This window comes from Sesamum indicum, linkage group LG2 (genome assembly GCF_026168435.1).
Source record: "Sesamum indicum cultivar Baizhima isolate 11 linkage group LG2, ASM2616843v1, whole genome shotgun sequence".
NCBI lineage: Eukaryota > Viridiplantae > Streptophyta > Magnoliopsida > Lamiales > Pedaliaceae > Sesamum > Sesamum indicum.
In genome coordinates, this window is record NC_142658.1 from 12,288,135 (window position 1) to 12,360,223 (window position 72,089).

General features: G+C 34.0%; 4 protein-coding genes and 1 long non-coding RNA gene across 8 annotated transcripts; 3 read left to right on the forward strand and 2 right to left on the reverse strand.

The window, feature by feature from the left end:
* The first annotated feature begins 447 nt into the window (after positions 1 to 447).
* On the forward strand, positions 448 to 3,202 carry LOC105155584 ((S)-8-oxocitronellyl enol synthase). The gene is made up of 2 exons (XM_011071475.3): positions 448 to 640; positions 1,908 to 3,202. The coding sequence occupies exons 1-2, from the start codon at positions 584 to 586 to the stop codon at positions 3,027 to 3,029; spliced, it is 1,179 nt and encodes a 392-aa protein (XP_011069777.2). The 5' UTR covers positions 448 to 583; the 3' UTR covers positions 3,030 to 3,202.
* A 2,128-nt stretch (positions 3,203 to 5,330) lies between these two features.
* On the forward strand, positions 5,331 to 9,934 carry LOC148789185 (uncharacterized). The gene is made up of 3 exons (XR_016064017.1): positions 5,331 to 5,643; positions 5,769 to 5,873; positions 7,771 to 9,934. It is a non-coding gene; the product is annotated as an uncharacterized LOC148789185 (long non-coding RNA).
* Positions 9,935 to 10,466: 532 nt separating this feature from the next.
* Positions 10,467 to 18,943, reverse strand: LOC105155585 (Syntaxin/t-SNARE family protein). Its single transcript, XM_011071476.3, has 5 exons — positions 18,512 to 18,943; positions 18,219 to 18,333; positions 17,409 to 18,059; positions 17,123 to 17,303; positions 10,467 to 10,892 (listed from the first exon to the last, which is right to left on the reverse strand). The coding sequence occupies exons 1-5, from the start codon at positions 18,586 to 18,588 to the stop codon at positions 10,867 to 10,869; spliced, it is 1,050 nt and encodes a 349-aa protein (XP_011069778.1). The 5' UTR covers positions 18,589 to 18,943; the 3' UTR covers positions 10,467 to 10,866.
* A 4,886-nt stretch (positions 18,944 to 23,829) lies between these two features.
* LOC105155586 (ankyrin repeat family protein) lies at positions 23,830 to 31,512 on the forward strand. 4 transcript variants are annotated; one of them, XM_011071479.3, is made up of 4 exons: positions 23,830 to 24,188; positions 26,656 to 27,051; positions 30,410 to 30,526; positions 30,959 to 31,512. In XM_011071479.3, exons 1-4 carry the CDS (start codon positions 23,909 to 23,911, stop codon positions 30,970 to 30,972), a joined length of 807 nt encoding a protein of 268 aa, XP_011069781.2. In that variant the 5' UTR covers positions 23,830 to 23,908; the 3' UTR covers positions 30,973 to 31,512. The 4 variants fall into 4 exon arrangements, with proteins under 4 accessions (XP_011069781.2, XP_088733568.1, XP_020554190.2 ...); XM_088877442.1 differs by having other exon boundaries at positions 30,965 to 31,512; XM_020698531.2 differs by lacking the exon at positions 30,959 to 31,512 and adding an exon at positions 30,622 to 30,913.
* A 25-nt stretch (positions 31,513 to 31,537) lies between these two features.
* Positions 31,538 to 33,920, reverse strand: LOC105155587 (subtilisin-like protease SBT1.7). Its single transcript, XM_011071481.3, has one exon. The coding sequence runs from the start codon at positions 33,918 to 33,920 to the stop codon at positions 31,611 to 31,613; it is 2,310 nt and encodes a 769-aa protein (XP_011069783.1). The 3' UTR covers positions 31,538 to 31,610.
* Positions 33,921 to 72,089: the final 38,169 nt, after the last annotated feature.

Here is a 72,089-nt window from a genome sequence, read left to right on the forward strand (position 1 = left end):
GATATTGATGAATATATAATCACCGTTCCTATAAAAATATATAAAAAAGAAAAGATAAAACCTATAATGAGTGACAATTTTAGTATTGTTGGAATTGAATTTGACAATTAAGCCCCACAATTTTTTCAAAAAAAAAAAAAGAAAGAAATGGCACGTTAAGAACATAATTCTCCTAAAATTGCAATCTAACCTGAAATTGAGGCTCACGTGAGGGGCACCTGCCAAATTCTGGCATCAAATTTGTAGGCTGATTTTGTCCTTAGCATACAATTCTTTTTAAATTGTGGTGTTCAATTGCAAAATTAAATTCAAATAGGACATAATCATGGACCAAAGTTGCAATTTTCCTATATGGATAGATATGGACCCATTGCTCACTACACTTGAAATTTTTATTGACATCTTTATTTTCATTTAAGTTTTCACTATATATACCTCAGCACCAGTCTGGTAGCCCCTGAGAACGAGTTTCAGGAGCGCTGATCAGCTCTCCTCCCTCAGCTGCATCTCAAAACCTCTTCACCACTACCTTCCAATTGTTAGTACTCTTTGCTCTTTAGTTTCTTCTCAATTTGAAGGCAACATGTATCTTGATACAACGAGCTGGTGGTTCAAAAGGTCCATTGGAGAAGTTGATAAGGTATGTTTGTAGGCTTCAATATATTTTTTGTCCCGTAACTTGGTTTATTTGGTATTTATTTCCTTTAATTTTTTAGTGTAGCATTTTGGTTCTTCATCTTTTTAATTTTCACATTTTCAGTATTTTTTTTCTGTCGGAGTTCACTCTTTTTGCAGGAAAAGTAGTACACATGCATCTCATGTAACCTTTTAAAATTGGGGCTACTGTTTCTATTTAGCTCATTTTTGCCAGCATTTTTTATTTTTTGCGATTTCAACTGGAGTTCACCCTTCTGGCAGTGCAGGTGAACTCTGGCGATTATAAGACTAAAACCATGAAAATTAAAGAGATTCAGGACCAAAACATTACCCTAAAAAATTCAAAGGATGAAAATACAAAATGACCTATGTTATAAGACCACAAATGCATTTAATCCTATGTCTATTACGTATTTTTAATTAGTTAACAATATTATTTGTCAGTAATTAATCACCAATTCAAATTCAAATCCTCTCTTACAATTGTGTTTGATTTGATGGATTTGGATTTAAGGATTTCGAATCTATACCTAGTTCAATAGCTTTATAATTCTTAACTCAGTTATCTCAAAATAAATAGTTACAATGACTCAATAACGCCTAACTACAAATCCAAGATGTAATTTAAAGCTCATGGGTCAATAGCGTCTTACCTTATTCCTCTCTGATCGGAATAGGACGACACCAAATCTTCTTCTTTGTTAATTTTAGCTCTCATGGTGTTAATAATTAAACTTGATTAAAGGTGGAGTTTGAGGACAACTACCTTTAACTGCTTTGGCTTCTCTATTTTTGTAATAATAACTCCATACGTGTTTGGTTCATTTTAACTACGTACTTGGGAAGGATTTAAAGTCTTTCGATTATCATTTTGAGCAATTTTTAGTAACAATGTGAATGCTTCTAAATTCTTCCAAATTTGAATTGTTTTTCTCTAAATTTTTTCTCAAAAATCCAAAACCGGCATCACACAATTGTCTAATGTTTAATGAATTTGGAACAAAAATTTAAATACATAATAATAAATCTACTATTTTCATTTTTAGTTATTTTTAATAATATTGTGATGGATATATTTTAAATATATTTAATATAAAATCATCGAAAAAAAAATTTAAATTAATCCCTTATTCAAATTTACATTCATCAATACAAATGCAAGATTTCATATTGATGTATGGATGGTTGGGGGCAGAGAGAAGAGAAATTTCTATATTTAACTCTTTCTTTTCTCACATTTTATCCTGCAGAAAAAGGTTGAACCAAATGGTGTTGCCCCGAGTTACCAGAGCGTTGCACTCATTGTAGGCGTCACGGGCATCGCCGGCAGTGGCTTGGCCGAGACTCTGTCGTTTGCCGACACGCCCGGCGGCCCGTGGAAGGTCTATGGCGTCGCTCGCCGCCCCTGCCCCGAGTGGCTGGCCAACCTGCATGTCGAATACGTCCAATGCGACATTGCCAAAACCGAAGAAACGTATTCCAAGTTGTCTCCGCTCACTGATATCACCCACATTTTCTACGTCTCCTGGACGGGCTCCGAGGACTGTGAACTGAACACGCTCATGTTCAGGAACATCCTGGACGCCGTCATCCCGAATGCGCCGAATCTCAAACACCTCAGCCTCCAAACAGGCATCAAATACTACTGGGGAAACATGGCCGAAATGGACAGCAGCAACCAGCCACACGACTGCCCGTTCTACGAGAATATGCCCAGACTAAAACAAGAGAACTTCTACTATAACCTGGAAGACTTAGTCTACGAATCGGCCCTGAGAAAGAACAGCTTAACCTGGTCCATCCACAGGCCCGCCCTGATTTTCGGGTTCTCCCCTTGCAGCATGATGAACACTGTCAGCACACTCAGCGTCTACGCCGCAATTTGCAAGCACGAGAACAAGCCGTTGGTGTACACGGGCACTGAGGTCTCCTGGACCTGTTTGTGGGATGCCGTGGATGCCGACTTACTAGCCGAGCACTTCCTGTGGACGGCGACAGATCCTAAGGCCAAGAACCAGGCCTTCAACATTAACAACGGCGACGTTTTTAAGTGGAAGCACATGTGGGATGTGCTGGCGCAGCAGTTTGGGCTGGAGGCCGTGGGGTATGAAGGGAAGGAGCCGGTTCTGTTGGAGGATTTGATGAAGGATAAGGAGGGTGTGTGGGACGAGATTGTGAAGAAGCACGATCTGGTTCCGACGAAGCTGAGAGACATAGCGGCGTTTTGGCTGGCTGATGTTGTGTTCAGGAACAAGGAGACTCTGTGCAGCATGAACAAGAACAGGGAGTTCGGGTTCATGGGGTTCAGGGACACCACCAAGTCATTTGTTAATACTATTAACAAGATGAGAGCTTATAGGTTCATTCCTTGAGTGTGTTTAATTAATTACTACACCTATGATCGATGGTATAAGGACTGAATAAGGATGAAATTAGCAGCTGATGATGATTGTAATACTGCTCGTAATTAAGTTTTTGAATATGATCTTGTGATTGTTTGACTGGTTTTATGAAACTACTATAGCAAATGAAATGTTTGATATTATTATGGTTTTATTTGTTTAAAATCCCCCCCCCCCCCCAAAAAAAAAAAAGAATCATGTAATCAACTTATAACGATTAATGGCATATAATTTACATCGTATGTTTAAATTTCATAGGCCCCCGAATTTTGTACATTTTGTTTTTAAATTAAATATAAATTTACTTTTTTATATATCCCACCAAAAAAGTTTGTTATTTTTTGAAGCATTATACATAAATTTCCATTCTTATTATATATTGAGGCAAATTGTAATTTATCTACATGTAACATGGGAAATAGGCGAACAATCTTCTTATGAAAAAAGAATCACCAATTTACCTCCCTCAACTTCTAAAAAATGTGCAAAGCAGCCCCTTCACGCAGGCGGTGTGGATCACGCGCCTTTGGTGCGATTCTACTTCAGTTTTTGTTATAAAATGATTATTATACCCTTAATTATAAATCGTTAGATTTTGTTTTATATATATATATCAACAGTTCAGATTTTATAAATAAATCGATGGTATATTTTTTTTATTTAAATCAATTATTTATATTTGATATATAAATCAATGACTCACATCCATTTAAATCAAATCAATGATTCAAATTTATCCAAATTATAAAAATAAATTGATAAAAAATTAAAAATAGATTTATACAATAAATAATATGTAAAGTATACATATACATATATAGATATACATATATACAAACAGTATTTTAATAAATAAATAAATAAATACAGAAAAAAAAAATAGGTAGAATCATGAGGGGGTGGCGGCACAAGCGGAGGGAGAGGCAGGGGGAGGCCGAGGGAGAGATTGAGACGGTGGCAGAAGAGGGGGTGGGAGTGGCGGTTGTGGAAGGAAGATGACCAATCTTTTTCTTTTTAATTATTTGTATTTTTTTATTTTTATAAGTTTTATGCATAAATTATGAATAAATTTCAATCTCTAATTTGAAGAAACAAGACATTGATCATAGATTAAGTAACATATGATCAGCTGGTCCGTAGATGGGTAAAGATAAAGTTTAAATAATTGATTTTTATTATATAAGATCCAAGAGTTGTGAAATAAAAACAAAAAAAAAAAAGACTAAAAAATGTATAAAAATTCTTCTGTTATAAAAATAGACTAAAAATCCTATTGTGTTTCTTAAACGTAGCTCAATCGTCTCTCTTCGTAAAGTCGAACTAACGGCGTTAATTTTTTTTTTTATAAAATAATCATTATACCCTTACTTAATATGTATTGTTTCTTATTTTAATGACTATTGGATCTTATTTGATTAAATATTGATCGTTAGATCTAATCAATTAATATCAATCGTTAGATTTAAAAAAAAAAATAAAAAGTCTAGATTCAACAAATTATTTAACTTATAATATATATAAATAATTTGAAATTAAAAAATATATTATTATTATATATATTGAAAAAAACTAATTGGCCACCCCCATTCCTTACCCCGTCGACGGCGCGAATATTCAAACCATAGTATCTCCGCAAATGATTTACCAAAATAAGTGAGGTCATTATCGTCTGAATCGCCTTGAAGATACGAGTCTAATGGTGGTGGTCTACGATCGAGATTCATCCGGACGGCGACGAATCGACGCCAAAGCGGTTCGACAGTTGTGGCATGAGTCCAGTCTTTCCAATTGACGAAAACTCAAACTAAATGTATGAAAATATTCCTCTTGAAGATAAGACTCGAATGGTACCACTGGCAGTTGAAAACTCGTGGGGACGGTGCCAGAAACTTAGAGACAAGTTTTCAGCACACAAAACAAGCAAAAAAAAAATATTTTATTATTTAGACATATAAAAGGTATTTTAGTTCAAAATGACCTAAAATATTGACCAAAACGGCATAAACAGACAACCAAGCACACCACCCATGTGTTCATGCCACTTTCCATCAATTGTTAACAGAATGAGGGCTTTTTGCTGAGTTTTACAAAATAGAAACGGGTTTTTAGCTATTTCCAGAATACAAGGGTTCTTTTAGCTTTTTCAACAAAACACAGGGGGGTAATATGAATTTTAACCAAAAAAAAAAATCACACATGCATAACACTACTCACCTGAAGGGGATATTTTATACTTTTGTTAAACATTAAAAGAAGGAATAAATCGCTATTTTATTTTTCATAAGGGAACTGTTACCTACTTTTCATACCACATATAGATAGACTGCCATTTTCCCTTATATATTGGCCACCTTAATTATTTTAATTGCCCTCACTACAAATTCAATATATAAATATAATTTTCCGACTCTCTCCAACCTGTACTTTTAAATTCGTCCTATCAATCACACATCTCCTGTCTACCATCAAGCATTATCCAAGTGGTCCACCAACATTCCTCACCCACAATGGACTGTTGCCAGAGTTATCATGAACTCCCATTTCAAGTTTTGGAGAATTCAGTGATTGTCCGAGAAAGAATAGAGTAAGAACAATTTCATTTCTATTACGTTTTTCGACTTTTTTGTGGTTGTGTGTGTGTTATGTGGGCGCACGCGATCCATGTTCATTATATTATTGTGTAAATGACAAACCAAACGTACCTCTCAGCCTCAAGATTGGTCCCTCTCAATCTAGTGATGCTCAGGTTGACTGCAGTACTAGACGACAATGATATGTCTGGATTCCTGCTGTCTCTTCACATACTGTTTTAAGGTTGGATTCCTGTTGTCTCTTCACATACCGTTTAAGATAAAATTCTATTTTTAGCATCCTAGAAGAATAAGCGGTTTTCCACAGTTTGTAAAATGTTTAGATGCCCTCAACTAATTGTACATATTTAAAGAGGGTTTGGTCGAGCTTATAAGCTGTCAAATATTTTATAAGATATTTTGAAGGGTTTAAAAAATTTAAAGAAACATTTGATAATGTAATTTTTGAAGAGTTTATAAGATTTTAAAACAAAATATTTTAGATTTTATATATTCTTTATAAAAAATTAGATTCACCCAATTTTTTTAGAACATGCATCTCACACAGACTCGATAAGATTAATATTTGATAGGTTATGCCGTCTTTCCTTCAAATTTATTGTAATTGCACGTACACTCTTACGGTTTGAGAAATTATACACGGTACCTGTGACGCTTGTTTATGTCCATTAAGCATATCCATATGTTCATAAAATTTATAGAATTTATTGACATTAATATTTACCCTCGATTGACTTGCGAACTTCTTGTAGGTCAAACAATTTTTTTCTAACCAAATTACTCTTATAAGGTTGAAGATATAACGTCTCACGTGCATTAGCGTGTTGAGATGTATAAGGGTAACTCGATTAGAAAAGATTTATTTGACTTGCAGTAAGTCATTAATAAGTCAATTGTGAAAAATATTGATTTTCATTCAAATTTTTTGTTGATATCAATAAATGTCGTGAATCTTGACTAATAGATGGATCTATTTGTTGGACGAAAACAAACATCATGGCCACCAGATGTAATTTTCTAACAACAAGAAATTTAGGTATAAATACTCCAAACCTCAATAGAGTGGGAATGTAAGTATTCCTAATTTTTAAGATAAAAATATCCTCATTATTTTGTCTATATTCTATTTCCTTTTCTTTTTTAGTAAATTTATAACTATTACGATTAAACTTTTGTAGTATAGTAAATTTTAAGAGCACTTATATATTTATATGGATCTAAGTTTTGTTTTAGCCATAACACTGGATGATGATAATTCTATTCATACATAATTATAAAGAATTTTATTTTCAATTTGTTGTATCATAGAAATATCCAAGGTATCTGTTAATGCGCTAGGGAGGAACAAAGGTCTTCGAAGTAGATGTCTGATTGTACTCTAAGAAATAAAGGCCCAGAGAGAAACATGTTAGAGCCAGGCCGGATGAAATCCCGACGATGGCTCTTCTAGTACATATCCCAAATGATGTTTTTCTAGTATAAGAGAGATAGAGTGACCAAACCTGTTTCTGGAGGTGGAGAGTCATATTGATATGTGTTGGTGGATTGTACGATTTCATATACACTCTTGGATCTAATCTTGATCCACTGGGGGGTAATGGATCGTACATATCCATCCGAAAAACACAGGAAGTGATCCAGGAAACCAACAATCTACGGACTAAAAAGTGTGCGCGGCACTCGCAATACTATTCTGACATTCTGCTCCCGTGCTCAGAGGTATCTGGAGACCTTTAGGTATCCCTTATGTTCCAAGCTCTTGAAGGTCCGCTCTTGGACTGAAGGTACCTCTATAGGTTTCCGTCAATTCTAACCTTTCATAAAGTCTCTTCTCGTATTATGAAGGTCTATGGTGGGAGGTATGAAATATCAATTTATCAGAAGTGCCTCCACTTACCAAGTTTATTCTCACTAAAGTTGAGTACGTAGAGACGTTAGACCTTCAATCCCGTTATTCCAGCTTCGCTCTCTTAGGATAGATTCCTTCTTCAATGTTGGTGGCAAGTTTTCGATTTTTTCAAAATTTTTGAACATATGTCTTATCTGCCTGATATCTGTGTTTTCTACTGCACTATCATATTTCAATAGGCGTTAATGTTAATTTGTTCACTTTTTTGCAGAGACGCATCCAATGGGAGTTGTCGCGTGTTTATGGATTTTTGGGTTTTCACGCCCTTCACTCAGTTTAAATACCGAGTCTTAATTAACTAAGTAACCTTTCATCTCTCAGAATGTCAGTCGCTTGCAAGCGCCCAGTTGCTGTTATCCATCCTTGATCCTTCTAGGTCAGTTCTTTCGTCTAAATCCTTTCATTGTGTTTGGATTTTTGTTTTAGTTGTTTTGTTTTGTGTTTTGAAAATAAAGAGAGAAAAATAGAGATAAGTAAGTGTATGTTGAAAGATGATATCTTTGAATTTGTTTTTTGGGGTTATTTAAAATATTTTAAAATAAGTGGTGTAGGTATGATGTTGGGATTTGGGAGACAAAAATCATTGTTCATTTTCAAATCATATATTTTTATATATAAATATTTTATGTTTAATGTTATATTTTTGGAAGACAAAAAATACTGTTTATTGTCAAATCATGTCTGTTTTATATTATGTATATATATTATATATAGAAAGTTGAAAAATAGAGAAACACGCAAATAAAGTGTAAAAACACAAAAACAAATATTGAGTGTGTTTTATCTTGTCTCGAAAAACGCGAGAATACAAATCCAAACAAAGCCTTTGATTCTTCTGTCTCTCTCCCAGTGGCTCAGTCTGGTAGTTCTAGCAAAAGAACTCTCAGTCACGAGACTATGGAGGCAAATCCCTCATGTGAATACACATTCCCTGTTTCTCCGCATTCTACTAATCTCCCAATACTCTTAGGCCATGTTTACAATCTTAGAAAAAACTAGATAAGAGTGTTATTCCTGATTAGTAGGCATGTTTCCTTACAGAATTGTAGGCTCGTGAAAAAAAAGAAATCGAAAGCCTGGTACTTTCCCCGATTGTAGGCTGCAAAAAAAGAATGGAGATTTCATAGTCTTTAGTGCTACGGAGAGTTACATTTCTTTAAGTACCGAACTCGACCGTGACTTGCAGAGTAAATACCAAAGAAAGCTTAGGAGTAAAGAACATGGAATCATTACAAATGGGGGATGAGGGATGGGGGCTGACATGACAGTTTGTCTTATTAATAACCCAAAATGTAATTTCACATTCAAACACTGATTTTAATGAGGCCTAGTAAACTGTTTTCCTCTTATAATCCTACTGCTGCTGATCTTGATGTCCATCACAACACTAGGTTATAATCTCAGTTTACAACGGGCATAGTCTGAATTGGATGCTTTATATATTTAATGCAAAAAAGAACAAAAATTTTAATATTTTAACTCAATATATCAAATAGATGCATAAGTGGTAGATAAATAGTTGCAGAGTATGTCTGATTAGAAAAAAAAATGGGAGCTTAAGAGGAGTGGAAATAACAGATATATAAGAAATAGTTTGGTGTTTGGTTAGGGGAAAGAGATGGAAAGAAAATAGAACTCAATGAATATGAAACCCCTTGGGAATCCAATTTTGTTTTCGTCCAGGATTGGACGGAAAAATGAAAGTATAAGGCCAAAAAACAAAAAAAATATATATTTTATTTTTATTTGGTTTATTGCCTATATATATAATTTCGCTCCAATTTTTTTCTCCTTCCTGCTAATAATATTATCATCAAAGAAAAAATAAACAAATCGCTGAACAACTACCATAATCAACGATGAATCTTTTTATTGATAAAGAATACACTTGTTCTTGTTTGATAAATATTTTTATGAATAAAATTTTTTATTTACTAAAATTATATTAGTATAATATTACATTGTTTATTTTCTAACATAAAATGAAAAAAAAAATTATTCAGTAAAATTATAAAAAAGATAGTCTTTTCTTCTCAATCTGCTTTTCTCGTACCAAACAAATAGAAGTATTTGAAATTTTTTCCCCTTCTAATCATACCAAACAATTTGACAAAAAACTATTATTCTTCCCTTCTCTTTCCCCCTTTTAGTTCATTTTTCCTCTCACTTGAACCAAACAATGATATTGTAAGTTAAACAACAATAAAAATTGAGAGTTTTGAAAATAAAAGTAAAACTAAAAAAAAAGTTCAGTTAGAGTGTTAGAAAAACAACTTAATATCTATAAAAGTTGGTATGAAATTGCATATTACTTTTTACATAAACCAACTTAATTTAAATAGCTCAAATGCAGAGCCCATGAAACACACTCTTCTTAGCTTATTTTCATCAATAAGCTTATAAGCCTTAGCAAACAACCCCCCTATTAGCTCTTGTTCTCTTGTCATCACTTTCTTCTACTCATGACAAAATGTGAGCGGAGACCCACCAAAAACAAGAAGATGGATTCACCTAACAGAACCGCTTACCATCAGCTGAAGGAGAAATCAGCGATCGATCCAAAGCCATTACATGGAGGGGGCAAGATAGTTTTCCAATAGACATCGGCAGACAAGGGCATTGCACTATTGCTCAATTCATAAGAGGATATTCCTGAGATGACCGTCGAGTTGGAATTGATCCAACAGATCTTTGTACAGTCACTACATACGATAAATTACTTGTACCAAGCATGTTACCCAGTTAAAATTTGTCGAAAAGATGTACAACTTTGCAGTCAGCTGCAAATGTTTTATTCGACGTTTTGTGCATCATTTAGAAAATTAGTAGACGCCTATTCTAGTGAATCATAAATACAAGAATGAAGCTAGCAAAATGTTGCACATCAATAAGCAAGAGGCTCTGGAGTGGAAAAAGCTACCAAGATTAATGTTACAACTAACATGGTGCAACGGCAGCTGAATACAATGGGGAGAAAGGATATTTTATAGGGATGAAGTGCGGAAAATACAACAGAACATTGTGTAAGCCTTTCCCAAGTGGATACGGTAGTACAAACAAAGCTTATTGGCTACCAGAAGAACTACAAAACCTGGAAGCAAGAAAACCAGGTTGTTGGGACTGCTGATGGGTGTTAACAGAGCAGGTATGGTGCAGTCCTCAAAACCAAATTACAGTTATCCATAAAAGTCATTCTATGAAGACAACAAAGCACCTATCTAAGTCAGGTGATAAGGAACAAGATAGCAACCGTCCAATTTTAACCTTAGATGAATTGCGCAATCAGAATGAATAAACAATCTCCTTCTCAGATTGCACGCAGAGCCAATAAAACTGCAGGGAAGTACATAAGCATATCAGGAATCAAGAAACTTCACCTCATATCATTTGTATTATCATAAATACACCTACCGCAGAGCTATATAACCAAAATGAGCATTATCAAGATGTATATATATTTGGAACCTTAGCTATATAACCTGTCAAATCTCAAATGAGAAAGCAACGGAATCTTTTAATAACAGGGTTTTCACATGGGTCGTCTTTGCAACAGCATCTCTTGTGGAAAATAACAAAATTAACACTAGAATGCCTTTCTGGCCACCCCAATATCAAGCATAACTAAAATAATTGATGTGGGCAATATAGGATGAACAGCAGTAGTTTAGGACTTTTGCATACAATGGACAGTATCCCAATTACATCAGTATTCACTTCCTCAGTTCTAAAGATTAATGTAGGGGTTCTCAAATGAGCTCTAAATCTGATACTTCAAGTGTTCAATGCAGCGTTAGATAAGTGATTTTCCAAATATCCTGTGTTCCCCAGAAATTGTTCAGAGGATAACATGAAAAATAGTTGTGGATTTCATGGTTATCAATTTACTCATCCAAGCATATGGCCCAGTTTGCTAATGGATTCATGAGTTTCTTCACTTGCAACGCCCATGTGTAACTTGACAACTTATTGGAGTCTATTTTCACCCTTTTAATGCTACCAAAATTCAGTTGGAATCAAGAACGGTGTCTAGATAGGTGCAAAACATTCTTTGTATAATGTATTTACAGATACAATAATACGAACAGACTAATATGTAGATTTCCTCTCTTTTATTTTTGTAATATGCTCCCAATTTAGTTAGAATGAAGAAATGACTTCAAGAGTCTATAGGATTCTTCAGTTCGTCTCCTTTTGTCTACAGTAAATCAAGCTGGTTGTTATGCCTCTATTTCCGTATAAATGTATCAATAACAGAAATCATCCCATCAATACCAAATTGGAAACAGAAACAGAACAACCACAATGAGAAATGAGTCTGAATGCGAAGATATGTTATAAACTACAATATAATCCACTGGTTTTTCTGAAGCGAATTACTTTTGGTTGTGTTTGCTTGTGAGATTTTCCTCATCTCATCCCATATCATCTGGTAAAATCTTTGTTTACCAGATATGCAATTGCTTGTGATAGTTTTTTCAAAATTTATGTCTAACAAATTTCACTATAAAAAAGCATATATCAACTATAATCATTACATTTTGTTTATTATGTAACACCTCATACACATTACATCAAGTATCATCACTATACTTTTATCTCACATTCAATCGCATGGTAAAAGAGAATCTCATCTCAACCAAATTAAGATGTGATGAAATGCAATCACAATCACATTTTACTCCCAGGAAAGGAGAAACTGGCAGCAGAAGTTGGTTCATAAACTAATCGTCATACAAAATTTGGGGCCTATTACCACCCTCACTTACAAACCTAATGTTAGGATTTGTGCATATCTTTTTCTTATTTGGTTTGGATAGGTATCTTTGATAGTTATCTACTAGTTGTGTTATCACTCAACTCCTCCCCTATATATAGAGATGGAATAATGTCAATAATCAATAATAAACACAACGTTTTCTTCTCCCTTACTATTTTCTACACCTAATATATTGTATCATGCCAACTATCTAATACAACTCTATGCACCCTCACACTCCTCCATCCAAAGATTATCTCATTAATCTAGCTACAGCCCTAAGAAAACCCTCAAAATTCTTAAGCACTGAGGATTCATACTTACAAAACTTCAATACCAAAACATATAATATTCTAATCATATGGAAGCGTGTCAGGAAAACAAGGGTATAAATTAGCTCAGTTCAATAAGTCCATTGCCAAACATTAATCATATCAAAATTGTTCCTGCATTCTCCAAAGTGCATGTCTACCAAATTAATCAACTAATACATGACATTTGTCATGGCCAAGCACATAAAGTAAAGGATAATAGAAGAACGATAATAAGTTGAATATGCCATTCCACTGTTAGTTGGTATCAAAATGTTTAAGATATTGCCTCTCAAAGCTATATAAATCTACTAGCAAATAAATCAACCGCATAATGCAAGCAAATTGGATCAGTCCATCAGCCCAAACTAAGCCACACAGCTCTTGGCATGTTGGAAGTTCAGCTCTTGGTCTTGAAATTATTCAAATTTGCATTAGGGAATCACTTAAGTGATGCCAAGATGCAACAAAGAACCCAAAAGGTACTTAGTTTATATAACTTCAAATTGATCTAAATCAATAAACTACTTTATATAAAGCTAATGTAACCGTTAAAGTAGTGCAACGTAAAATTTCAACTATATTTTGTGTTAAAATGAGAAAAAGAAGATAATACTTTTAGTATTTCATATGGTCATTCTACAGCTTGATTTCATTTTAGGCTTGAGCACACTGTGTAATTATCTTGCAGCATGGAACCTTTTGTAACTGCTGTCTATTTGTCAGTCTAGTAGAAAGCCTAGAAAACTATGAGTTAGTGACATAAAGTCTGCATATAATGAGGATAATCTCTTTGCAACCAGTATTATAAAGCTGCTACAATAACACCTTATAGATTGTTCAATATTGTGTTAATGACAAGCTTCTACCAAGGGTAAAATGAGAACACTCATATGGTATTGCAGCTAAACAATGGAGAGATATGGTAGGAGGCATATCCCTGAGTTGGATAAGATTACGTCATTGAACAGAATGCACAAGGGCCAATCAAATGATTCAGGCATATTTGAAAATGGCTGCTATGTCTTACCAGCTAGAGAGGAAGGAAACTGATCCAATGAATGACAGGCTCAGGTATGACATTGATGAGAAACCAAATTGAAATGATAACCTACGAAGGGCTTAAATGTACTATTTACTGGTTTACTAATCCTGATGGAGTTCGTAGTTACCCATTTGGTAACCCTGGTCCCAGAATGGTTGAACATATCTATTCCTAGAAATGGAAGGTAGAGGAGGCGAAAAGCTGTAAAACCAACTCTCAATAGGTAAATAAGGGTTTCATGTCCTGAGTGGAGGGATTAATTTTCTGACTAAAAGGAAAAAGAGTATGAAGTAGGATTTCTTGTGCTGAGTTAAGGATAAAATTTTTATTATACGGAGAAAAAGTATTCCTATTACACTATCTGACTTGTTATGTTCTATAATCCCAAATCTCTCTAACTTGGCATCTGCTCAGGGAACTGTATCTCTGTGACAAATGGAAGCTGGCATGTACAAGCAAGAACATAGTTCAAGTACACTTTTCCAATTTCAGCTTTCAGCCATGGAAAACTGCAGATGATCTTTCCTCAACCATAACAAAAACCCATTATATAAGTGGCACAAGAAATCATTATATCACAATACATTAACTCTTTCCTGTTAAAAAAAGTGAAGACGCAAGGCCTCCACGATCTAATGTCTATTATACTACATATTATGTAAGAGCAACCCTTTGGTGTCTCACTTAATTTTGGTATTTCATTTATTCTTAAAATTTTAAATTAATTAATTAATTATTTCTTAACTTCTCCATTTTTACCATGGTTTTCATAACTACCTTTTGGTGGTTAGTTTCTCTCATGCAATTTTTTCAGTTTACCTACATTATTTATTATCTTTATTTGTCAATTTTTTATATAAATCAAAATATTTATATTAATTTATTATCATAATATATATTTTAGGTACTCTTTTAAACTACAAAAACTAATTATACAATTTATATAAATATGTAATTTTAATTCACTTCTAAAATTATGTACATACATAGGATGTGCCACACTAGTAGATATGTCTAAGGGAGAGCGTCCTTCTAGTGGGTTTAATTATTTTAATATTACAAAAAAAAATTAACAAAAATATAATTAAAATAAAATGTATACCAAAAATATGGTGAGTCGTGGACCTGATCTGTAACATCCACGAAATTTTTTATATATAATTCTGAGATTAATCGGTAAATATTTATCAAATTTAGTTAATTAATAAATAAATTATAGATTCAAATTTTGATTATATTAAAACTTGAATGGAGCAAATTAGAGTTTTATAAAAGATTTGGGAGCAAATTATATTAAGCAACAAAATTAGGAATGACGTAATAGATATTCTGAAAAAGATTAACAAAAAATTAAAATATAACACATGCACACACACACACAGACAACCTTCAGATGACGCAAACAGGTAAGAAAAAAATTATGTGTTAAATTAGTATTAATTTATATAATCATATTATGTAATTAGCGTTTTTACTAAATGTAGTTTATACCATTCGGTTTAATGTTTAATCGAAGTTTTATGAGTTTGAGTAATTATAAATTAGTGATTGGTAAATATCTCAATTAAATTAAGGATGCTATAATTAATCATTCAAATTACTTAATTTATTAGATTTAATCATCTATACCTTTTCATCAAAAGAGAACACCTCTTTCTTGTCTCCCTTTTTTTTTAACTGTCAATTTTACTAAAATCTAATTTATTAGTTTTTTTTATTAACTTCCCACTCTTTTAAACCCCCCACTCACTCTTCTAAAACCCCCAAGATAGAGGAAATGGCTACTGTCAGAAGGTTCTGCTGCAAGGTGAGTTACTACTATTCGAAGTATTTGCACTATTAATTAAAAAGAACTATTTGCATCGGTGTAATTTTTATTCAAGCAAAATCAGTGACTGATATTCAAAGGTTTTGCTGCAACGATCTCCTCCAATTCGCATAAGTGAATCTCAACCATCTCACTGGAATCGTTAATTCTTTCTTTATTATTTTATTTTGTTCAAATTCTTAATTTAATATTTTTTCCCCTGTCTGTTTGTTTGTCAGTTTAGTTGATGGATCATGTGCCATTCACAATTCTTGAATTGATGTTATTCTAATATTAAGTTAGCATGATGAAGCTTCATTTTTAATATTTTTAATTTTATTGGGAAATAATAATTGGTTATGATTAATTGAAAATATGGATGCTAATTTCACTTTGGAATAGTTGTTTTTGTGCCTTAGCAGCACGTATTAATATATTTTTACAAATGTCTTGCCATACAACCCTTGATTCAACTAATGACTTATTAGAAAATTAGATAAATGATGTATTAAAATCTTACTCATTAGAGCAACTGTTACGAATAATTTCTGAAAAATACTATGAAACTGTTGGTAGAGACTAGCATAGTGAAGTTTAAGCGGCTAAAAAAATACTATAAAATATCTGAATTTATTCCAACCCTGATGGTAGTAGTTCGTTTAAGCTTTAGTGATTGTTTGAATTATTATAGTTGTTTATTATTTTATTAAATTCTTTTTAGGTATACATATATATATGTACAAAATTTCTGAAAATACTAAGAGAAACTAGCATTGTGAAGTTTAAGTGGCTAAATGAATACTATGAAATATCTTAAAATGTATTTCAACCCAATTATTAGCAATATGTACTACATATTAGGGGAGACCTTTTTGGTGTCTCTCTTATTTTTAGTCTGTTTTTTATTTAATTTATTTTTGTATTCATTAATTTAACTTTTCATTCCCCCACTTCTTTTGATAGTTATTTTATTTTTATTTTTTTAATTTTTATGCATCTTTTTTGTCATTATTTTCTATAAATTCATATTAATTTATTATTCTGTATATATGTTATTACATAATAATATTTTATAAATCTTTTATATTAAATAGTATGATAGAATTTGTACATTCATAGAGTGTGCCATAAATTACTAGTGTAGAATAAATTAACACCATTTGCATGCTTCACCATTTAGATTAAGCATGCATGCAAATAACATACAAGAAATTATGTAAAACTGAGACAGTAAGAAGTCCACCATCTAATATCTAGATGAAAATAAAACCATTTGCATCACTAGCACTCTAAGCAGCTTATGTCAAATATTTTATAATTTAAATTGTGACTATGACACCAACATCAAGATAAATATTGCTACTTCAAACTTCCAGTATAGCATAAATTTTAATATACCTATGGCTATATATATACTCGAAAAGCAAAGAGGAGCAAAAACTTAGCAAGAGTTGGTCCTGAAACACATAAACATAAATCAAGGAGAATAATTGATAATCCAACTTGTGACAAGGTCTAAGAACTCTAACAAAGCATCATCACATTGCAAAATTTTATGAGTTCGAAATTTGTTGCAGGGAATCAGAAATAGAAGGTAGACAATGTCATCGTAGTAAACAAGAAACAGCTAGTTAGATGGCTCACCAAGCAAGCAAAGGAGGAGAATAATGGAGAACACAACTTGAACAGGTCGACTATATTGCACATGATATTGCGACCTCTGAAGTTGTCTCTGGATGGTACCATACCAACCATACAGTTGCTTGTCATAATCATCACAACCATCAAGACAACTCTTACTCTTTTCGTAGCATATGTTGATGCCCTTCATTGTCAAAATTTATCATAATTAGTATGATATAACTAACTCAAAATTACAAAAGAGATAGGTGTAATGCTAGGGATATAATCAATGAAATTGATTACTGACTCTAGTCAAATTCTGAGATCTGGGTAATGTACTATCAGCTTCTTCATGCCGGTCTGTGAGCTTTAATTTCTTGTAACCATTCTTTGACCACTTCAATTGAGACATGGATGATTCCATGGTATTTAAAAACCCTGAAAAACTGGGTATCTTTCGAGGTGGTGGATCAGGTCTTACACTGGATGACTCATGTGGCGAAGCATCATCAGCCACTACAATCTTCCAGGAGCCAATTTCAGCACTAGCACTAGCTGTTCTACGATGCCCTGGAAACTTCTCCTCCTTAGCCTCCACCCCATCCAACTCAACCAAATTCGATGAACTCCTCGAACACTCATTCATCATAATCCGATCAGCTTCTTGCGAGCTTTCCACTCCCTGGTTATTACCATGAACTTTTCCCAAGGTTTTATTTGTGGAATGTGATGGTTTTCCTGATAGAAACATCGCAAGCTCATTTCGTTCACCTTCATCTAATCGCACCCAAGGCAATGGTGGCTTCCCTTGTGATACTGCCGGTTCATTTAAAGTACTTTCAACTTTCATTATTTGATCCTCGATTGCAATTATGAAATCATGATGCCTATCTTTTGCATCATCACCTGAACTACTACTGGTATAACTTGATCTCACAGCACGCCCGAATTCTTCCAGCTGCATTAATCACAACCACAACAATATCATAACTTATCACACCACAACAAGAACCATAAGCACCCACCACAAAGATCAACACTTTCAACCCAATGCAACCTCTACAAGAAATGCATAAAAAAATCTATTCTTATCACATAAGCATATATAGGAAACGACCTGCCACTTGGTAGTGCCAAGGGTTGTTTGGAGATCTCTCCGGAGCTCATCCAAATTCCAAGCGCCAAGGGCATCCTTCTTTGCATGAATCCATGTTCTATAAGTCGATTCCATCCTTCACAACAAAAGAGATAAATTCCATCAATAAGTCCAAATGAATAATTATCAAACAACACAGATTGCCCACTGGGAGAAAACCAAAATTCTCAATTCCTAGGCACAGAAATGCCATTACCATTCCAAAGTCTAGATTCAAAAACCTTCAGAGAAAAAGGGAAAATGCTTTACAGTACCTGTCGGCAGATTCCTGAACTTCCTCCGCAGCAGAGAAAAACGGATCTTTTTCCCATCTATCAAAACTTGATGCCATTTCTCCCCAAACAATTACAGGCCCTCAAATTAAATACACAAATCAGAGCCAAAAATCACAATGGCGACACCAAATATGCACGATAACAACAAAAACAAAACCGTAGCTCGCTGATCAATCTATGGCCACAACAAATGGATCGAAACATTCAAAACATTGAGATAACAAATCAAAAATAAAACATTCGATCAAAAAAAAAAAGGGGGCGGTTTTCTTTTTCCGTTTTTTCTTTTTCCCTTCTGGATTAGGTCTCCTTTCAACATAACATTAAATTATGTTAGCGTGCAGCTGAGTGTGGGGAAAAAGTAGTTTAATCTGAAAGTTACGGTGTCGTTTTCGGCTGTTGTTGTTGGCTGCCTTAGATTATGGCGAGTGGTCAAAATAAGTGTGCATTTTGACCAGGAAATCATCACATTAATATAGGACAAGTTGGTTGACCTTGTTGCCTTTGCTATGTCAAGCAAGAGAAGCTTCCTTGTAATTATGTGATGAGTATTATTACACAAGTGTTTTGGCATTTTGCTTTTTGTAATTATATTATAGCTTGATGAATCAAAATGACCACCAATGGAGCCTGTAAGACAGCCCACACGAGAATAATACGTACATAAAAAATTTTGATTATAATTAACTTGGTGAGATCGTTAAAATGTTAAGCTCGTATGAATAGTTAGGTATCAAAAGTTGTAGCTAAAGTATGAACAATGTGTATTTAATTATAGATATGGTCGAATTGTACGTATTTCAATTATGGGGTCATGATGAGTTTGTACATACTCAAATTCAATCGAAATTGGAGGGGGGGTTGGTCCATCTAAATGCCTAAGACACGAATCTACGAGCTACACGGTTCAGTTGAATTTCCCATGTAAGGTGGTCCTTAAGAAGAAAAAAATATGTTAGGCTAGTAGGAACGGTACCCGACAAAAATCTTGCTTAAGTCAGCTCAAGTTCGAGATAGTATATAGTGATTTGGAGCCATAAATGAGATAAAAAATAGTAAAATGCGTCTTACTATAGATGCGGTAGGATGGGTATATTTACACGACCATATATTATATGCTTGGTCCACGTAGCGTCATCTCAAACTCTGAGCTATCAGACATTATGTGGACAAGATCCTGGGTCCTTGGAGCAGTTTGTTGGAGTGGGTCGCTTGAGTGGCATACTCAATTCTTGTGCTTAGATTTATGTTATACTGACTGTTGTGACACATCGTCTCTGCAAGCATACAATAAATAATATTATATACTTTAAAATATATTATAAATAATAGTAAACCAATACATCATATTTCAAAAAGAAAAAGAAAGAAAAGAAACCAACTTAAGAGTATTGACACACAAAAAAAAAATAATGTAATGGTGTCATAAATCGATATTTGTGTGTGAAAAATGCCTTTACATAATATATTATAAATACGATTAAGATATATAAACAAACAAATTACATTTACAAAATAGAAAAAAAGGAAACAAAAGAAAAACAACTTAAGGTATTATCTACATAACAAAAGAATTGGTGTAGTGATGTTAAAAATGCAATGCAGTCACTTTTGTTAAAAAAAAAGTGTCATTACAATTAATCTATACTAATATTGAAAAGAAAAAACCCTCTATACTCACAGATGTCGGTTAGTAATACCGACTCTCTAATTTTTAAATATGATCATTAAATTTCTAATTAGATAATCTAAATTAATATTAAAAAGAAAGATCTTCTAGACTCACAAACTGCAATTAATGATATCATCGTATTAATTTTTAAATATGACAATTTAATTTTTAATTAGATAATTTTAAAAATTAATTATAATTACCTTTTTTTTTTCATAAAAGTGACTCCACGTCATTTTACCACAATTACATTAATTCTTTTATCGTGTTAATAATACTTTAATTTTTTTTCCTTTCGTTCTTTCTTTCTTTTTTTTTTTTTTTTTGAAATATGATGATATGTTGTTTTTAAAATTTTATTTTGTATAATATATTTTAAAACATGAAAGATTATTTATTAGATGCATGGTTTAATGGGTGAGTCGCTTTTAAGTGTAGAGGGCTTTTCTAAAATATTTATATATGATAACATTTTTTTAAAAAATATTTTAAATCAATTAGAGCTATTTATTTTTTTATTAATAAAAAAATTATATTAATATAATTTATTAAAATACTATAATATTAATATATCGGGTCGTGATTTTAAATCACGACTCGACAATAAAAAGAAATTTGTTTTTAAAATAATGGCCAAGTCGTGATTCTCAATCCCGACTTGGTCCTTTTTTTATTTTTTTTAATTTTGTTGAATTAATTTTTGTTATAAGTTAATTATATAAAATTACTTTTTTAATAATATATTAAAATCTAAAAAATTATAATATTAAAATTGTATTAATTTAAAAAATTATAATTAAGTTTACAAATATAATAGTGTATATTTTTTTATACAATTGATAAAAAATACAATGAAGTATATAATTTTAAATGTAAAAAATGTCCACCCGTTCCACAATTGTGTCTATTGCATTGACGCCAAGGTCTTCTTATTTCCTCGCCCACATTTTGCACTGACTCATTTTGCGCCTCATTTTCATCACCACCGAACTAAATAGATGTTGTTGTAGAACTAGACTCCACATTGTCACGATATTAAACGATGGAAATCGAATTAGTGAAATATTGATTGACCAAGGTCAAAATGTAGTTGTGAAGAATAATCTTGTATTTGGTTTGACATATATGGAGTTGATTGAAACCAATCATCTTGAGGCGGTTGAAGCATGTAATAATTTTGAGACGGTTGAGGCACGTAATAATCTTGAGATGTATAAACTGTAGAAGTACCAGCTATATCCACCCCAACATCATGACGTTCAACTGAACTAGTAGACATTCGGCTAGGACTTCTTTTTTGTCTGTGGGATGTTGTGGGAGCATCATCGGATGAAGAAGCAATTTGTTATGGCTGTTGGGTTATGGATTCCTTGATAATATGTTACTCATGTTCAAATTTATCCACCGACTATATCCTTCAATATTTAGTGGTCTAGATCGACATAAAGTTTCAAGGTCATTCACCTCGTTTGCCTGAAAATTGTAGAAAAATATGAGCTGTGTGTTGTCTATCAAAAATATAAAATGTGATATTATGTAACAACGTACCACAACTTGCAACATATGTGCTTCTCCAGGTTGGTACCCGCTTTCCACACGTCTATCAGTAGATGACGACACGAAATTTCTTGTTATGTTGTAATACCATTCCCAATAACCTCGTTCTGTTTCTCTTCTATTAGAAATAGGTGGCCTCTGTACAACCGTGTCATATCGTATTTGCTATCTAGTGATGTGTATGTGTTGTAGGTACCAATCTGTGCCCGTGTGATTTTTACGGAGATTTGATGGAGGCTCATATCCCGGGTATCCGTTGCTTTTGGAATATTTTGCCTCATCCCGAATTGGCGAAGAACCCTTTCAGGATGATGCATTTCAACTATTGCGTAGAATATCAATGGACATGATGACTACCATAACTGGGGGTTCAAATCAGCGGCGTAAGTCATAATGACATCTGAGTCCATGTCATACGGCTGCCAGATGAACTGTAATAAATAAAAAGATGTAAATTAATACGCATTTAATTCACGGTATAAATGTACGTATAATATTAAAAATAAGTTACCTGATCCGCCTGTATCTCATCCAGTATTTCTCTTATCACCCGGACAGTTCCCCGTACTGTTCGAGTGAACGTGTGCTGACAATTCCAAGCAGAGCCAACGATTGTAGTCCATTTAGACTTGGTCCATAAATAGTCGTCTGCACCAAGTCCAGGACAAAGTGGAGTAATTCGTGACCATGTCCAAATCTGTATGAATAATACAAATATGTGTTAATAATTAATATTCAGAGCCAAAAACTTGTGTAAGAGTTATGAAGTAAATTTTTACCTGCAACAATTATATTGCTCCACTAATTGCCGCTTTGCCTTTTGTGCTGGCGTTGCATAATTCACGATATAAAAATGCCAGCACAGCACTCCCCAACTATAGTTCCTGACTGTTTCTATATCTTCTAATGTTGAAAGATATAGTAATGATACTAGGTTACCTGAGGAATTTGGGCACATCATTCCCCCCAATAGAAATAACGCAACAGTATGGGCGTATTGGACGACGACGTCATAGGGAGTGTTATGAGTTATATCGACCGCCGCCAAATGAGATATAATTGCAGATGTTTGCAATCTTAAGCCCTTGAACGCATTTGCATCCAGGCTAAAGCCTAAATAACTAAGGTAATATTCCAGAAGTTTTGTAATGTTGGCCAACAACCAACTGTGGACGGATTTTGCACATAAGATATTCACACGTTAACATCAAAATTATATTGAGCATACCGTCACCAAATACCATCAGTTCCAACAGTCCACCTCGGTTGTTACAAAACATCACAGTGGACATGGAGTCAATACCCATATTGTCAAAATTACGAACTGAGAATGTTCTTGCGGCAAGTGAACTCAATTTGGTATTCCTTGCAGTCACGCTCAAAAGGTATGCGTTGCATACATGATTAATGCTGCATCAATGGTGAAAGATTATTACGATATAATGACTTATAAAAATACATATTATAAGTCATTTGAACTTCTACATTTCGAAGATTAATGGGATGTACTGGGATTTGAGTTGGTCCACGACACTACTATTCGCATCTCTTCGTGCCCTGATTGAAATCAAACAACATGTATTCACAACGAGATGGATTGTGTGCAAATGTGTGCAAGGCAATAAGCCCAACAAAGAAATTCTTCTATACAATCAGATGTGCCGGTACCGGGTTGCCAAGAATAATTGTATCTTTTATAATAATACAAAAAAATATACACTATTACATTTGTACACTTAATTGTAATTTTTTAAATTAATATAATTTTAATTTTATGATTTTCTACACTTTAATATATTGTTAAAAATTAATTATATATAATTAAATTATACACAATTATTTAAATGAAAGAGAAAAAGGAAAAATAGCCAAGTCGTGACCTTAAATCACGACTTGGTGATATTTATTAAAAAAAATACTTTTAATATCAAGTCGTGATTTAAAATAATGACTCGACATATTAATATTAGTATAATAAAAAAAAATATATTAATATATTTTTTTTGAATAATAAAAAAATAAATAACCCAAATTAATTATATGGACAATATGGTTAAGATTCCGCGGATTAAGATATGTAAATTGCAGAACCCTTCCCCTCAAAAAGGAACAGTCGTGAGAGGGTTTAAGCCAAACCAGAGGCAGCCATGGAGGAAAACAAAGAAGAATCACTCCGCGAGGCAGCCCGAGACGGCGACCTTGGCAGAGTGAAATCCCTGATTGCATCCGGAGCTGATGTCACCTACTTCGATGGTGAGGGCCTGACGCCGCTGATGCACGCCGCCAGAAACGGCTACCCTGAAGTGGTGAAAATGCTCCTCGATAGCGGCGCCCCCTGGAACGCTCTCTCCCCTTCCAATCTCTCTGCCGGAGACTTCGCCATGGAAAATGGTCATCAATCCGCTTTCGACATCCTCCTCAATGCAGGTCGATATCTTGATGCAAATTTCCACAATTTTGCCATGGAAAATGGTTGTTTTTCCATGCAATTTTCTTTGTTCATTAATAGATTGAAAAACTGAACTGCTTCCATGCAACTTTCTTTGTTTTTTTTATATTTGGCAATTAGAGAGCCACGTGGTACTGTAAGTCAATAAGCCAAATTATTCAGTGTTCTTGGAGATATGAACCTTGTACTAGCAGGATAAGTTACTTATCCCCTGTCTTACGGTTAAGGTTTCCGAGACGTTGTGCTTTGAGTTAATTTCTATCAGGTTTGCAGCATTTTTTCTAACTTATTTGATATGTATAAAAATTAAGTTATGCTAGAGTTAGTACCCACTTTAAATCATATGTTGGTTGGAGTATGACCTTACCCAATCTCCTTCACGGTGCTAACTTTTTAGTTTCCTTTTTCATTTGGGCCTGACAAGAAACACAAACAGATGTTAAGGAGTCCAAACTGTTCGATGGTTGAATCACAAATCACCTCAAGGTTTTGTAAAAAATTAACGTGACCTATTGTCTGCTAAGTAGGTAATGGGAGAATTCATTTTGACTAAGAAAAGTAGACTACATCTTACACTGGTCACCAACTATGCCAATGTATTAGTTTCCATCGTAACATGCTCAATGTGTGACTTTGAAAGATGAAGTTGATTACTGTACTATGTGCTTCTAATTTTATGGCCCTGTTCCAGGTGAAGGCTAGTGATTCTGCTACTTGAGAATACAATTACAAACTATCTCTTGATAGCAATTTTATTCATTTGAAGGGTTGTGAAACAGTTATATGCATAATATGCATGTAGCTGCATATATACTTGCACAACAGATCTTGCTTGTTATGTTTTAAGATCATGCATCACAAGTCTCAGCTTATGCATTGTACAAAGTGGAAACAATTTAGGGATAACAATTTTCTACTAGAGCAAGGTAAAAGCTATGAGGCATCTTCTATGCCAGAGTACATTCTGCAATATGCTCAATTGCTTGCTCCTTGCTCCAGAGCTGAACCTTAGTGGCAATATTATTTTTCTTGCAGATTGCTCAATGTTAATAATATCAATAAGAGTCTTACCTACACTGCCATTATTTTTCCTGACTGTTTGATGCAATCTCCAAGCTAGGGGTGCAAGACTAGTTGAGCTTGCGAACCGGTTTCACTGGAACTCAACTAGAGCTTGAGCCTAAATGTTTCTGTTTAACTAGCTTGCTAGCATTTTTTTTTCTTCTTTTTAATATATATTTTTTTGTACTTTTATATATTTAATTATATATCCAATTTAATGTTCAAAATGTTTTACAATATATTAGAATTATATCTAATAAATATCTCATTTTTTATTATTAATACTTTTTCTTATATTATCTAACTTCTATCTAAAAATAAGCTTAATTTTTTAGTAACTTTTTACAAATCATTTGTAAAGAATTATATAATATATTTCATTTGATTTTTATTAAGATATTTTAATATCAATTCCTTAATATCTTGTACTTTTGTAAATTAATAAATTCTAACAAATAACAATAATTTTCTATATTATCTTGTTAGCATATATGTTGACCCAAATACACAACTATGTATAGTATTTCTATTTTATTGCTTATAAGCTTATGTTGACATTGTGATAATCCCTATGAATTAATACTAAACATAATAATAAAAATGAATGATCAAACAATTACATTTATTTTCATTGATGTTGTATTATATGTATGTGTAAAATAGATGAACTGCAGCTTCATTTATAAAGTTCTTTTATGTCTTTTACATTATTGATAAGTATAAGAATTTTAAATTGCTATCATCATATCTTAATAGTATATTTTCATAATTATTTCTCATTTTATTTCTAGCAAATAGCTTTTTAATGTTTATATATATCATTGCGATTTAAAATATATGACTATATCAAGTTATGTGTAAGTATTTAGAATGCATATTTTTGACATCTTTTACTAATTATGTTACGTCTAAATTAATATTAGATGTATGATAAAGATATTATGAAGCTATATTCCTAGCATTAAATTAAATTAATGTACACATATTTTTTAAAACTTTGATTGTATGAATAATCAACTAATAATAATTATTATTATATATAATTTTTAATTAATTATTGTTCTGTTTTCTTTACGTCATCTCATTACTTTAAAAGACAAGGAATATATTTTTATTATTAAATCCACAGTAATTTTTCTTTTGACAAGCTAATGTTTTTTTAATAAATTTCTAAAAAGATAGTAATTATTTCAAATTTATTTTAAATTCTAATTAAAAATAAATTTATTTTGATGAGCTTGAGCTACTTCGAGCTCGTAGTCAAGCATGCGCCTCAAGATTTTGCCGAGCTCAACTCGAGTTCTATTTGTTTCAATCCCTACTCCAAGCTATTGCCTTCTATGTAATTCATTCAATTAATGGTAGGTTTTTGGTTATTTCTAGGCATACAAGCTGAATTGATTCTTGGAACAATAGCAAGGAAAGACAATGCAGATGGTAAACCTAATAGGGATTATTTAGAAGACAGGGTTACTTTTAGTGAGGATAAGGTAATGGATACAAAAAGCAAGGCTGTTATGATGGCTTGGGAGAGGCCACTAATGGAAGCTCATGCAAAAGCTATTTGCTCACGAGGTGGGCACATATTAAACGTTGGGTTTGGCATGGGTCTTGTGGATACTGCAATACAACAATACGCACCTGTGTCACACACTATTATTGAAGCTCATCCTGAGGTCTATGATCGTATGCTTCGCACTGGGTGGGGTGAAAAGGAGAATGTGAAGATAGTGTTTGGTCGCTGGCAGGATGTTCTCTCTCAACTGGAATCATACGATGGTAAGATACACACATATATTTTTTCTTCTAGGTGTTTTGGTTATATGACTGATGCACAAGGAAACTGTGTTTGCTGTGTGTGCCAACATGTAAAGCCTCACTTTCGCATGTAATCTTTTTCAATTCTGAATTAAAGGTTCTAATCCAGGATATCAAAGTCAACATAACTCAAAATATTCTGCAAAAGACTCCTGTGTTTCATATTGTGCTTCCATAACTAATATGCTGTTTATGACCTCCTTCTTGGTTGCTCTTCTAGGCTGGTGTTTGTCTAATTTTCGTTGAAACATGTGCTAGTGCTTGTTTGTTGGGTGAAAAGTGGGTGTATAAGAAAGTGGAAGTAAATAGGGACGTATAAGTATAAGTTTGGTGTTTGGTTAGGAAGAATTGACAGAGGTGAACTAAAATTGGATGTATATGAAACCTTCCCTTGGAGTCCAATTTTGTTTCCGTCCAAAAAATTGGGCGGAAAAATGAAAGTATAAGGCTAAAAAGACCAAAAAGTATATATTTTATTTTTATTTACTCTATTAGCCATACATATAATTTCCCAACATTTCTTTTTTCCTTCTCCCGATAATAACCCCCTTACATAATTGTTGAGAAAAGATAACCATATGAAAAATATTCTTGTTGTTTGGTGAATATTTTTGTTAAAAAGTTTTTAAATTTTTGGTAACTTCAAATTATTTTACCATAATATTAACTTGTTTATTTTGTAGCACAAAATGAAGAGAAAGAGCTAATCACTTGAAAAATTAGCTTTCCATTCTTATTCTATTTTTCGCGTGCCAAACAACCTAAGAAAAATTATTATTGTTTCCTCTCCCTCTAGCCTTTTCACTTTTCCTCCCCGTTTTACTTCCCTTTTCTCTGATCGAACCAAATGAACCCTTAAGCTCCTATTTCAAAAGGTACTTTTGAGATTATGATGTGTTAGATTACATTCTGACATTAGCTCTTAAATTGTTTAGACTGCTCATGAAATGCATAAGATGTTAGTAATCTAATATTTTTATGTGGGCAAGCAGAATGAGTTTTTTAAGATCTTAAAACATAAACTATGCATCCAACTTATTTGAGATTATAAGCTCTTATCTTTTGGACCTTATAATTTCCTCCTTTAAAATTTATGCCTAACATTTTGTGATATCTTATATGGTCTCAATATAATTCAAAATTTTTAGCTCATCCAAAGAACATTAATGGATAGTTATTCAGTGACTTTATGTTTCAGATAATTTGTGGTCAGTTTCATCAAAGTATTTACTATATAGTTGAATGAGTACCTCTTTCTTTTATGGATCCTTGCCCAGAGACCTACTTTCTAATTGAAACTGAAAATGGAAAGACACAGTCTGGGAGCAGAGGTGGTTTCCACACAATAATACGTATCTGTGTTGCCTCATGTACTCGCATTTCAAACCAATACACTTGGCAGGCATACTTCTGCGGTTTTTTATATATATTGTGAAAATTTGATTTTTATCTTAATTCTGTAGTGATTATCGTCAGTGGTTGTACTCAGGTAAAAGCTTGAAGAAAGCTGAAGTCTCTTTGTTTGGAAATGACATTTTAGCTTTAATATGATTTATGAATTTCTTTTTCTTAGTAATATACTTATAACAAAGAATATCATATCTGAATATGTTGCTTGGCAAGCTTGACTTGATTGTTCTACTTTGATGAGCTCGATTACAAATGAATAGGCTTGTGGAATATTAAGTGGGCCCTAGCTTCGTGTATTTTGTTCAGGAGGGGTGGAACCCTAGTTTTAATTACTTTAGTGTGGTGTAACCAAGTATATCAACTATTTGCTTACTCTTGATATAGATTGGGCCTCTGAATATATCCTAAGTTGTCACTATTGACTTATATTCCACTTGTTTGTCAGTTAATTAGGTGATGGAGATCCAAAGAAATATGATAAGAATAATAGTAATAAATAATATTGAGACGGGAAATTTTGTAGTAGTATAAATTTAGTAGGGTTCTATTTCCTAGTTTACCTTATTCATTCTTTGCTGTAAGCCTATAAATACATGGGGTAAACTCATTATTCAATACCTTTGAAAATAGAAATCTTTAGATTTAGCATTATTAGCTTTAGGGTAGTTCTCTTACATCACTAGGTGCTTTTTGATTTTGCACATCATTCAATTAGTCCTTTCCAATTTAAAGAGTAATTACAGAGACTTCCGCTAAGGTTTCCCCAATATAAAGGACTTCCCAGTAGTATATCCACTAGCATTTACTTTCTTTAAGGTTTGAGATAAGTTTACAGATTGCCTTTCTGTTGTTACTGCTGTGGCAGAAAAGATGATGCCATCAAAGAGAAATAGTGAAAATTTTGATTCTACCTCCATAACCACGCTCAGCATAATTGTTCTATATGGTAATCTACACTCCTAAGCTTTGTCTAGATTTACACAAAAACCCCCTTTTAGTTTGCCAGTATATGAAACTCTTTCGTAAGGGGTAATATTTGTTACTTCTTGTAAACTATTGGAATTATTCTCTGTTGTAAGTAAGTACACTTTGGCATATTGTTTTTTACTTAAACATATTAGAAATATGGACTAGTCATCTGTTACCGCATATACTTCAACAAGAAGTTCTAAACCAAAGTTGCGCTTCTTTTATTAATTAGTAAAAATAATTAAGATCACATAATTTCTATATCATTTATCTATTATTTTCTAAATACCTTCTTATTTAAACAAGTTGAAAGTAATAGTAAATATAACAAAATGCTCATATTCTGAAATGAACAAAAAATAAATTGATTAAAAGTTCTTATGTATAGTCATTCTTGTACCACAACAACTCAAAAGTCTAGAATGCTCCCTTTAGTTACCGCTATTGCCCATAGTTCACTTTCATGCGAATATGAAGCGGTAAGAACGTAGAAAAGTAGTTAATCCATGTAGTTCAAATTCATGTAGACTGTCACCAACTTTAATTTAGGGTTAGACATTTGAATTTAGGTGTTCTGTTTAGTTGAAGGATAGAAATGCCTTATCATACTTACGGTAATCCTATCTTTTTCTTTCATGAGCTACAAATTGCCCTATACAAAATGCCCGTATATTAAAAAATCTTTATGGAAGTCCCTATGATTAAATTTAATGTATAAATAATGGAGAAATGCTTGCATCTATCTTTACATGGATATTTGGTAACTAAAGTAGAGGCAATTTTCTATTAGTTGTTTTAGGTATCTTTCAGACTTCCATCACTTCTTTCTCTTATTTCATTTCTAGTGATTGTTGTTTGATATATACATTTCCTATTGAAGATCAAGTACTGCTTATTTAAATGACTTTAACAAATAAAACTCGCTGGTTCCATTTTTCAGGGATATTCTTTGACACCTACGGTGAATATTATGAAGACATGAGAGAGTTTCACCAATATCTACCACGATTGTTAAAGCCTGGAGGAATATATTCATTCTTCAATGGTCTTTGTGGTGGTAATCCCTTCTTTCATGTTGTTTATTGTCAGTTAGTTGCTCTGGAACTTGAGAATTTGGGTTACTCAACACAGTTGATACCCTTACCTGTGAAGGAATGCTTAGGAGAAGAAACGTGGGAGGGTGTGAAACACAAGTACTGGCAGTTGGATACTTATTACCTTCCTGTTTGTCAGTCAATCGATGATGCTGACTAATAGTTTATTTACATTGTGTTTTTGAGTTTTGTGTTATGAACACGTTAACATGTACTAGAGTGTAACCTGTCATTCGGTTCTTCCATAGTAGAGTCTGAATATCTGATTGATAACGATGGTCTTTTCTCTTGTTTCTCCTGGTTCATGATGTTTGACAAATTATGCTAGGTAATATATATGCTTTATCGGATTTCCTTTTGCTTAATATAAGATATTATGATTATTGTCTGTGAAGCTACAGATGGATGATACAAAGACCATGAGATCTAATGATCAAGTATCAACTCTCCATCATGAGAAGGAGGACAATATGATGCCTACCTCATTTGAAGGAATTAACTTGTAACAGCATCCATGAAAAGTAAGTAGAAGAATATAAAACCAAGAACCGAAGTTTGCACTTTGTATGTGATGTGGTAATGGTGGTTGGGAACATTATGAGGGGAGCCCTGAAATCTGAAGGAAGTGACGGCTAACTCAAACTTTCGTGAACTTATTGCACATTTTGTGACTCTAAAATTATTGGCTTGATCCAATTTTCAGAACCTTGATTATTTCTTGAATATATACATCAATTTCTGTTTCAGCAAAAATATAAACAAAAGAAGAGCACTAAATATCAAGAAATGTATGAGGAACACTGTCTCGTCATCGAGTTCTGGTCCGTCTTTAGGGTATTGGTTTTAGTTCTGTTTCTTTCTGGACTACTTTGACTTCTATCAAAGCTCATAAACCAGCGGGTTCACCCTGTTTTGCGGATGTAGAGACACGGTTGGGGAATGTTTCAGCTCCTTGGAGATTTAGTGCCTGGATATTATGGGGATAACATGTGCATTTCAGAGTGTAGGGTGCATTTCTTACAATTATTAGTATACTACCAAATTATTCTATGTCCAACTAAATACAATTGGGCTACCAACTATGTGCTTTCCATCTGACCATTCCAAATGAGCGTAGCTGGTCGTGCCTGAGGGCATGGACCTTGCAGTGAATTTCACTGTGTAAGTCTTCTTCTCATTTGGATTGCTGAAATCGAGCACCTCTGGAAGAACCAGAATCTTGACTGCCTCTGTCTCCTGAGAGATTGTGACCTTGTAAGTTGCTGGATTGCCCACATTTGTTAGGGTCCTTGTATACTTGACTGTTGTTGGTGCACTGCTACCACCATTTGGGCCTGAGGCTGTCTGCAGGGGAACAGCAAAAGATGGATAGTTAAGACCTGCTACGCTGTATTCCTTATCCACCTTGCAGGAATAATCTTGCTTTGTGATGATCTTGATCATACTTGAGCTATATTTTATGGCACAAAGGAAGTTTAAATAGTCTTCAACTGTGATATCATACACTAGGCCAGGGTCAAGAGCTGATACAGGGTCCACATGTCCAGCACCGTGATCAAATGGTGTTGATGCCATTCCAGTTGCAACATCTTGAATTCTTTCTCCATTCTTGTATTTACTGTAAGCTGTTGTCATTAGTGCTGATCTTATAGCTGCAGGGCTCCATTCTGGATGTGCAGCTTTAACTAGTGCAGCCAAACCACTCACATGTGGGCATGACATGGAAGTACCAGAAATTATGTTGAAGTCCACATGACGGGTGTCTTCAGGCAACCCTGTAGGACCAACTTTTCCTGTCCAACCGGCAAGTATATTAACACCTGGTGCTATTAAATCAGGCTTGAGTATGTCTGGCGTGATTGGGTTTGGACCTCTGGAACTGAATGCTGCTACCACAGGGGATGGTTGAACACCAAGTTGGGTGCCTGCGGATGCAATTGTTGCACTTGGATTAGGTTCAGAAAGTATGTACTTTTTTATCTCATCACCTGCAATCTGACCCACAGCTGCTGTAGGTATAAAATGGGCATCAGCAACCAGTTCTTCTCCAAAGGCATCAGTGTTTGAAAGAACCATCCCAATGCCACCTGCATCTTTTACTTCTAAACTTTTTTGTGCCCTTGGATTCATCCCTCGGTCACAAACCACTATCTTCCCCTTAACTTTTTCTGGAATTAGACTTCCTTTCGTGCATAGATTGCCATTGGATGTACTACTAACATTACGAGCATACACCAGTGGCATTAAGGAGCCAGCTAAGGATTTCCCACTGTAGACTGATGCCCCAGTTAATTTCTTTCCATTTCCAAGAGTAACATATGCTGGAAACTGACGATCCATTGTGCCGGCTCCGACTGTGGTTATCCATGGTGCAACATTGGACAAGCTTCCTGGACTGGGCCCTCCATTTCCTGCTGAGCATGAAACTAGAATCCCTTTAGAGGTTGCTGCAAATGCTCCAATTGCAACTGTGTCTCTGAAGTATTCAGAGAGAGATCCACCCAGTGACAGTGATAGAATGTGCACACCATCTTCTATTGCCTTCTCCATTCCTGCTAGTATGTCGCTGCCGAGACATCCTCCAAGCCAGCACACCTTGTATGCTGCCACCCTGGCATGTCTGGCCATCCCACGAGCTGTACCTGCAGCATAACCAAAGAGACTTGCTCCAACAACAGTTGATCCAGCTGCTGTGGTTGATGTGTGTGTTCCATGGCCGTCGTCATCCCTTGGGGACTTTGATTCTGCTGTTTCATCAATTGGCCCGAAAGCGGCTTCATAACCTTCTGAGAAAAACCTTGCGCCAATGAGTTTGCGGTTGCAACTTGATGAGTTAAAGGTTCTGCCGACTTCACACTCACCCTTCCACCCATTGGGGAGTGGGCCTAGTCCCTTGTCATCAAAGCTGCTTGCTTCAGGCCAAACTCCAGTGTCTACCACACCAATTATTACTTCACTAGGGGTGCTAGACTCAGGTAAGTATGCATCACTGTTGAGGAGTCCCAGGAACTCTGGTGATCTGGTGGTGTGGAGTTCATATTTTATGTCTTCCTGGACTAACAGAATTCCTGGTTGCTCTTTGAGGAAGCCAGCTTCCTCAGCTGTTAGTTGCACAGAGTAGCCATGGATGACATTGTTGTAGATGTAGAGCATGTTTGCAGAGTCTGATACTGACTTCAAAGATGAGTCATACCACTGGAGGTGATCATCAAAACTTGCTGGCATATTTGACTTGTCCATGTGAATGATGAATATCTTTTTCTTCTGCTGGTTGTTCATGTCTTCTGCCTCAACAAATGCATGGCAGAGAAACAGAACTGTCATCAATGGAAGAACTCTGAGCTTGGATATCTTCATTTCTGAATTGGAGAACCAGAGAAGTCCGATGGTAAGTTCTTTTCGCTATATAAATTTTGATCGTGTAAACAGAGAGAGAGAGAGAGAGAGGTTCTTGGGTCTTAAGTTGGTGTACTCATGCTGATAATTTTCTTTTCCTGTGGCAAGCTCACATGTTGGTGCATATATAATAGTCTGGCTCAAAGCCTTAATGAGGACCCACTTTAAGTTAGAAATTGGAGAAAAGTTGATTCCTGTTATAGATTCAATTATTCATCTCCAATCAAGTGATGTTAGATTTGGAAGAATCTTTTTGCATTATTGTTACATAACAAAAGTTGCTTGTTCTTTGATGAATAGTGCCAGTAACCTGCAGGTACCAGCTGCTGTCATCTCTTTCCCATGTGTACATAACATTCTTATCTTGGTAGTTGGTATTTAACTTATTGCCATGCTCAACTACATGCTTCAGGTTTGCCTTTCTCGTTATCTTGCGTGCTTTACGTTATATGGTTCAGATTGTTTGGAAACTCTTGTTATTGCAACCATCTCTTAGTTTTACAAGTCCGAATGTGCCATGTGATGCCTATTAGAGACAAACATTTTGAGTGGCTTAAATCTCAAGACATGTCCCTTTTATGCTTATGTTTCGCTAAGACTTATGATGCTTTACAGGGCGTTTTAAAGTTTATAAACTATTACAAAGTGTTCAATAAACTTTTTAAAAAAAGAGTTTATAAGATCTAAAATTAAGATGGTAGAAGTTTGTAAGCTCTTTTGAAAAAAGTAACAAGATGTTAACTTATTTTAAAAATCTCAACGAACTATCTAAAATTAACCAGCATATTACTTTACCTAAACCCTTTGGCGAGCTTATTTTAGAAATAAGATTATGACATCTTATAATCTTGAAAAATATTTTATAAAGTATATAAACTTATAATAAGTTAAGCAACACCCTTTTCGGCATCAGTACTGTCTACCGAATTCATGCATGTGTGAAATTTTCAGGTAAATGCATGAAAAGCTCTAGTAACAGAATTTTGATGAAGCTAAATTTGCTGATGTAAAACTCAGGAATGAAGATGTTGAGTGATGGATTGAGGTTAAGATTATGAGAACTGGAAGCATCTGTTTCAAGTTGGGAATGATTATGAAAAATTGATATAGACATGATTGATATGTTTATGGGGGATGGGCTGTCAAGACCTTTTCATATTAGGGGATTGTAGCATGATGTTACCTGTTGAATAATCAGTTGCGTGTCTACTTCTAGCTAATAGTATAATAAATTAGTAGATTAGGGGAAAAACATTCAAATATAGGGGGAGATAATGCCCATTACGCCTAAAGTTTTGTTCCTTAGTGGATGAGCCAGATGGGTTGAAAATGAGTGGAATTCTGGTCACATAATTGATGACTTTCAAACCCTGAAGTTACGGAGTGTTGTGTATTGATTGTGGTGCGATAGACTATGCGTTGGATCACTCAGTTGGCCGCTTTTCTCTTTGTTTTTAAATGGGATAATTACGTTTGCACTTCTTACCTATGATTTTTTAATACAAGCCATCTTGGTTTTTTTTTTTTTAATTACAAAAATTATTCTTGATAATAAAAAAATATAGATAGTCTGTTTAATAATGTTTGATTTTTTAGGAGTGTATGTGTAATTTTTGAAAAGGCAGGGTGGGTTTGTGTAAATTATGTTGATGTTTTCTGTGAGTGTATCTGTAATTTTTTAAAAGGTGGGGATGATTTGCTTAACTAGATCATAGGTTATTCCCTTTTAAATTTACGTTTTTTTTATGATACTAATTGTCGTAGTATTCTGTACATACATGCATATAAAAAATATTTTTTTAAAATTTAAAAATAATAATATAAAAAGAATAAAAATACATGAAAAAAACACATCATGTTTCACAGAAGATTAATTTAGGAGTATTATCAATATGATAGACAAGTTGGTGATAGGGTGTTACAAATCGTCGTTTGTGAGTAAAAAATACTTCTCTTTTTTATATTAATATACACGACAGATTGATTACGTTATGTAATATATCAAAATTTTTTAAAAACAATTCATCCCATAAATAAAAAAATTTCATCATAAAAAGATATTCAAGACCCTCATCGACTATACTAATAATTTCATAATAAATCAATAAAGTTGATTAACTAAAAATTATGTATTAAGTAGATAAATATTATATCTGTGGTGCTCGCCCCAGAAGTTTTGACAAGTGAAAATTCTTGGGGTCCCAGTTTTGGCAAGAAAATTACAATTTTGGTCCCAAAGAATAGAGTAGTTTGTAATATTAGTTCATCTTTTTTTAAATAGTCAATATTAGTTTCACATTTTAGAAAAACATTGCAAGGTTAATCCGTAAAAAGGTTGCAATGTTTTGGACATATTTTGTAATATTTGGAACTTACGTTATAGCATCTGAAGACTTTGCAACATTGTTTTAAAGTACGGGACTAATATTTTAATGGTGGAACTACTTTGTAATGTTTTCTAAAATGTGAGACTAATCTTGACTATTTCAAAATGTATGGGACTAATATACAAATTATCCTACAGTTTGGAACGAAAGTGCAATTTTTTCCTGCCTTAGCATTTAGGCGAAGGGCTCGTTGGCCACTCACACATTAGTTTTGAAATTCAAGTTATTACAGATCACCTTTGTATCTTTTATGGGGAAAATGCAAGTTGCTTCGACATTATAAATGAGTAAATTATTTTTTTGTTAAAAAATTAATAATTTATTTTTTTATATTTTTTAAAATACAGCAATTTACTCCACTGTGTTTTTTAAAATAGAGCAATTTATCTCTCTAAAGCGTGTGGTAAATTATTTTATTTTAATTAATACAAAGAGATAAATTGCCATTTTTTTTCACAGGAAATAATATGCTCATTTTCAATATTATAGGACTAAACCAAATTAAGCTGATAGTTCTTAGTTCTACATACATAAGTTAGGAGTGGCCATGAGTCGGACCCGTATGCCTTATGTTTGGGATGGAATTTGAAATCATAACTAGTCGTAGGGACGAGTTTTGGGTTCTGATGTTTTCGACTCGAATTCTTTCAACTCGAACTTAGTTCTTTTAGTAAGTTTTGTATATTTATGTGAAGTATACATTTATAAATAGGCCAAACTTTGTTTAGTCTCCTTGTATTTTTTTTAAAATAATTAAAAATCTTCTTGTGTTTTAGAAATAAGCTAAAAAAACCCCTTGTATTTTAATAAATTCGACAAAAAAACCTCTTCTGTTAGAATAGTGGAAGGTGGGGTACACGCGCTTGAAGTGCGTCCGGACTTGTTTTGTTTATATATTTTGATATTTTTTTTTCTTTAATTGGCTAAAATGCACATGTATTGTATCTAAGATTACTATGGTCAAATTGACTTTTTTTATTCCTTTTTTTGTTTTGCATTTCCCTCTCATTTAAATATAATTTCTTTTATTCTTAAATATATTTATATTAAATATCAAAATACATAAAATAAAAAATTACATTATGAAACCAATATACTAAATTTTATTTTTTAAATTTAGATATCTACACTAATATAAATACAATAATTATAAGTTATAAATTAATTAAAATATAATAACTAGTACAATTATATGTATATTTTATTCACATTTATATATAATAGATAAAAACATTACTTTAAAATATTCAAACAAACAATATAGAATATCTTAAAACCTAAAAATTGGGTATTTAAATTCATGGGTGTTGATGGGTACAGACTCGACTCAAATTCAATCTATATTTTTTTGAATGAAATCGAGTTACGCGTTTGAGTATAAATTTTTGAATTAATTTATAAATTTGAACAGAATAAGAACTTATCTATTAATACTTTTAAATTTAACGGATTTTAAACCCTTGGATCTCAGATCGAAAGATTCTCGACGGCCAATAGCAAGACTTATTGACATCCTATATTAGTTAATGAATACCAAAACACGTCAAATCAAATGGATGACGGAGTTGTAAGATTGGGCACTTAGAGATTAGTTTTGGTCGTATGGCTTTTCAAGATTAGTCCATTTCTGCAGTGGTTCAGATATCTCATCATTCTAATAAATAAATAAAATTAATTATACTTAAATTCTTTATGAAAATATAAAATTATTTTTTTAAAAAATTACACTTACACTTCTTTTGAAAATTTACTGACTTTTCTTTTGTTGGAATTTGAATAAAAAATAAAATTGAATAAAATTTTAATTCCATCTCCCATTAAATATTTTTATGTAATAATTTTGCACTTCTCAAGGAAAAAATATAGTGATGTTAACGTCACTTCATATATATATTATATTTATTAATTTATATGTACAAAAATTTATATGGAAATGTTAAATTAGGGGCAAAATTAAAATTTTATGCAATTATTTTACTTGCGTTAGTATTTTCTATCTAAACTCTAACGAAAGCGGATTAGGTGTAAGCCAATTTTTTTTTTATTTTTAGAGAGAATTTAAGTATAATTAACTTTAAATAAAATCAAAAGACTCCAAATATATATATATATATATATATACATATATAGTACATTTTACATAGTGAGAAAGTGTTTAGCTGAGTATTATTGTAGTTGTTATGATGTGGTCTACCTAACCACCACCACACAGAATCGTGGTTAGTAATTAGCGCTTATTATTATTATTATTAATGGGGTGACCACTAACCATCGCATGATGTGGATAGCGATTCCTCTTTCCTTGTGGACCACACAAGTTTGTGATAAAAGGTTCTTCGACCTGAAACCAATGCCGATTCTTCTTTTTCAATGGTTGGCAGAAAGTGACCCCACGACGTCGTCTTCATGACAATACTATCATTTGCCCGCTGCATTGCACAGTGACTAACTTTTTACATAAGTTAAAAGGATAAATTACGATGATCTCTCCTGAGATTTGTCATAATTACAAGTATTTTTTCATTGTTCGAAAAATTACAAATATTTTTTTGGTATTTGATAAAATTATATAATCTTTTGAATTGAGGTATAAAATTATCAATTTTGCCCTTATTTTATTTTTTTATTATATTTAAAAAATTTAAAACTTATTAAAATTTAATGGGATGATAAATTTTTTTAAAAATTATAAAAAAGTTATCCACTTAGTTCATAAAAAAAATCAGAAAATTTTAAAAAATAAATAACATTATAATCTTTAATCCACAAGATATTTTGGTTAGTTCGTAAAAAATGCATGAAAACCTAACGGAATAGGCAAATTGTTAGACGATCGTTAAAGTTATGGGGGTTTTGGTAATTTTTAAAACAACGAGGGGTGATTGTACTTATGTCAAATCTTAAGGGAGGTTTTTGTAATTTACTCTAAAATTAATTTAAGTCATGTTATTAATTTTATTTTATCTTATCAAAAAATTATTTCTTTATATTTTTTGAGAAAATCTAAAATAAAAAAAAGATATGTTTTCTTATTCAAATTACACCAGAAAAATAAATTTAAAAGTTATTGTGAATTCAACTTGAATTTTAAATGAGATATGTTTTTCTCTTTTTGAATCCAATGAAATTATTTGAACTTAATATTGTATCAATTGTTATCATTATTTCAATAAGTCATATTTATTCATTTTTAATTTATATTATCAGAAAATATTATTTTTCTATACTTCTTAAGAAAAGTATAAAATAAAAATCTATTTGTCCAATTTATATTAGAAAAATGAATTAAGATAGCACTACAAATTATGTGAACGTGAATTACAAATGAGATATAATTTTTTTTTTAAATTTAAAAGTTATTCACTGAAAAGAAAACTTCAAGAATAGTTTCGAATACATTAATTATAAATATATGATTTAAAATATTAGGAATAAAATTTACCCAATAAGTAAATAAGCCAAAATACCTTTATAGATAAATAAATTGGACGAAGATATATATATATATATATACTAGCATTTGCCCCGTTGGTTGCACGATGACAAACTTTTTATATAAAATTAATTTAAATCATATTATTAAGTTTATTTTATATTGTCAAAAAATTATTTGTTTATTATTTTTTGTGAAAACCTAAAATAAGAAAATATTTTCTTATTCAAATTACACAGAAAAATAAATTTAAAAGATTTTGAAATGTCAACTTAAATTGCAAATGAGATATATTTTTATCTTCTGATATTTCTATAAAAATCTAAACCCATTAAAATTATTTGAACTTAATTTGGTATCAATTTTTATAATTATTTTAATGAGTCATATTTATTAATTTTAATTTATATTATGGGAAAAAGTTTCTATATTTTCTAAAAAATATATTAAAATAAAAAATCTCTTTACCCGATTTATATTAGAAAAAATAATTTAATATGGTACTGCAAATTATGTCAATCTGAATTTCAAATGAGATATAAATTTTCTTCTAGATTTAAAAATTATTCCCTAAAAAGTGGACTTGCAAAAATAATTTCGAATACATTAATTCTAATATATGTAATTTAAATTATTACAAATAAAATTTACCCAATAAGTAAATAATCCAAACAATATCAAAGACATATATATACATATATCGCACAAACATAGCATAGATTATTGTAAATTATATTACATTATAAATACCAACCTAATCATACTTATATGATTATCACTTTACTCACGAAAATTATTAATTTAAATAAATCCAACGTCTAATCGAGTCAATAACATTTTGTTAGATTTTATAATTTAAAGAATTTATAAATTCATTAGTTTAAGACTTATAATTGATATTAAATATTATACTTTTTGCTACAGTACTTCTCAAACAAAATTAATAATAAGTACGCATGTAGAAAGAAATGATGAAATAATTATAAATATAATAAGATGAAGAAAGGATTAAAAAATAACTCAAATGATAGAAATAAAGTAATTATATTTTTTATTAAAAAAAATTATCAAGAAGATAAATAAAAATATTATAAGGTATCTATTAATTGATATCAGGACAAAATCTATTTAAAGTTATTTAAATTATAAAAACTAATTGATGTAAAATTTAGAAAAAAGTATAAAAATTTAAAAATTAAAAGTAACTCGTAATAAAAAACAATTAAGAATTTAGTATAAATGGATGGACTAAAAGAAGTAAGAAGTTAATGATTAGAAATAATAATTAGTGGAAAGTTAATGTAATTAACTATTTATATTTATAGAACTAAGTGTGCGACAAATTATATTAAAATTAATTTATCCACCTCATATGACATATAAAAATAAAAATATTGTTTGGTTTTCATATTAAATAATATGATATGATATGTCGCACAAATATAACATAAATTATTATCAACTATATTAAATTATAAATACCAACTTCATCATATTTATATGATCATCACTTTACTCATGAAAAATATAAATATATGTATGTATATAAATATAGATTTTGTGAATTTTCATCTAAAAATTGCAGTGCCGACTGAAAAATGGGCCCAAACAACTATGGGATATTATTATTGACTCGGGGATATTTATAATGCTTCATTGGAGCCCTTCAAGATTAATGGAAAATTTTTAGTCATTCATTTTATAATTCAGGGCTTCGAAAAGACTTTCTCTGAATGGACTCCATATTTAGTAATTGGGGATCCATGTTGATCCTGAATCACGTATAAATATCAAAGTACCCATGAGACCTTCGTACTTAATGAAAAAGACATCGTCTTATACTGATTGTGCTACAGTGACTTTTGGCAGCATGACGGGCTTTGTCCGTCTGGACCACTTCTGGCGTTGTTATACGGATATGTGAGACCCACTGCATATAGTTAATCATGTTTTAGATTTAAGGTGCACGTGAAATTGAATAATCCAACCTACATCTATAAGTATGGGCACTCTAGCTTCAGGTATAGTTTTTGCCGCCCCAAACTATTGTTTTCTATCTGTTTGAAACCTTAACTCAAACTAACTTGAGCTCGGAGTGCCTTCGTCAAAATTCCTTCCAGTTAAGCTCTAACATGATCTTATTTTATAGGTCTTCCATATACCATTAATAATTAACACTGTCATCTAAATTATAAATCATTTACAGAGATAATTTATAATTTATTGATCAATGCAAAACTCACATGGAAAGGGATTCAAATCCATAACTACTTAATAAAAGTGAGTCATTATTAATTGATAAGACAAGGGTTGGCTGAAATAATGATGATGATGATGATGATGGTATTCATAATTGCTAGGGCAAGTGGGAAATTAGCCACGTCATTCTACCACTTTATAATAAGATTTCTTGTCAAGTAGCTGGAATGACCCTACCACCAACTATTGTTCACGTAATACAAAGGTCACAGCAAAGTCGACCAATTTCAATCCCTTTGAAAGCGCACAACACTATTACACGACTTCTTCAAGATATTGCCAAAATATTATCGCGATTGGAATTTTGTGTGGGCGTATAGCATGCTTTTGTCGATTGCTGATAAATAAGTTCATTTCTTTGTTTCTACACTAAGTTCGAGCTTAATTATATACTTACATATACATAAATAAATATTTGACGGAAAAAAAATTGTTATTCGAACTATGGTGGTTTTTTGTGCTTTATTTAATATATATGTATTTTTATATTTAGTTATTTTAAGTACGAAAATTTTGTATGGTGCCATTTGAGATCACGTTATGGAAGAATATTTAGATGGAATTCCCTCGTGTGAAAAGCGCATAACTTTTTAAAAGGATAAGACAATTAATTCTAATATTTATTTGGAGAAATTCGTCATCTCACCCATATTTTTTTATTCTGTAGTACTCTCTAAATAAGTTTTTTGAAAGAAAAGAAAAAAAAAAAAATGCTCGAATTGACTTTCTTATCCTTTCAAAAAGTCGTGTTAGTAACGCAATTTTACGAAAAATGATTTGAAATGACATTGTGCCATCGTAAAGTGTAACAAAAAGCAAAGTGACATTGAAAAAACAATAGTATAATTTGAATGACAAAGTGTCTTTTCCTAAGATTTAATATGTACTAGCGATCGGAGTATACTTAATATGTATGCATAATTTGAATTTGAATCGTATTTGTTTGATTCTGTAAAAACGAATAATGATAAAATGAATAATTGTCAAAACTAATAAAATATATTGATTCTAAATGTGTTCGAGTAGGAATTATTGAAAATAAACTGATAAAATTGAGAATGGTTATTTTGTGGGAAAAAAATATTTTGAGAGTATTTTTGTCAATGCACATTTTGCCAATCAAAATTAATTACTCTGAAGCCCTCCACTTAGTGATTATACATATTTATTATAAATAGAATGAAAGTTTTACGGGTTATGTCTTGATAGCACCCTAATTCCTATTGACCAACAGACAAAGTTGGAAAAGCCCACTGCTTGGCTAGATTGCTCAGTCCAACAATATCTATAGCAAAGCCCAACAACCAAATTGCAGATGGCCTACAAATGAGAAAGTCCTGGCAGCCTACCTCTAGACCCACTTGGCTTAGAGACTAGAGATACTACTAAAATAAGTCCTTCATATGAGACAAAAGTTGTTACAATCGATACCTATTAGACTCAGATAATGACATTTGTCACTAGATGCTAAAAATAGTAATATATTTAAATTGAGTTGCAGAATGAGAAGGCAAAAATCTATTTGCTAGAATTTATCTTCTTCTAACCTTTTATCTCTAGAGCCTCTCCCCGTTCAAATTAATAATTTATTCTTAGTTATAATCCTATCATCTGGTGCTTTCATTCTCTCATGCCTCCCAAATCCACACAAGCCTTGATGGAGGTTATCCTCGCCCTCTACAAACGCCTTCCGGACCGTCATTCTTCAATGGAGCAATGCCACAATTCGCTCACTGCTGTTGTTGCTGACCTCCAACAGCACTTGCCTCCTTTCCCTCCCCTTCATCTGTAGTTGCCTTTCTACCCCACCTCCCCCCAATCGCTTCTTTACCTTCCTCAACTTCCTCTAGCAGACCCTGTTAAGCAACCTAAACTCCACATGAAATCCTTGGATGGTTCGTCGCTACTTGATTGGAATTTTTTCAAGCCAAGCAATATTTTCTCTCTTCCAAGTGCCCCCAGAGCAGTGCATGGGTATCCTCTCATTTTATATTACGAACTACGTCTTGAGTTGGTTTAAATTGATGTATACTAACTGTCAACTCTCCTCGTGGGATGCTTTTTTTCATGTACTGGAACTGTGATTTGGCCCTTCCTCCTATGATAATCACCAAGCTTCCCTCTTCAAGCTTTGACGGAGGGGTTCGGTGGCTGATTTTTTGGCCGACTTTGAAAAGCTCTGCAACGGGCTGTGGTCTTACCTCTCGAGTCGATCCTCAACTACTTCATCAGTGGGTTGCGCCCCAAATTACAGTGCGAACTCGCTATCTTCCAACCTTCCTTCATTAGCCAAGCCATTGGCCTCGCTAAGCTCCTTGAGGCCAAGTTTCATGATCTCTATCAACCCAACTCTATCGAGTCTCACCAGACTCGTTGACCCCCCCCCCCCCTGCCGCCGCAGTGACTATCGCTATCTGAAATGCAAGAACATTGCGCCTAGGGCCTTTGTTTCAACTGTGATGAAAAATTTGGCCCTAGTCATCATTGTAAGGCCAAGCAGTTCCTTTCTTCCCTTCCCTGATGAGCCGAAATAGCCGAATTTCTCCCCCTCTAACAGTGATCTGACATTCTTATTGTTGCCCCCATTTTGATTTCTTCTTGCGGATTCTATAAATGATAACGTCCATTTTTAATTGTCCAATAAAACCTTTACTGGCTCCTGCTTTCCAATACATGCTATGTCTTTGTTGGTTCGTTTGGCAACCGTTGGTGTCTACATTGAATGACTTTGGCAATTTGACAATAATGTGCAACTCTGGGTGGTAAAATATTTGCACTTAACATTAGCCCCTTGCCTTGTTTTTAGTTTTGGTGGGCAACAACTTTTTTCACTGCTCCAGTGTTTATCATGATGTTTCTATTTTCATTCAGTCTATCATTTTACCGTTCCCCGTATATTTTACCTATTTTTGGAACTGATGTGGTTTTAGGCGTGCAATGGCTTAGTTGCTAGGGTCTGTTTCTCTCCGATTACTCTATTTCTTTCATGCAATTTTACCACAAAGACGTGCTTATCACCATATCTGGCTCGCTATTAGTTACACTCCTCTACGCCTCCTTGGCTCAACTCTGATATTTCATCACTACTGATGCTATTGACTCCCTCTATCTTCTCTCCCTCAACGCAGATAACAACCTTAATTCTCACATCCTTCCAATGCAAGCACTCACTTTCATTCATTCCACTCACTATTCACTAGATTTATTCGCTGTTTTATCTTCTTTTCGTCAAGTATGTCCATCCCCATGACCTCCCTCTTCGTTGTTCCCAGTATGACAATATCCACTTCCAAATACACTACCCATCAATATTCCCCCATACCATTACCTTCATTGCCATAAGGGGTTATGGCTAAGATGATTTCTGAAATGTTGTAGGAAGGGATTATCAAACCCAGTATTAACCCATTTTCTTCGCCCATTCTCCTTGTTAACAAGAAGGATGGTTTGTGGCGTGTGTGCTTTGATTACAGAGGATTGAATGTCATCACCATTCAGGACCGTTTCTCTATACCCACTATGGATGAATTGCTAGCCGAACTCTATGGTGCCTCAATTTTTTGGAAGTTGGACCTTTGTGCCAATTATCATTAGATTCGTGTCGCCCTGAAGGAAACCTACAAAATTGTCTGTCTGACTGTTGACAGCCACTTTGAATTCTTAATAATGCTGTTCGGCCTCACCATTGCTTTGTTTACTTTCTATGTGTTTATGAACACCTTGTTTTGGTCGTATTTATGGCACTTTGGTTTGTTTGTTTGTTTTCTTTTTCTTTTTATGAAATATTGATCTTCAGCCATGATTGGAACTGCAAGCTCATCTCAGCAGCGGGTGTCGCAGTAGACTCATCCAAACTGCAAGCTATTTCAAATTGGAAGCACCCCACTTCTTTCACCACCCTCCGCGCCTTCTTTGGTTTGACGCGATATTAGCTGACGTTTCGTCTGACGCTACGTCACCATTACTGGGCTCTCAAAGGATCTTCTCATGGAAAAATCATTTCAATTGCCACCGTCTATCGCGATGCTTTTGAGGCACTAAAGTCTACCATGTTTTTCCTGTCGGTGCTTGGTCTCCTTGACTTTTCGCAACCATTTGACATGGCTACTGATGCTTTGTAAGTGGTTATCAGGGCTGTTCAATTGCAACATCGCCATCCCATTGCTTTCTTCAATAAGAAATTGGTCCCTAGGATGCAAGCAGTTTCAACCTACGAATGGGAGATATTTGCCATATCTGAAGCTATCCATAAGTGGCGAAAGTACCCACTCGGGAAAAAATTCACAATTTACACATATTAGAAAAGCTTTAGAGGACTACTCAAATAAACTATTCAAACATCTGCTCAACAGAAATGGCTCACCAAGCTTTTGAGGTTCGATTTTGAAATCTTGTATACCCTGAACACGACATTTCGGTGGCAGATGCTTTGCCTTGTCTCCCATATGCTTCTACCGTGCTCTTTGCTGTCCTCAGTTCTTCCATTCTAGAAATCTTAACTCAGTTGTGTGAGTATATCCCCATGCATTCGACAGGTCGATCTCTACTTTCTACATATCCTACACACCACACTCCCCACTTTATTTTTCACTTCAGAAGGGTTTTGTATGCTACAAAGATAAGATGTTATTCCAAATTAATAGTGATTTTTTCCGTAATCTCTTATCAAAATTCCATTCCAACGTCATTGGTAGCCACTCTAGTGTGCGAGCCACTTATGCCCGCTTGGTCTCGTTTTTCTATTGGCCAAAAATGCTCGTCGACATTAAGTACTATGTTTGTCGATGCTTTGCTTGTTAAAGTAAAAAATACTCTACTTAGAAGACTCTTCATACGCTACAGTCCCTTCTCATTCCTCGGCGGGTTTGGAGGATTTAAGCATGGCTTTTATTACACTTACCTACCTCCAATGGGAAGCGCGTGATTTAGGTGGTGGTTGATCGTCTTTCAAAGTACGCAAACTTCATTGGGTTTCCCACCAAGTTTTCTGCCGTTCCAATCGCATCGCTCTTCTGCGAACAAATTTATCGCTTGCATAACATGCCCAAATCAATTGTTAGCGACATGGATTGAATATTCTTTAGTAATTTTTGGTGTGAGTTTTTCCGAGTAAGAGATACCACTTTGGCTTTCAGTAGCACATACCACCCCCAAACTAATGGCCAAACTGAGGTACTGAATAGAGTTTTGGAGACTTACTTTCGATGTTTTGTGAATGAAGCGCTCTGCCGTTGGTTTTGAATTTTGCACCGCAATGAATTTTGGTGCAATTCCAACCCTTACCATATTAGATTATGCTGTGGGTGATTCCCCTATTGTTGAGGTTGAGGAACATGTTTGTTGCCGGCACAAGATCTTAGCCTTCTTCAAGTACCATCTCGCCCGTGCTCGCCATCGGATGAAAGTACACAGGAGCTCCACTGTTAGGAATGTGATTTTACTATGGGGAACTGGGTCCTCCTTCGCTTGCAGCCATACCACCAATATTCTATTCACTGTCGCTGCTCACAGAAATTGGCTTGCTACTTTTATGGGCTGTTAAGAAACTTTTGTCGCATTGTGGCCGTCGCTTATGAACTTAAGCTGCCGCGGGTGCCCACATTCATCCGGTGTTCAACGTGTCTATTCTAAAACCTTTCGTGGCGAACACCCACTTGTCATAGGGACCTTACCACTGAAATTTAGGCCCATCTTTGAATCTCCAGTCCCTCGCTTCCTTGGCTGCCGCTCCTGCCTACTGGGGAAAGCCCACAATATCTTGTGCACTTGGAGGGTCAAGAAGAATCAAATACCTCTTAGATTTCTGTCTTTGACTTCGTCGCTGCTTTTTCCCAATTTGACCTTGAGGACAAGGTCCTGCTTGAAGGGTTGGGCCATGATAGCACCCTAATTTCCATTGACCCAATAGATGAAGTTGGAAAGACTCCCTGCTTGGCTAGATCTCCCAGCCCAAGAAAATCTGCAGTAGAGCCCAACAACCAAACTGAAGATGGAATGAGGAAGTCCAGGCAACCCAGTTCTAACTTGGCTTAGAGACTTCTGCTAAAATTATTATTCATATGATACAAAGGTTGCTACAATTGAGACCTAGTAGACTTAGATAGTGACATTTCTCACTAGATGCTAAAAATGGTACATGTATTTAAGTTGAACTGCAATAATGAAAAGACCAAGAATGTGACTTGTAGAAAAATACTACTTGTTGAATTTTCTAACCGACAAATAGAAAATAATTACAAAAATCCTACCATTCAACACATTATTTTAGGTGGTGAAAAGGCTAAAACTAGTGGTTAAGGAAAAGATTGAGTTTCCATAAACAAGTTTGAGATTATGGGTTTGTGTCACACCTAATGTGTGGGTATTTGAGTCACTTTATGTGAGTATTTATATCATTTTATATGAGTTATTGAAATTTATTTATCATTGTTATATTAATGTATTGGCTGAATTGAAATATTTTTAAACTTGTGACCGTAGTGGTTGATTGAATACGAAATGACTTCCTGTGTCAAGCAATGAAGCGGACGAGGTCTCAAATATTAAAACATAGATACCTAATCCATCATGGGAACCGATGCCCAATTTCATGTCCTAGGACCAAGAGATGGTACACAGGAGGACTGTACCCGCATGTAATTCGGTAGTCTAAATATTCAAATAGACATTGACCTAATCTCTAGTGTCGTTGACTGTTGCTAGATGGCCACCCATGGTAGCGAGCTCCCTGATTAACGAATTAATCAATAATGATTAGTTAAATTGGATTTAATATATTATATTGGAAACTAGCCTAAGTCTATCTAAGGCTGAGCCTAAAGAGTCATATACAAATCAATGAGGAGGAAGAGGAATTAATTTTGAAGGATGCAAGAAATTGAATTATTTAAACGTTTCTATTGGATGGATGACCTAAGATTAAATTAATTAGATTAATTTAATTGGGCTAATTTTAATTAATAAATTAAATTTATTAAATAGGAATATTTGAACTTATGTCTTTAATTGGATTAAATGACTATGGGCCTGATTTAATTGGATTCCAATTAATTGGATTTAATCAAAATTCATTAAACCTATGGACTTATTTTAGTTTATTTCAAACAAATCACAATTTGATAAATTATGCCCATGAGTTGGAAGTTAGCTTCCAAGTTAGGAAGGGTGGAGTAGGGGTCAGAAACAAGAGGTAACTGAGTTGCACCTTTAGAAGATACAACTCGGCCACAATTCATGGCCCTTCCACTGTGTATTGATTGAGGAGATTGAGTGGAATGATCTAGATACATTTTCGCTTTCCCATTCAAGCTATATATAAACACTAACATTTTTCCTCACTCACAACTCATATTTGGCCACCCTCTTTCTCCCAAAACTCTTCTCTTTTGCTCTCTTTGATCTAGGATCAAGTGAAGATTAAAAAGAATCTCGATAAAAGACAAAACTTAGTGTATAATATATTTTTTCTTGAATTTCTATGTTCCACAAACCAAATTTGAATTCCTCTAGCAAGGAGATCAAAACTTTCTTTCCTCTATGTGGTGCGGATATCTTTGGAGGACTTCTATTTTGAAGTCCAAAGTAAACCAATCAACCGTTTGCAGATTCAAAAGAACAATGAGGTAATATTCGTTTTATGTTATTTACAGCTTTTTGTTCAGTTTCATTCATACCCGCAAGTGTATGAATTTTATTTTATTATTCATAATCCACATGTGTTACATCAAATGTCCGAAAATCAACAAGGGTACACCCTTGGTTGAATCTTAATTTTTATTATTATTATTATGCAAGTTTATCACTTCTCATGCTTCTGCCGCTTGTTTCCGATTTGGTCCACTTCTCTTCAAGTTATACCATGTGAAAAATTAGCTCGAGTATCCCAAACCTTGTAAATTATAGAAATTCAGAGTATTTCTAAGGCCTCTAACGTGCCAGTTTGGTCGTAGATCTCCGCTTTCATTCTTCGACTTATCAAGCAATTCATTAAATCTCCTAGGCAAAGCCAATGTCTCATGGACTTAGTGTTAAGCTCTTATAATAATTGTCAATTTTCTGTTAGAACATTGGATTCACAGTAGAAGCCAGTCATTCTCCAAGAAGGGGATGAATATGATTCCTATACACTGATGTCGATGTGATTTTGAGAATAAGTTTGACCAACGACAAAGATTGATTTCTTCTATAATAATGCTAAGCCTCTACTTTTTCCACAGAATTCCACACAAAACCCATACATGTCCAGCTTTATCCTAAAGTTCTCAATCTTTATTTTATTAGTTTTTATCTCCACACAATCTATGAACTATTCAAGGGCCTTCGAGTCCTTGACAGTTTCAAACTAGGATGATTATTGATTCCTGCAGGACTGCTCCACAGTTTTCGCTGCTGATAAAGAGAGGGACTCATCTATTATCGCTTCATCCACAATTTAGAAATATTAGAATATGCGCTTATGAAAAGGTTGTATAGTAGCTGAATTTTTGTTGGCTTTTTGGGAGGTTTTATGTGGTATGTTTTGGATTGGGGTGTGGAGAAAATGAAAAGTATGTTTCATAAGTTAGTTAATTGGGTCAGTGGTGTGCGAGTCAGAGTGAAATGAGAGAGGTCAGTGTTGGCTTTGGCTGTAGGTTTGGGGAATGGGTTGAGGAGTGGATGTTGATGGGTTAGGGTAGAGTCTTGTTTATGTGAAATAGTAGGGATTTGCCTATGCATGGGGCTAGCGGGAGGGATGAGGGTAACAAAAGTCTATTTGGATGATATATTATGAGGCTCAGTGGGTTGGCTGTAGCATTGGGGGAGGTTTTCCTTTCGGAAATTGTAAATTGAAGTAGCAATGGGCTCATTGAAGATACCAAATATTTGTACTTTGGGCCTTTGTGAAGATCTATGAGGATTGGTACTACTACAATTACTTTGAACAAATTTTGGTTTGATTAAGGCCTGGGGTATCACTGAAAGTAATGGAGGATTGCGTCCAATTCCGAGCACTATTAGTATTTGTTGCCTTTAACCAATGCCTCTACGGTTCTCTTTCGGATCAATGAAGTCCTTCTCAAGTTGTGTTTCACAAGAGTTGGCAAAGTACCCCAAATATCCCCAAAAATAGTAGAAATTTGGTAGCTTCATATATGAGAAAGAAATCAAGACTTCATCCCCAATTGTCTTGATTTTTAGAACTCTTTTCAAGGGAAGATTGACACTTAAACTAACCCGAATGCGCATATATGCACCCCCATAGATTCTGTGATCCTTCCATGTCCACCTCTATGAAACGCCCATGTCAGTTCCCGATAAATTCAACAAGCCCATGATTGATTTTAGATTCCACCATGTTAAGTATCAACATATGTTTTTCGAACGCCCATGACCCATTTTCGAAAATCTACTTCCTATTAATGGGGTGTTCAAAGGGAAACGAGAATCTTTTGTTCTCAATCTATCTTAATCTCCATTCCTGATCGTACAGAATATTAAAGTTAGGGTTGTCCGAAGCGAGTCGATATAGAAGCTTTTATGTGACAAAATTCTCCGACTAAGCAAAAGCCCTCCGGTTTACCATTGTTCCCCCAAATCCCCAACGGAATAACATTGCTTTCCTTATCTTCTATGATGGTGAGAGCATGTTTGAGATTTGATAAATCTGTATCTGTAGATTTAATCTGTACTAAAAGAATGATCGTATCACAAAGGGTGGACCAAGGATTTGATCGTTCATAGTCAATTGTACCTGAGGATTTGATAATAGAAATGCAATTAATCAGAAAGAAAAAATCAGAGGAAAAATAGATTTGGGTTAATTAATCATAGAAATAGAGATGAAATTAGTCACCCAACATGAAAATAAAAACAGTAAAAGCAAGGAGGGAGTAATTTAAAGAAGGGAGAAGAAAGGAAGAGGATTGAGATTTTTAGAGAGCCGGCCAATAGTAGCAAACATTAGTCAAGTGTATAATCATCAATGATGAATTCTTAGGAACAAGATAGAAGACTCAATCAGAGAAAAAGACAAACATTGACTTGAATATCATGTTTCTTACAACATTATGTTTGATCTTAACATATATTTAGAAGATAAATTAAAATTTTTGAGGGAACACCACATAATTAAGACCTATTCTAATCGGTAACACTGTGACAGTTACATATTTATTTCCTTTATCCCATAGATATTACTACACCAAAATAAAATATTCGTTACAAAATATGTATTAAGTGAGGCTTGACTGCATTTATTGCCCCGTACATTAGGGGTGACAAAACAATGACTCTAAATATAGGGATGAGAAATGGTACCTTAGAATTAATTTTTTTTTCTTTGTTTTTTATTTTGCAATTGCAAGACTTTGACTACTGAACTTTTTTGCAATTATACCCCCCTCGCCGTCGCCCAGATGGGGGCGTCTCGGGTGGCGGGAGGTTTGCTAGTGTTGGTTAGGCGGTTAGTTTTCCTAATTAGATTTATATTATATAAAATAATATTTTTTTATAGTTTATAATTATTTATAAAATAAAAATTTTATTTTATAATTTTATGTATTTATTTATTTGTGTCGATAATACCCTTAAGTTGATCTTTTTATTTTTTTTTCAATTGATATATTGAGTTATGTATATTTTTTAATATATGATATATTTTATAGCGAGTAAAATTATTTATTATATACAATCAGAGACATCATGACATGATAACTAGTATATAATATAAATTGAAAAATATTATTTTTATGCAATTTGACCTTTTTTTCCAATTAAAAATGTGTTTAATCATTTTTTTCCACATCATGACTTATGTGGCAAGTTATTTTTCTCCGCATGTAATCGTTTAGGTGGCCAATTGATTTTTAAAACAAATCTAACCCCCCCCCCCCCCCCCCCCAAAGAAAACCGTAACTTTTCTCTATGAAATCAAGTTTCGGCCTCTTTTAAAAGTTCGGTGGCTGTGGAGTCCTATAATTGTCATTTAGTTCTGAGATATTATTTATCACCACAATATTTAGGGTTTTTGTTTCGCCACCCCCATTATATAGACTAGTAAATGCAATTAAGTCTATTAAGTGACAATAATTTTAATCTTGTCATAACGTGACTGTCCGAGACTAAAATTATTATCATAAATAATTAGTGATACATTTATAGTAATAACCCCGATATTGTATACATGTGTCACTAATTACTTATAACGATAATTTTATGCACATTTTGTTGTCACAGATTCTTGATAACAATCATTTTACAAAATAATTATGAGTATTAGAGCTGTAAACTTTATTATTTTGACAAAATAAAAATTTGTATTACTAAATATATACAATTAATGATAATACTAAAGTTGTCATTTTATTTGTGTAGTGTATTGTTTTCCGTAATGGTGCATGTAATAGATCTTTCACATTTTAAATATATTATAAATAAAAGTAAAATATATATAAATCAGTACATTACGTCGATAAAAGAAAAAAAAATAAATTTATCAATGAATGTAAACTTTAAAAAGTTAAATAAATTAGTTATTTTAACATGAAACACATTTTTGACTTCACCAAAAATTGGTGCAACGGTGTTATTAACCGTCATTTGTGAGTGTAGAAGGAATTTTCTTTTTATATCAGTATATATAGATATATCATTGTCATGTAATGTGATGAACATATGACTAAGCAACAAATAATTAATTAGTTGTCTAATTGATTTAATTATTTAATTTTGCAAGGGCATGGTAGCTGGATCATGAGGTATCAATCGAAATAGTTGTTGTTACGTCTAATCAACTTTTCAATAAAAAGATATCAAACTTAGTTTATGGCTCATTATATATCATGCCTAATTGCTTACTGATATTTGAAGTATTTATTTTTCGAGCCTAAAAGACATCACGCTCGAATTGATCTAAGAGTCCAAACCCAATTAGAATTAAAATTAGCGAACCACAATGTAAGCCCAAAAAGTCGAGGATTTCCTCCAATCCAGTGGAAAATTTATTAGCAACACCAAACTACTCGAGGCCTAATTCCAGCCCACTGGTGATCAACTCAATTCAGCGACACGTCGGCAGTACTCCATATCTCAAATGACATGCTAATTGAAAGACACGTCAGTTCGGGTTAGGTTACTTCTGCCGATGTAGCAGGTCCTATTCTTGCTCGTGTGGGGCATTGAGAACATGGCGTATGGCTGGACCAATCATATTTGTGAAAATAGACTCCCCAAGAAATCTGGGCAATTTCAGATTATGCTCAACTGTCTCCTAATTCTCTAATCCAACTCTTTTAAATAAAAATTTAGATAGACTAAGGGAGGTAATTTCGCATTTTGACTCTTTTACACGAATTTTTGTATTTTTTGAGCTCACTTACACGTATTTTTATGCAAAACTCATCGTTTTCATAATATTCCATATATATTCTTCGCACATTCTCATCACTAAACCAAGCTAGATAATATGTTATATTGAAAATTAGTACTTCACAAATTATGTTGCAGTGACATCACAAATTATTTACATCACATCGCAAAACTTTTGGCAATTATTTACATCATGATATGGAACTTGGGGCTAACTTTGCGACCACATTGGATGATATTATAATGATTCCATCTATTGCTAAATTTCCGCCATCTTTTGGGCTGAATTTTACGACAAGACATTGATCAGTCAAATAATCTCGTCACCTTGTTGTGACGAAAATTTGCAACAACTTTTCCTAGAAGTCACCAAAATATAGTGGCAAATTTTATCACAATTTGCAAAGTTGGTCTGGGCCCTACCAATGAACTTTAACTTAGTTGGCAAAGTTAAAGTCCCATGATCATAGAGGTTATAGGTTCGAACCCTACTATATGCATGAGATGTTCATTCTACTGTATAGTAGGTGTTGTTTCTATTGTATAGTAGGTATTGTCTACTGTAATAGTATGTGTTGGTCAGATTCAATTTATTTGATAGTATTGATTAGAATATAATTGTTGTAATAGTTTTCTTTAAACGTTAGTTTTCCCCCCAACCGGCCTCCTCCGTTTCCTCCACTATCACCACCACCTCCGCTCACAATCCATACGTTCTTTAGCCCAAAACCACCTCCCTTGCTCCTTAGAAGACCAAACAAGCTCCCCACCCCAACCGATATTGTGTTTGTCTATAACAATTGTATGTGTTTTTCAGTAGAAAGTATATTATGGGGTTAAATGCATTTTTGGTTTCATAATTTCAATTATGTTTTCTATTTTTAATTTTTTTAGATAGCATTTTGGTCTAGTATTATTTTAATTTTCGTAATTTCAATTATTTTTTCGTTGGAGTTAGACATCTCGCTGAAAAAATACATGTGTCTCTCACATGACATTTTAAAATTAGGACTTTTGTTCTTATTGGCCCATTTCTGTCAATATTTTCGTTTTTTAACTTTCTATGACAACATTTTAGTCCTACAATCTTTTAAATTTTCCTGATTTCAGTCACTTTTTGTTAGAATTCACCCTTCTGGACGATGGAGTTAAACTCCAGCAAACAAACGAATTGAAATTGCAAAAACTAAAAAGTTATAGAATCAACATACTACTCTAATAAATTAAAGGATAAAAATACGAAATGACCTAAGTTACGAGACAAAAAAGGAATTTAATCCTTATATTATGTATTACAATGTAAGTATATATTAGATATCGACCATGGACTTAATAGACATAATTCAATGGTTATTATTAATAATAAAAAAATATTTTTTATAAGTATTATTAGACATCAACTATTGACCTATAATTAACATGTAAAATTCTAATCCTTGTTGATTTCCACAGAATTCTTGATGATCTCTAATCAAGTGTAATCAAATAATTCATCTAAACAAGAATGTAAATGTTGTTTTCTACGTAAAACAAAATTATAATCCGTGAAGTGAAAAGTTCAAAAGGGTTTTAATTTTTTCTAACATATTTTTTGAAAGGATAAAAAAGGGTTTCTGACCTCTTCGTTTTTTGTTCATTTGAATGTCACATATATACCACACATTTTGGATGGAAAAATGCAAATACGCACTGCCAAAAACAAAACAAATTATATTTCTCTATACTATAAATTACTATAATTTAAAAATGATAGTAAATCAATATTATTTATTGTGATCAAATAAAATAATATAACAAATTAAATTTTAATCACGATTAATTAATATTAGCCATAATTTTACTTATGGCCAATATGTTTGCCACAACAAAAATAAAGGTCAATAGTTATTGCTCAATTATAATTAATTAATATCTTATAATTAATTATAATAAAATTATAATGGATATACAATTAGAAGGGTATATATATAAGAGACAACTATATAAAAACCCTCGTGTTATGCAAAATTAGTTGAAAATTACCTGTGTTAATAAAATAGATAAAAAAATCTTGTGTTGTCATAAACTCTACAAAAAAAAAAAAAAAAGAAATCATTTCCATCAATAACAAATGAAGGGTGTATTACACTAGTCAGTTGTGCGAGTATGAATGTTTTATCTCACTTTTGATAATAAATGTGATAAAAAATGACAAAAATACTCCCTTTACGTTTATATTACATTTTATCATAAATTAAAATTAAAAAATAAAAATAAAAACTTGTATGTTGATGTTAGGTAATAATTATATATTATTAACTATATTAAAATTATTATTTAGTCTAAATATATTTTAATAATTCATATTTATTTATGGAATATATTTAATTAAATATAAAAAGATCACAATTTCTTTTAATTATATTTGATGCGAGCAAAATATAGCGGTGCTTGATCCAGTTAGAATGCAAAATAATAAAGTGAAAATGCGAAGAAATAAAAGAATGTATATGAGTGATGAATAGAGTATTATTACTCGTTTTGCATATACAAATGAAAGGTTGATATTGAAACAAAGCTCCCAATACGAAATTATAAGTGGTAGCATGAAAGTGAAAATTACAGTATGCAGGCTCAGAATATAGAAAACATCAAGCACATACCCTCTCTCGCTTGGGGGGGGGGGGAACTCTCTATTTATAATTAACTCTAAGTTGGTTGGAGAAAAACATAAATGAGGGAGCATGATCTCAAAATTATTACATAATCCCTCTCAAATTCGATAGAGAGTCCTCAACAGTTGGAGGATCCCCCCGAATTCGGATAAGGCAGTTGGAGGATTTTCCACAGATTTGAGGGACTCAGTTGGAATCAACTATTGATGAAGGCATCTTCTAGGGATAATGATGCCTTCCTGAATTCTCAGTGAGGTTGAGGAGACGCCCTCTTGCATTCATTGTCCAAACTTTTAGGGTTTTATAGTACTTCTCCATTGGAGGCGCCATGTGTCTCGGAGGGGGTTGCAGGTCTTTATCTGATTTTGTGAGGTGTGTCTTTAGAGATCCTATGAATATGCAACCAAGACCACCCCATGACTTTGACTTTGGCTGGGGGACCTCAATTCCCTAAACTTTCTTGTGAGCTTGTGAAACCTTCTTGGATCGGGGCACTCTCACATTTAGGTCGTGTGGGTTTCATAGCCAATTTATTTTCTAGTGGTGCCTGTGTATTCCTTGAGAGCTCTACCTGGACTCGACATCTTGTGGGCATTTTGGGCTCTCCCCCAAACTGGGCCTCCTGTAGGCACTATGGGCTTTATATTCCTTTATTCTTTTTGGATAACTAAGGTCTCTTTGGACCATCCTATTTTTATGAGCATTATCAACACACCTCTCTAATAAGTAAAGATTTCGACACTTATTAGAGCACGCATCTTTGAGGCAAGAGAATAGCTGGAGAGGGAGCCTTTTTTTTTTTATTTCAAATTGTTGAAAGAAAATGTTAATAGCATAAGCATGCTTAGAAAAGAAAAGCTCACTTCGTGCCTATATGAACAGGGCTTGTCTGAAGGTTCCTGTTTGGACCAAGGTTTGTGTGGTTCGATGGAGAAGGGCTTAACGGGTGCTTTTTTGTCTACATGGGTGTAGGGATTTATTTTTATGCAAGAAAAATATTAATAATAGACATGTATCTAAGAACAGGGTTTAGTCTCAGACAGTGCCTGTTTGGGGCCAGGGTTTATTCTGAGAGGATACCTGCTTGGGGGCAAGGCTTATTCTGATAAGGTGCCCACTAGGGGACATGGTTTATTTTGAGAAAGTGCGTGCCTGGGGTAGGGTTTATTCTTAGAAAGTGTCTGCGTGAGGGTAGTTCTTATTTTGAGAAGGTACCTACTTGGAGAAAAACTTAAGGGCTTCGCCAAAGGGGGGATAAAGGTGTATACTATGAGCAGGGCTTACATGCCTATGTGAAAGAATGGGTTTTTTTGGTACCTGCGTAGAAGACAAGGCTTTTTTGTGCCTGCCCAGAGTAGAATCTGTGCGCCTCCTCAGAAAAGGACCTAAGTGCCTACCTAAAATAGGGCTTAGGGTGTTTGCTTGGAGGAAAGGCTTATTCCACGAGGTTTGTGGCGTCATCTTCCTATTCCTTACGTTTTTCACCAAGGAATTTATACTTGTACTCAATCATCCTCCAAGTTAATGAACTTTTTAGCTCTGGCTAAGAGATTGTAATAATTGTGAGGAGGCTTTTTCGCTAAGGACTTGAAGAAGTCCTCATCTTGAAATCCCTATGAAAAAGTACATCCGATGATGTAGAAAGGACCTCTAGGGTTGTTAAGTTAAGACATTGAAGATACTCCTTTAGCGATTCTCCTTCGTTTTGTTGTCCTTCAACATTGCCTACTATCGGAAAATTGGTGCAGAAAGAGAGAGCGAAATTATTTGAATTATCTAATTATCCTTGTGGGCAATTTGTTGAGCCACTATTCAACCGACGTATGAAGGTGGTTAGGTACATACCACATTTGACCCCAGCGGTATAACGATGGAGAAGGATAACATTTATCGAAGCAGGAGGGTGCCCTAAGGATCCGTGGTTCCGTTGTACTATGGCAGATTGGGTTACTTCCAGTTAAGGGTGAGTTCGTCTGCCAGGATTTCTTCGTTGAAGGGGGTTCCCTCCTGCTCCCCTAGCCAGAAGATACGCCTTTGCAGGTCTAAGAGTTCCTTTTGAAGTTTATTAATGTGCGTCCTCCAGTCCCAGGGGGCACCTTTTTCTGGGGGCCGGTGCTTTTGCCTCCTCCTAAAGGGGATGTCTCGCGAGGTTCCCTGCACATTAAAGTTTGGGTTAGTAGGGAAATTAGCATTAGATAATGGTGGGCGGCTGAAGTTGGGCCTTGAACGGAGGTAGTAATCATTCGGTGGATGTCCTCTAGAGGGAGAGGGACCATCCTTCTGGCATTCGAGGATGTACTAGCTCTAATGTGGTAGCCTCCATTGTTCTTAATCTCACGTCTTAATTTTGTGTTCTCATAGACGACGTCATTGATGCGAGGAAAAAATATTGGTGCCCGATCCATTTAGCGTGCAAAATAATAAAGTGAAATGCTAAGAAATAAAAGAGTGTAAATGAGTGATGAAGATAGTATTATTGCTCGTTTTGTGTGTATAAATGATAGGCTGATATTGAAACAAAGCTCCCTAACGTTCCCCTCATCTAAAGTGGTAGCATAAAGGTGAAAATTATAGTACATAGGCTGAAAGTGTAGAAAACATCAAACACATGTCATCTCCCATTGGAATGGAGCTCTCTATTTATAGACAATTCTAAGTTGGTTGGTGAAGAATACGAATTATAGTGCGCATAATTTTAGAATTGTTAGATAATGTTGAATCCCTCTGAGATTTGGTGGGAAAGTCCCTAATGGTTGGAAGATCCCCTAAATTCGAAGAAGGTAGTTGGAGGATGCCCCCTCCCCCCAAATTTGAGGGAGTTAGTTAGAGTCAACTATGGATAAAGGCATCTTCTAGGGATAAGGATGCCTTCCTAAATTTTTGGAAGGTTGAGGAGACACCCTCTCGCAGCCATTGTCCAAGTTTTTAAGGTTTTATAGGTTACTTCTCAGTGTCCTCGAGGGGGCTGCTGGTCCTTATCTAATTTTGTAAAGTATACCTTCAAAGATCCTATGTAGATCCCACTAAGGCCACCTATGGACGCCATGTGAGATGGGCTTTGACTTTGGTTGGGGAACCTCAATTCCTTAAGCTTTCTTGTATCGAGACACTATCAGATTTGGCTGACAGTCGCTTCTGGATATGCTTTGATTCCATTTCATCCAATTTTCAGTAGGAGTGCTTTTACTCTCGAATATGAACCTTTATATGCTCCCTTGCAAAGATTACATGTGAAAAAAACATTTCCATCCCCTTCTGTTCTTCTCGACTTCATCAAAAACTTCTATAAAGGCCGGGTATCTTGAGGAGTAGAGCCTTTGTCACCCCCACTATGACTTGCATTTTTCAAATTCATTGCTTAGTTCTATGTAAGTAGAGTTAAATTCTAAAACGACAAAAAAACGAAAAACCAAAAATGATAGTCAATGACAATACAAGTTTTGTAATTGTGAAAAATACAGAATTAAACACTACATAATAACAATGATTATAAAAAATCCAAACACTACATTAACAATAACTAGAAATTGTATCAAACAAAAGTAAATGGAGCTATAAATCAGTTTCAGATTCTAAATCAGTAAACAGAGCTATAAATCAAATGTATCTACTAAGTACTATCTATAAACATAATCAGCTCCAATGCAACCATAACAAGTACTCACATCAATCCCATCACTTTCATATCTAAAAAGACAACGAGTATGAAATTCATAAAAAAATCCATCAGAGTGAAATGATTCAACCACAAAAATCCAGTCAGATCAGTTGAGATCAATAACAAGAAGAAAAACTCCCAAAAAAACCAACAATAGTACAACCTTAAATACATCAAAATCAACTCATTCAACACAGGATGCTTCTTGCTCCTTATCATGGATAATTACATATAGAGAAAAATCGTCTTTCCTTAATTCAAATGCTTTCGAGGAAAATTAGTTTCACCCAAGTCGATGCTCCATAGACTGTTCAGATCACGTCGCTACAGTAGCCACAAAATCTGGGCTTTCGGCTTTTCGAAAGAGAAAATGAGAAATCATAAAGGAAAAATCAGAAAGAAGAGAAAGAAAAAAGGTACACACAGAGAGAAGAAGACGACGAGTCAAAAGAGTGAAGGGCCAACTTATTCAATGTTTGCCCAAACTTTTTAAAATTCTAAAATAACCCCTAAGGTGTCCAAAAACGTGTTGGACAAACTGAAGAGTGTCCTTCCGTGTCCGTTTTTTAATTTTTTTTTATTTTTGGACACGTTGAGGCTGTGTCTGAGCTGTGTCCTTGTCTGACACTGCACCGGTTAATTTTTCCAAGTGTACATGCATCATAGAAAACCATGGTCTTATAGAGGCATGACTAAGGTGACACAACAATTTACATGATTCTTTTCTCTTTGAAACATCTGGCAGACTGTAAAAGTCCATGAACAACCATCTATCTCACTTATTGTATAGTTGCACTGCTACATTAATATGACTTGCAGAGAAAGATTGGACCAAACATCGATATCTATTGTCATCCCATGTACATGTTGGATTACTGCTGGTAGCAGGATTATAAGTGATTTATACCTTTTAAGTTAATACAACCTTGCGTTATTTGTTTTCTTGTGTCCACATCGATGGGAGCCAATATGATATGTTTTACTGTTGAGGCTAATCACACAGGGTTTTTTCTTGACGAGGTTAGGGAGGGCAGGGCCATCGGGTCGTTGACATTGTTCTCATATGAACCAGCTAAAAGGAACCATATAGGCCCGAGAATCTTAGGTTACACAACAGAAATGTGAACAATAAAAATTTTAATGGGCAACAGGAGCTTTTTTGGGTGTTGAAACACTCAAATACATAATTCATGTGGCCAATTGTTGGCAATTAGTTAGAGTCAGTTGCTTAGCTCCCACTACTATGACTATATAAAAAGAGGATGTACTTCATTCTGTTTGAGCAGTGGATTAGGGTGGATAGTATGGTCACCACCTGGATTTTTAACTCTATATATATGGAGATCGTGGAGGCATTTATGTATACAAAGTCTGCTTTGATTAGATTTAGAACAATGATATGGACAAAGCAATGGTTCGTTACTCTATCAACGACAACATGCAATCAGCTCACTGTCAGACTTAGAATCAACCTGATGCGAAGGAAGCTTTAATGCATGAGCTGATTAAACTTATGAAGTTGAATATTCATGGAGATGCGTCTCAAGTCAACCTTTGCAATTGATAATTTTGCAGATATGAATGGCACTTTTGCAAGGTTTGAAACTATGGATTTAACTACTTGGATTGTGGATATAGGGGCTACAAATCACATTAGTGCCAACTTTAGCCTTTTGCAGAATATTACATCACTTGCTAATTCTGCATTTGTACATCTCCCTGATGACAGTTCCCAATCCGTGACACACAAAGGGACAACTACCTTACGCTTAATGATGTTCTCCTTGTCCCTGAGTTCAAATTCAACCTACTCTTTGTGCACAAATTGTGCAGTAGCTCTCACCTAAATGTCAGCTTTCATTGATCTTTCTGTCTGTTTCAAGACCTGAAGAATGACTTAGTTGTGGCTGTAGGGCGACTGATGGGGAACCTTTATATCTTGAACCAATCTTCCTTCGATCCCAAAGTCATTTAAACATATGCCAACATTACAGAAAACTGCCTTACTACTTTCAATACTACAAATGTCACTACATGGCATAAAAGGCTTGGGGATCCTTCTTTCCTTGTGTTGAAACACATTCCAGGAATAAACATGTTTACTTCCACTGTTGAGAACAATTGTACGATCTGTCCATTTTGCTAAACAACATCGTTTGCCTTTTTCTTCTTGTAAAACTCAATCTACTCGTTGCTTTGACCTTGTACACAAAGATATATAGGGTTCTTATAAGATTCATTTACTGAATCGATGTCATTACTTCCTTACTGTGGTGGATGATTTCAGCAAAACTACATGGATATTTGGCTAGCTAGAATCTGAAGAGCTCATGTCGATACATGCCAAATTTCGATCAGATTTATAACTTTTAGTAAATTTTATCTTCAGTGTGCTAAATTTTTAGGACTGTAGGGTATATATAATGGGCAAATTATTATTATTTTTTTTAAAAAAAATTCATTGCCACATCATTTAAACATTGAAATTCAAATAAGTAAAATTACGGGGAAATAACATTTTTTGTCTTATAAGTTAGGCTCATTTTACTTTTGGTCCCACTCATAATGAGATTAACACTTTTAGTCCCATGATTTACAAAAATTAGCACTTTTGGTCCTCATCCACTTTTCTGTCTGTAATTTAATGGTATAGCGCATGTGCCTAGCATGTGAATGGTAAGTATTTTTTGCTGGAGAGAAATTGATTTGTTTTCCAGCTTGGGATCATTTTTAGAGAAAATTATAACTACATCTGAGGAAAAAAATAAATCTTGAAAGAAATTAGGCAAAAAACATAGCAATTTCTCTCTTCTTTCACAAAAATTGAATACTATCTATCGTTCCCATATTCTATGAGTTGAAGCCAAGTAGAGCAATACAAAAAATCATGTCTTCTACAAGGAAATCGAGTAGGTCAAATGGAACACTCACATGCTACTAAAAAAATGGCCAATTTTTCCTTCAATAAAAAATACTTAATGATATCGTGCTAAATACATGACCTACATCTTATATTGTAGTGAAAAAGTGTATGGGGATCAAAAGTACTTATTTTTATGAATTATGGGACTAAAAGTGTTAATCCCATAATAAATGGGACCAAAAGTGACATGTGCCTAATTTATGGAACTAAAATTACTATTTTTTCTAAATTTACATTTCATGATGACTAAAATTGTCAGCCCTATAGCTGCCACCCTCACAAATTGTCTTAATAACTCAGACAAAATTTGCCTCTTTGTGAAAAGGGTTTCACATATATAAATATCTCGGTGTCATTTATATATATAAAAATAGCAAATTTGATCCAGCAATAAGGATAGGTAGGAAGTGATAATTTTAGTCTTGTTGAAAATCAAATTGATAATTAAATCGTGCAGTAAAATAAGTAGCCCCATTAAGAACAAAATCCGTAAGAATTAGAAACGAGTCATGAGGTGAACATGAAAAGTTCCAGCCAGATTTATAATTTATGATACCATGCGAATTTTTCTCAAATGCATGATTTAATTGTCAAACTAAATTTTTCCTGTACACAATATGGGTTTAAAAACAAAATATGTAAAAAAATAGTTTTTGTAACATTAATTTTATACATATTATAATAGGTATACATAAAATAAATAATGAAAATCTCAATCCGCATTTACAATTGCTACACCATTTTGAAATAGAAGATACAGACACAATTCACTTTACTAACCTCTGATCCAAACAGAAAATACAACGGACTGAAGTTGTATTTTTTACTACAAAGATTCAATTAAACAATCTGTCATTTTTCCGTTTCTCCCTATTCGCAAATTCATGCAGAAAGCGTCCACCACCCAACTCTTCCACCACGCTTCATATGCCCTCCACTCCACAGCCATGACAACCCCTAAACCCTAGCAAGCAACAAATCCTACATAAATGGAGGATCGCATGCCACCAGCAACCACCGTCACCATCTTCTTCTGTAATACCCTGATTTTGCTTCCATGAGCCAAATACTTTGTTGTCCATGTGCACCAAGATTAGTAGCTTGAGCTTTTTGTCTCAGCACTTTGATCTTGATCTTCCCTACATCATACGGGGTTGATGATTTCTAGTTTATTCATATATTTGTTCGTTGATGCATTCGTTGATTTAGGCTATAAACAAGTGTTGGTGCTCGCTGCGTTCTTGCAAGTGGAGAGCAATCATGGAAAGCAAAAATGTGGTTTCTGGGAGTCTGGTTTTCTTGATGGTGATGCTGTCTTGGGTTCTTTGTGGTTATGTAGCTGTTGAAGCTACTGGGAGTTATGGGTTGACGACGGGTGGATATGGAAAACGTAAGGGATTTGGTCCTGGGCAGGGATGGGGCGGCGGAAATGGTGGAGGAAATGGATATGGGTCTGGTTCTGGGGGTGGGTTCGGCGGCGGTACTGAAGGTGGTGGAGTTGGAGGAGGTAATGGATATGGTTCAGGTGGAGGAAATGGCGGTGGATGGGGAAGTGGGGGTGGGGGGGTAGGTACAGGTGGAGGTGGTGGGGGCTCTGGTATGGGCCAAGGTGGTGGTGGTGGATATGGTTCAGGGGGTGGGAACGGCGGTGGTAGCAGCGGTGGATGGAACAATGTAGGCTTCGGTCCGGGAGGAGGAGGTGGTGGTTCTGGTTCTGGTTGGGGACCGTATGGTGGGGGAGTTGGCACAGGCTTTGGCTCAGGATATGGTAATAACGGTGGTGATGTTGGCGGCGGCGGTGGAGGCAATGGCGTTGGGGTAGGTGGTAGTGGAGGATACGGGCGATTTGGTGGATCCGGGTCGGGGCACGGATATGGAGAGGGAAATGGAGGATACGGAGGCAATCCAGGAAAGAAGTGCTGAATTACTGGGATTATGAGAAAGTAAAGATGAAAATGATAATAATAAGGCGGATTTTCTCTCCAATTTTATCATCCTTTATTCGCCTCTACGCTCAACTTTTGTATTTATGCATATGAAATAATACCAACTCTTATTAAGCTCAATTCTGTCAACACATTAAATATTAAAGGGATAATTATATATAATATATATTTTAGATTTGATATAATTATATGTAAACTCTTTATTATACGAAAATTATATTTATTATTCTTGAATTTGCTTTACTTTAATAAATAAATTTCTCATTAATCAAAATTCACTGAATTTGTTGATATTAACAAAAGAATTTGAAGTATTTTTTGTTTATCTTAATTGTTGAAAGTACATCTATTTTGATTTACTTTAGCCATGTTTGCCTTTTAAATTGTTTAGAAAGAGAACTTTTTCAACTTCCGACAAGGGAAAAGAAAATTACGTAGCCCAATTTTATTCGATGCATAATTGATTATGTGAAAATAAATTTTAAAACAATTGATGACACAAAAAATACAACATTTAAATTCGCAATTTTATAATTGATTATAGTATTCCAAATTTTGGAATAATTTACCTGGTCAGTATCTAATTTTAAAACTTCAAAAAAGGTCTTTGCAAAAGATTAGAAGTACATATTTAGCCGAATAATATAAGAGGTTAGACACTTTTAGAATCCTTATTTTACGAAATTTTTGAAATAATCTCAAAATTAAAAAAAAGTATATATATATATATATATATATCTAAATTTAAAACTATTCCAAAAAAATTTATAAAATACAGAATTAAAAATATTCAACCTTAGTCTATGATATAATTTCACCTAGCAAAAGATTAATATTTAAAAGAAGAGGTAGAATTAACCGTGCACTTATGAGACTCAAATTGTGGCAGATTATTCGCGGCAACCGAGCTTCTATTTAGGTTGAATGGATATATCATACACGCCTGAGAAAGGTTACTATTTGGACGGCCCCTGAGTGAGGGGATTCTTGGGGTCGGAGGAAACTCCTTCGCTTACAGCCACTTCTCCGGCCTTTTATTCATTATTTCATAGGGGATAGAACTACTTTTTCGCTATGGCACGATCCTTGGCATGATCTTGGTCCACTCATACAGCAGTTTCCGCAGGGCCCTCGACTTACAAATACTGTGGAGACGGACAAGGTTGTAGTTTTCCTTTTAGATGGACAATGGTGTTGGCCCTCTATTACTCACACTCACTCCTTACAGCTTTTGCAGTCTCTTCCACCCATCCATGGAGGGGTTGATCGTATCCTTTGGCGGTCAAGAGATACACAACTAACAGTTGCTATGATGATTCGTTCACTACGGGGTGAAGGGCCCAAGGTAGGCTGGTCTTCACTATTGATGGGCCGCTTCAAAACCCCTAGACATACTTTTGTATTATGACTGACAATCCTTGGTAGACTCTCTACTATGGATAAGTCTTGGTTGGCTCATATTAATATCATGCGTACTTTGTTCTGGTGGTGCTGATGAGACCCATGATCATCTTTTTTTTCGCTGCACTTATTCACGTGGCTGCTTGACGGTGATTCAATGCACACTTCGATTTGATTGGCCCAACCGAGCTTGGGCTACTGACGTCTTATGGGCTGCTCGCAGATGGAGAGACAAACACTATATTTCCACGGCCTACTGTGCTCTTTTGGCCTCATGTGTGTACCATATCTGGCGTGACCGCAACATCGGGCGATTTGATGGAGTACATAGAGATACACGCATTGTGGGTGCGCTAATGGTTCGAGATGTGCAGCAGAGGATTCTTAGTGTAGAATTACCTACTGTTATTAGCACTTGTGCGCTTTATCGCTTATGGCGGATTCTTTGGCCTATCGAGAAAACCGCTTAGATTAAGCAAGATGTATTGTACTATTATATTTTTTTTACTTAATAAAATTTACCTTTACCGAAAAAAAAAAGAAAGGTAGAGACAAATAACTGTGCAAAAATAAGATCAGAAGCCCTTTGGATAAATGATGGGGACTCGCGAAACCATAAATTCTTGATGTGCTCGAAATTTATTACTGCTTTGGATTTTTCCAAATCATCAGATAATGTTGTGGCTACGGTAAAATGGTCGGTCTAAGATAGCGGATAACAACTAATACAGTAGGTCAAGTTGTATAGTGGGCTGGATTCAGTTAATTTAATTAAAGATTAGATTAAATCAATAAAAGAATAAGTTGGTTCGACTTAAGTTTCTTGAGATTAGATTGGTTCTGGGCCGGTATCAAGAATTAATATCTGAAATCAACCTAGTCTAGTGGTCAGGACTACCTGGTCATGGCTTGGGCTTCGGCCGAGCATGTTGGGTTTTATTTTTTAAATTTATTATATATTTTTAGCTATTATTTTTCTATAATAAATTTTCATGTGGTTTAATTTATTATTTATTTATTTCAAAAGATAATTATAGATTTAAATAATTAATTATAAGAAGACCTCAATATCATAAAAATAAAAGAAAAAAAATTAAACAAGCACATTCGGTCCTGTTGTGGACTTGATCTGGGCCTCAATCGAGCCAATCCATTGGCTTGGTCTGGATTTAAAAATAGATCCAATTGGGGCCCACTTACGACCATAACCGCCCAAAACTGACATGAAGAGTAGTGGGCTAGTCATGGACCGAATTTTACCAGGCTGGTTCGTGCCGGTTCTAGACCGATCGAACCCTCTGTGCACCTTGAACAGTAGGATTTCAGTCATCAAATTGGTTCCTATCATAACGACTATAATTTTTTTATAGTTATAATTATTATTATAAAAAAATTAATTATCGTAAATAAAAATAATTAATCATGCTCTGTAATATGCTTAAAATATTATTTTTATAAATGAGATCAAAACATTAGTTATAGCTAAGACCATGGAAAGTATTTTGATCATAGCTAAAAATTCTAATAAATATCATTAATCATGGTAAAGATTTAAGTTTTCTCGTTGATTTTGTTTATTCATGGTTAATAGCATTAATTTGGTGCAGTTTTTTAAATCATGATTATTTGTAGTCTAGCAAAAAATTAATTTATTTATAATGTTAAAATGTCCGAGTAAATTGTCAATGAAACTTAGCTCAATCGGTGAAGTTGAGGCCTCATGATCTTAAAGGCCTTGAGTTCTCGAACCTTGCATTATCCGTGAGATATTCACTATGTTTGTTTTCATTTCTAACTTATTTTCGAGACAAGTCAAAACATACCCAATGTTTGCCATCATTCAAAAACACCTCATTCAAAAGCAATTCGGCCATGTATGATTTTATCATTTTTGTAAAGGCTTAAATGCAATTTATGTTCTTTACTGATGGGGTTGTGGCAAAACAAACAACTGTATAAATAAGTGTGGCAATTTATGTATCTATCAAAACTTATACGTTTATTGCCCTCTCACCGGTTTACTCTTTTGATGGTAAAGTCTTTATAGTTCATTTTCATGCTCTTAGTTTGATTCAACATGCTTCTCAAAATAAAATTAAGCCTCCATAAATTCATACCATTCCAAGTCCTCGATTTACGGACTTCCTCCAACCGCACTACAACAGTAGATGATCTGCAGGTACTTGGTTCCTTGAGTAGCATGCAACAAAGCCTTATTTTTTGTTTCCTACCTTAAGGCGTAAAAAGACTCAACTATAGAGACTTAATAGAATTTTTGGTTGAAACTACAAAGATATGGAAAAATAAAATATTATGTTTTGAAGAATTGGATGAAATTTTCGACGACCCCCATCTGCTTCACTGCCTCTTTATTTATAGCCATCTGTGGATTTTAAACTTATTTTTGATGACATCATTGAGTTTATCATCTTTTTATCTTTTTTAGATGACGTCTTTGCATTCGTCATCCCCCCGTCCTTTTCAGTGGTTGGCCTTAATAGCATGTGCTATCTAGCTGGTTTTTCTGCCTTATGACTATTACCTTTGTTTCGTCTTCTGCCTACAGCCTCATTTTTTTAATTTTTGCGTTCTGCGGGTTTTACTTCGCCTTATAAAAATTTTTTCTTTTACCCTTATCCTGTTTTGGTTCAGATTTCTTTTGGGTGACCCAAATTTTTGTCTCGAATAAGAGCTTTTCTTATTTTTTGCAGCAAGGCCATACGTGGTTATACCATTGCCCAACATGAAGCATTTTGCATGTCTTTATCCTCGTGGCCTCTGTTGCAGGCAGCTTGTTCTCCCATATAAATATTCTCTTTTTCTTGAACAGGTTTTCTGCTTAATTAGTGTTTTTTTTTTCTGTAATGGAGTTTAACAGAAACAATCAATTTAAACTTTTTGAGAAGATTTTAAATGGAAATTTTACTTTATCCATCTCGGTGAGACAGACCTATAGTGCCCAAGCTCTCCTAGTAGAGATATCATCCTCACTTATGGTTAATACCAATGGAGCTTCCTCTGAGTCAGGTTTGATTTTATTGAAATCTACCATGTCTGGTCTTGTAGCTCGATAAAATGGAATGTCGGATGAGACCTTTTCCCTGCAGTTTCTAGAGTATAAGATTACCTCATTTTAAGTGGGGATTGTTTGGTAATGAATCATAGACCGCCCAGCTAATTGACTTCAGAAGCTTTGAAATTTCCAGGAAACTTGGTGACATAGTATGAACTAAAGTCAGAACTCCAACATCATACCCATTCTCGGGCATCTTCTGGTTTAGACCTCTAACATCCAGACTCTGTTATAGTTTTGGATATTTTGATAATGGGTTTTCTTGGTTCACTCCTTTGTCAGAAATGAATTTTTTCCACATTCGCTGGTAAACCTACCAAGAAGAAAATTTTAACTATTTAGTATTAACCTTAGAGGTGTCTGTCATCGGCCTAAGACTAATCTATCCCTCTTTAACCCCAAAGTTGTTAGGTTGACTTGCGTCATCAGAAGTTTGCATTTCATGTGATCTAATTGTTGCCATTTCACCAGAGTCTGGTGATGACCTCATGCAACCGGTACTTGAATCTGATACTACAGGTCTATATCCCTGCACTCTAAGGACATGTTTAGGGTCATACTCCCTCAACTCGTGAGTCATATCCGAGAGTGATGCATGCCTTTCGAATTGGAGTTTGGTTTAGATGCCTCCATCTCTTTTCAGGAAATCTGCAAGAACATTCTCGTGAGATTTTATAACGACAATATTATAAAAATAATATTGGCATTCAGCTTACCATCTGATAATACAAGCTTTCTCAATTTTTTATTCTAATTTGTTTTTCAAGAAAGTCATAACATTAGTAGTATCAATCTTTAATGTGAATTCTTCATCAAGTAAAAATATAGGCTATTTCTTAAAAGCCTTCCAAATTGCAAAGAACTCCTTGTTAATATGCAAGACTTGGGCTTGTTGTTTTGAGAACAACCCCCCTGTATATCTACAAGGTTTTTCCTCTATAGTAGTCGTTTTCATAAGCACTACTGCCCATCTATAGTCATTGATGTCTGTGTAGACTACCAATTCGTCCTCGTCTTATGGTATTGGCAGGTTACTGCAGACATGTTTTAGCTCACGAACCCTATGAATATAAATTTTCTCCCGTTTCCACTTTGAACTTTCTGTTTCCTTCAAAAGTGGTCAGAAATCCTTTCTGTATCTTGTAAGATCCTTAATAAAGATACCTGCAAAAGTAACAACTCCCAAGAAGCTCTGCAAATGCTTTTTGTCCTTGAGTACGTCTGAAAAATTTTGTATTTTCTCCACAATATGTTCCTATAGCTCAATCCTTGTTTCATCATAAGAATTCCTAAAAACTCAAATTTATTGACTACGATAGTAGCTTTCTTCTCAGAAAGCACTAATCCTTCTTTATGTCATGCATCAAAAAATATCTCAAGATGTTTAATATGCTTTTTCATATTTTTAGATGCAATCAATATGTCGTCAACGTAGACAATCATAAACTCAAAATAATTTTTAAAAAGATTATTCATTTTTTTTTAAAATATCTGGGGTGCATTAGCTAATCACACTAGAAGCATATTCCAAATTTATTGTTCTTATGGTATGGATAATGTAGTAAATTTCTTTGATTCACTCTTTGATCTGATAAAAATCAGATTTACAATCGACATTGGAATGAGTATTGTACCACATTGTTTTTTACCATTCGTGATAGCGTATTTAAATATGAAAATTTGATTTGATTGATTGGAACACATTGGATAAGTTTTGGAACAGTTATATAAATAAATTCGTAATAATTTTGGAACGGCTTTTTGGAATACACTCAACTAAAATTTGAAATTGTTGTTATTTAAGATGATGATATATTTAGGAATGATAATTGGAATTGTATTATGCGCATTTTTTTTAAACACTATTAGGCACGTTTTATTATTTATTTGGAATGCTCTCTTATAATTGTTTTAGGAATATTTCTTGGAACACATTATGGTATATGTATTAGTTCTAGATAGAATATATTTAGGAACATTTGTTCCTGTTTAGGAATACTTTTTTAAAACTATTTAAAAATGATTTTCGAAATGGTGTTTTTTTTTAAATT

Bases quoted from the DNA above. Each gene is read 5' to 3' on its own strand.
- LOC105155586 (XM_011071478.3), top strand. From the start codon at position 23,909: ATGGAGGAAAACAAAGAAGAATCACTCCGCGAGGCAGCCCGAGACGGC. The intron at 24,189-26,655 runs GTCGATATCTTG...GGTTATTTCTAG, and splicing joins CGACATCCTCCTCAATGCAG to GCATACAAGCTGAATTGATT. The intron at 27,052-30,409 runs GTAAGATACACA...TCCATTTTTCAG, and splicing joins TCAACTGGAATCATACGATG to GGATATTCTTTGACACCTAC.
- LOC105155584 (XM_011071475.3), top strand. From the start codon at position 584: ATGTATCTTGATACAACGAGCTGGTGGTTCAAAAGGTCCATTGGAGAA. The intron at 641-1,907 runs GTATGTTTGTAG...TTTATCCTGCAG, and splicing joins CCATTGGAGAAGTTGATAAG to AAAAAGGTTGAACCAAATGG.
- LOC105155585 (XM_011071476.3), bottom strand. From the start codon at position 18,588: ATGGCATCAAGTTTTGATAGATGGGAAAAAGATCCGTTTTTCTCTGCT. The intron at 18,334-18,511 runs GTACTGTAAAGC...TTTGTTGTGAAG, and splicing joins GTTCAGGAATCTGCCGACAG to GATGGAATCGACTTATAGAA. The intron at 18,060-18,218 runs GTCGTTTCCTAT...TGATTAATGCAG, and splicing joins TTGGCACTACCAAGTGGCAG to CTGGAAGAATTCGGGCGTGC.
- LOC105155587 (XM_011071481.3), bottom strand. From the start codon at position 33,920: ATGAAGATATCCAAGCTCAGAGTTCTTCCATTGATGACAGTTCTGTTT.